The 62103-nt window shown below is 45.9% G+C and overlaps 1 protein-coding gene and 1 long non-coding RNA gene across 5 annotated transcripts; both read right to left on the bottom strand.

Annotated features, from left to right (window-relative positions):
* Positions 1–19028: 19028 nt before the first annotated feature.
* LOC119300872 lies at positions 19029–22970 on the bottom strand. 4 transcript variants are annotated; one of them, XR_005146809.1, is made up of 3 exons: positions 22686–22965; positions 22543–22607; positions 19029–21827 (listed from the first exon to the last, which is right to left on the bottom strand). It is a non-coding gene; the product is annotated as an uncharacterized LOC119300872 (long non-coding RNA). The 4 variants fall into 4 exon arrangements; XR_005146810.1 differs by having other exon boundaries at positions 19029–21823; positions 22543–22970; XR_005146811.1 differs by having other exon boundaries at positions 19029–22607; positions 22682–22970.
* Positions 22971–23548: 578 nt separating this feature from the next.
* LOC119300871 (cytochrome b5) lies at positions 23549–26032 on the bottom strand. Its single transcript, XM_037577769.1, has 3 exons — positions 25694–26032; positions 24102–24168; positions 23549–24011 (listed from the first exon to the last, which is right to left on the bottom strand). Exons 1-3 carry the CDS (start codon positions 25772–25774, stop codon positions 23755–23757), a joined length of 405 nt encoding a protein of 134 aa, XP_037433666.1. The 5' UTR covers positions 25775–26032; the 3' UTR covers positions 23549–23754.
* Between the last annotated feature and the right edge of the window lie 36071 nt (positions 26033–62103).

Raw genomic sequence — 62103 nt, 5'->3', positions numbered from 1 at the left:
TAAGCCTCCGAGTGGGAGGTTTGCTCTCCACTCGGTAGGATTTTTAAACACTTAGGCGAGCACTGGGCTACAGCTAAGCCTCCGAGTAGGAGTCTGGCTCACCACTCGGTAGGATTTTTAAACACTTAGGCGAGCACTGGGCTGCAGCTAAGCCTCCGAGTGGGAGTCTGGCTCACCACTCGGTAGGAATTTTAAACACTTAGGCGAGCACTGGGCTGCAGCTAAGCCTCCGAGTGGGAGCCTGGCTCGCCACTCGGTAGGATTTTTAAACACTTAGGTGAGCACTGGGCTGCAGCTAAGCCTCCGAGTGGGAGTCTGGCTCGCCACTCGGTAGGATTTTTAAACACTTAGGCGAGCACTGAGCTGCAGCTAAGCCCCCGAGTGGGAGGTCTGCTCTCCACTCGGTAGGATTTTTACAAACTTAGGCGAAACGGATTCGCAGCTAAGCCACCCACTGGGGGATTTCACACGCAAACAAAAGCAACAACAATTATAGGAAAATTTGTAACACTCTTGTCTTTGATAAATAGGCTACAGAAGTTTTTCTTATTACATTTCATCCGAGTGAGAATTCAAGTGTGAAAGGGGTGGAGCAGTTCTGCATTCCAAGCTCGTGGCTCATCGATCTGGCGATCGACATTGTAAAGGTGATACGCTCCATTGTGGAGGACTCTGGTGACGATGAAGGGACCTTCCCAAGTAGGAGTGAGCTTGTGTGGTTTCTGTTGATCCACTCGGAGGACCAAATCTCCTTCTTGGAAGGCTCGACTCTTCACATTTCTGGCATGGAATCGACGCAAGTCTTGCTGATAAATGGTCGATCGGATCATAGCCATTTCTCTTTCTTCTTCCAGGAGGTCGACTGCGTCTTGCCGGGCTTGTTCTGCTTCATCTTCGGTATAAAGCTCGACTCGGGGTGCATTGTGAAGTAGATCACTCGGCAGGACTGCTTCTACTCCGTAAACCAGAAAGAACGGAGTTCTTCCAGTCGACCGATTCGGGGTAGTCCTCAATCCCCACAGAACCGACGGAAGCTCGTCGACCCAAGCGCCTGCTGCATGCTTGAGATCACGCATCAGCCGAGGCTTTAGTCCTTTGAGAATCAGACCATTTGCCCTTTCTGCTTGTCCATTCGACTGGGGGTGGGCGACCGATGCGTAGTCGACTCGTGTGCCTTGAGAGGCGCAAAAAGCTCTGAACTTGTCTGGATCAAAGTTTGACCCATTGTCGGTGATGATGCTATGTGGGACTCCATATCTGAATGTTAACTCTCTGACGAAACTGATAGCAGTGCAAGCATCAAGATTCTTGATAGGCTTAGCTTCAATCCATTTGGTAAACTTGTCGACTGCCACAAGCACATGTGTGAAACCGCTCCTGCCTGTTCTCAATGGGCCAACCATGTCCAGTCCCCAAACAGCGAAGGGCCAGACGAGTGGAATGGTCTTTAGGGCTGATGCAGGCTTGTGCGACATGTTGGAGTAGAACTGGCACCCTTCACACTTGTCGACTATCTCTTTTGCCATTTCATTCGCTCTTGGCCAGTAAAATCCCGCTCGGTATGCTTTAGCCACAATGGTCCGAGAGGACGCATGATGACCACAGGTCCCCGAGTGGATATCATCAAGGATTATCTGACCTTCTTCTGGTGTTATACACTTCTGACTGACTCCAGTCGCGCTTTCTCTATACAACTGTCCCTTTATGACTGTAAAGGCCTTGGATCGACGGACGATCTGTCGAGCCTCTTCTTCGTCCTCCGGTAGTTCCTTTCTTAGGATATACGCGATGTATGGTATCGTCCAGTCAGGGGTGATTGCCAAAACTTCCATGATTAGGTCGACCACTGCCGGAATTTCAACTTCAGTCGGATCTGTGGCACTCTTTGGCTGCGGGGCTTCATCTGTAAAAGGATCTTCTTGGACTGATGGCGAGTGGATGTGTTCCAAAAACACATTGCTGGGGATGGCTTCTCTCTTGGAGCCTATCTTTGCCAAATCATCAGCCGCTTGATTTTTCAGTCGGAGGATGTGATGAAGCTCTAACCCCTCGAATTTCTTCTCTAACTTTCTCACTGCATTGCAATAACCAGTCATAGCTGGACTTCTGACGTCCCATTCTTTCATCACCTGATTAACCACCAAATCTGAGTCGCCATAGACCATGAGGCGACGGACGCCGAGTGAAATGGCCATGCGCAACCCATACAAAAGTGCTTCATATTCTGCTTCGTTATTGGAGGAATCGAAGTGAATCTGGAGAACATATCTGAGCTTATCTCCTCGGGGGGGAACCAATACTACCCCAGCACCGGAACCATTCAGCATCTTAGATCCATCGAAGAACATGGTCCAGTGCTCCGAGTGAACTTGAGTCGGAAGTTGCTGTTCGATCCACTCGGCGACGAAATCTGCAATTGCTTGGGACTTGATAGCTTTCTTTGCCTCAAACTTGATGTCTAGGGGAAGAAGTTCAATTGCCCATTTGGCCACTCGACCAGTTGCATCTCTGTTGTGCAAAATCTCTGATAGTGGAGCGTCGCTGACGATTTTAATGGAATGATCAAAGAAGTAATATGCAACCTTCTTCGTGGTCATATAAATCCCATATACAAGCTTCTGGTAATGAGGATATATTTGCTTTGAAGGAGTCAAAACTTCATAAACATAATATACTAGGCGCTGAACTTTGAAGGCCTTTCCTTCTTATTCCCGCTCGACCGTAAGTACTATACTGACAACTTGTCCTGTGGCTGCAATGTAAATCAGCAAAGGCTCCTTGCTGATTGGGGCAGCAAGCACCGACTGGGTGGAGAGCAGAGATTTGAGCTCTGTAAACGCTGCATCAGCTTCTGGAGTCCACTCGAGCTTGTCGGACTTCTTCATCAGTCGGTAAAGAGGCAATGACTTTCACCAAGGCGAGAGATGAATCGACTTAAAGCGGCCAAGCATCCTGTAAGCTTCTGGACGTCATGCACACGCACAGGACGTTTCATCCGGAGTATAGTACCAATTTTTTCAGGATTGGCGTCGATTCCCCGTTCGGAAACGAGAAAACCGAGTAACTTCCCACCTGGAACTCCGAACGTGCACTTTGACGGATTGAGCTTGATATCATACCTCCTGAGGTTGGCAAAGGTTTCAGCAAGGTCAGTCAGCAGGTCGGAACCCTTCCGTGACTTGACCATAATATCATCCTTGTATGCCTCCACATTCCGACTGATTTGAGTGAGCAAACACTTCTGAATCATCCTCATGAACGTGGCTCTGGCATTCTTGAGGCCGAACGGCATGGTGACATAACAGAAGCACCCGAATGGAGTGATGAAAGCTGTTTTGATCTCGTCGGGCCCGTACAGACGGATCTGATGGTACCCGGAATAGGCGTCTAGGAAAGACAAACGCTCACATCCCGCAGTCGAGTCGACTATCTGGTCGATGCGGGGGAGAGGAAAATGATCTTTCGGGCAGGCCCGATTGATATGCTTGAAATCAATGCACAAGCGAAGTGACTTGTCCTTCTTGGGGACCATGACAACATTGGCGAGCCACTCGGAGTGGTAAATTTCTTGGATGAACTCCGCTGCTAAGAGCCGAGCCACCTCCTCGCCAATGGCCTTCCTCTTCTGGACGGCGGACCGTCGAAGATGTTCTTTCACAGGTTTAAATTTTGGGTCGACTCGTAGACGGTGCTCAGCCAGCCCCCTGGGAACTCCAGGCATGTCAGCAGGCTTCCATGTGAAGATGTCCCAGTTCTCACGGAGGAACTGTATGAGCGCTTCTTCCTATTTGGAGTCGACCGTCGTTGAGATGTGAGTCGGAGCAGTGTTTGGATCGGTCGGGTGAATGTGAACTGCCTTCATTTCACCGGTCGACTGAAAAGCTGATTCTGAAGCAGGCTTCTTAGCTCGTAGCAACTCACTCGGATCTGCAGTCTTCTGATACTCTTGCAGATCGACCACCACCATCTGAGCGTCAGCAATCTTTGAGCCTTTCTGAAAACACTCTTCTGCTTTCTTCCGATTGCCTGTAACAGTGATCACACCTTTGGGACCAGGCATCTTCAATTTGAGATACACATAACATGGTCGAGCCATGAAGCGTGCATAAGCTGGCCTGCCCAAAATAGCGTGATAAGCACTTTGGAAATCCACAACTTCAAATGTCAACTTTTCCTTGCGGTAATTCTTGGAATCACCTAAAACCACATCAAGAGCAATTTGGCCGAGTGACTCGGCTTTCTTCCCAGGAATGACTCCATGGAAACTCATGTTTCTGGTGCTGAGCCTGGACATCAGAATGCCCATCCCTTTCAATGTTTCTGCATACAGTATGTTCAAACCGCTGCCTCCATCCATTAGGACTTTGGTCAGTCGAGTGCCTTCGACAACTGGGTCGACCACCAGAGCTTGCCTCCCAGGGGTGGCAATGTGCGTAGGGTGATCAGACTGGTCGAATGTGATGGCAGTCTGGGACCACTTCAGATAATTGGGTGTTGTCGGAGCAACCATATTTACCTCACGGTTAATAACCTTCATTCGACTTTTGCTCTCAACATCAGCAAAAATCATCAGGGTGGAATTGACCTCGGGGTACCCATCGTCACTATCTTCCTTGTCCTCAACTTTGTCTGACTCCTTTTCCTTATCTTTGGACTGCTTGCCCTGAAACTGCTGGATCAGAAGCCGACACTGTCGAGTGGTATGCTTTGGGTAAATGAGTTTACCCTCTTCATCTTTCTTGGTGTGGATGTGACACGGTAGATCCAAAACATCATTTCTATCTTGGTCTTTAACTTTCTTGGGGTTCCAAGGTCCTTTGGGTTTTCCCTTAAATTTTCCCTGGGTTTCGGCCAGGGCCTCCCCAGGAGCGGCTGGCTCGGCTTTCCGCTTCTGTTTCCGACTGGAATTTCCTCCAGTTTCCTGGGCGACTGCTTTATGCTTGCCACTCCGGAGTCGATCCTCATCTTCACCATTAGCGTATTTGGTGGCAATCTCCATCATCCGATTCAGAGACATCTCTCCGGTTCGACCGAACTTCAGATTCAATTCTCTGTACTTAACGCCTTCTTTAAAGGCACAAACTGCTTGATGATCTGGTACATTTTCAACTGTGTGATGCAATGTGATCCACCTCTGGATGTAATCCCTCAGAGTTTCATTTGGTTTCTGCACACAAGACCGCAATTCCGTAAGGCCTGCAGGTCGCTTGCATGTTCCTTCAAATGTGGTGACAAACACTCGGGAGAGATCCTCCCAAGTGTAAATGCTGCTGGGTGCTAACTGATTCAGCCACGCTCTGGCTGAGCCTTCTAACATGAGAGGCAGGTGCTTCATGGCTACCTCATCGTTCCCACCGCCAATCTGGACAGCCACTCGGTAATCTTCGAGCCAAGTATCGGGCTTGGACTCACCGGTGAACTTACTAACTCCGGTCGCCAACCTGAAGTTGGGAGGAATTACAGCAGCTCTGATGGCTCGACTAAAACACTCCGGCCCTGAAACATGTACTCTGCTACTGGTAGACGCATCTCTGTCGTGGCCTTCTCGGTGAGCTCTATTCCTGTCGACCAAACCTTGAACGAGAATGGATCTCGCATCAAAGCCTGGTTCCCTGGGGTCGACTGGAATTCTCTGCCCAACACAATGATGGCGTCTGTCCACCTGCTGTCGAGGCACATATGATCCACTCTTCGGGGGAGGGGTTGGCACTCGACGTCGATCATCACGATCGAATCGGTGATCATACTGCTCATTCCTTCTGTACTGATCACGCCGGTCTCCACGTCCCTCACGTCTCGGAGGCGATCTTGGGCTGTGAGCCGACTGGACTGTATCCGTTGCAACGGATCGACTATGGATCCTGTTCCGCGACTGAGAAACAGCGGAATTCTAGTCTCCCGCTGCCCGGAGCAACGCTCTGATTTGCAACAAGCCTCTGCCAGCCTCTGACTGGGAGGGCTGAATCGACTCTGCTATACGGGCCGCAGCCGCCAAATTCTGAATCGGAGTACGATATACCTATGGGGGCGGAAAGATTTGACGTCGACTGGATTCTGGAGCCCATTGACGCGCTCGCTCATTGAGTATTCGCTGGAGATTCTCCAGTCGAGTGCGCTCAGCCAAGTTAGCCAAGCGCGCATCCTCCAAGGTTCGGGCCTCGGGGGTTTCTCCAACGATAGGAGTGTGGAGTGCATCCATGTTCCGGCGGCGAAGTTCCTCCCGCTGCAACGACGTGAGAGGCTTGGGGAGATACTCCTTGTGAGGACGCAACGGGTCGCCCCCATCCGCGCCTCCGTCAGCGCGGGGGAAACCGGGAGGACTGTGTGGCCCATCGATCACCAGAACCTCTGCAGCTGGGTCACTGATGTCGCATTCGGATGCGGTCTCTGCGGAGCCAGTCGACAGGTTGAACAGGCCGTAGAGGGATTCGTCGGGCTCGATTGCAGCGACTTGTGGGGTGGCCGACTGGCGGGCCACCGCATGCCTCACCCACCTCTGAAGCCTTGACCGATCGAAGCGCTTGCGCCGGCGAGAAACAGGGCAGGGAGATGCCACGGGAGCCGACCGATACTGGGTCGACGGCTGCAGCAGGAGGACACCACGGACGCATGCGCGAAAGTGCGTCGCCCCGCGGACGGGGAGCGCGTCGACGTCGAGTGGAGCCTCCTGAAGCCAAGCGGAGTCGTCGGTGATGAACGTGAGCGCGCCGAGCCGGATCTCGCGGCCTTCCACCAAAGCTCCGCCCGAAACCATGATCAAGGAGATCGGAAAAAATCGCAACTTCTCAAACTAGGCGCTAAGACTCCTAGCCCCACGGTAGGCGCCAACTGTCGTGGTTCTAACTCTGACAGTGATGTAGGAGGGTAAGTATGGAGAGGCGAGGTCTTAGCTATGGAGAGGTTGTAAGGACGCAAGGTTTACGAGTTCAGGCCCTTCTCGGAAGAAGTAAAAGCCCTACGTCTCGGAGCCCGGAGGCGGTCGACTGGATTATGTGTGTATGAGTTACAGAGGTGCGAACTCTTGTCTCGGAGGAGGGGGTGGCTTATATAGAGTGTGCCAGGACCCCGGCCAGCCCACGTTACGAAGGGTTCAATGTACATTAAGGTAGGGCGTTATTGATAACGCTAGTAATAAAGTGCTATGATGACCATAAAAGCTACTTAATGACCGACCGTTAGCGTGCGGAGTGACTTTAGGTCTCCTGGCCGTCGAGTGGTTGGATCTTGGTCGAGTAATTGCTTCTTGGTCGAATGTCTTCGAGTCTGTCGAGTGGAACACCTCCAAGTCGATTGAAAGGTGACTTCTTCTAGCGATGTCCTTGGGTAGGGTACTTAGGACAGGCCCATGCCCCTACCCTAGGTACATAGCTTCATCAGGAGCCAACATGGGTATCCAGATCCCGCTGTTGGTTATTGACCGGAGAGTTATCTCGGTCATGTCTGCATGGTTCCCGAACCCGTAGGGTCTACACACTTAAGGTTCGATGACGCTAGGGTTATAGGGAATGGATATACGTGGTTACCAAATGTTGTTCGGAGTCCCGAATGAGATCCCGGACGTCATGAGGAGTTCCGGAATGGTCCGGAGGTAAAAATTTATATATGGGAAGTCATGCTTTGGTCGCCGGAAAAGTTTTGGGTTTTATCGGTAATGTACCGGGACCACCGGGAGGGTCCCGGTGGTCCACCAAGTGGGGCCACCAGCCCCGGAGGGCTGCATGGGCCAAGTGTGGAAGGAGACCAGCCCCAGGTGGGCTGGTGCGCCCCCCCCCACCAAGGCCCAAGGCGCAAGGGAGAGTGGAAGGGGGCAAACCCTAGGCTCAGATGGGCCTAAGGCCCACCTAGTGGTGCGCCCCCTTCTCTCCCCCCTTGGCCGCCCCCCTAGATGGGATCTAGGGCTGGCCGCCACCCCTAGGGGTGGAAACCTAGGTGGGGACGCAGCCCCTCCCCTCCCCCTATATATACTTGAGGTTTTGGGCTGCCATACACACGATTCAATCTCCTTCTTGGCGCAGCCCTACCCCTCTCCCTCCTCGTCTCTTGCGGTGCTTGGCGAAGCCCTGCTGGAGTACCACGCTCCTCCACCACCACCACGCTATTGTGCTGCTGCTGGATGGAGTCTTCCCCAACCTCTCCTTCTCCCCTTGCTGGATCAAGGCGTAGGAGACGTCACCGGACTGTACGTGTGTTGAACACAGAGGTGCCGTCCGTTCGGCACTAGGATCATCAGTGATTTGGATCACGACGAGTACGACTCCATCAACCCCGTTCACTTGAACGCTTCCGCTTAGCGATCTACAAGGGTATGTAGATGCACTCTCCTTCCCTCATTGCTAGATTAATCCATAGATTGATCTTGGTGATGTGTAGAATTTTTTTGAATTTCTGCTACGTTCCCCAACAGTGGCATCATGAGCTAGGTCTATGCGTAGCTACTATGCACCAGTAGAACACAAAGTAGTTGTGGGCGTCGATATTGTCAATTATCTTGCTGTTACTAGTCTTATCTTGATTCGGCGGCATCGTGGGATGAAGCAGCCCGGACCGACCTTACACGTACTCTTACGTGAGACTGGTTCCACCGACTGACATGCACTAGTTGCATAAGGTGGCTAGCGGGTGTCTGTCTCTCCCACTTTAGTCGGATCGGATTCGATGAAAAGGGTCCTTATGAAGGGTAAATAGAAATTGGCATATCACGTTGTGGGTTTTGCGTAGGTAAGAAACGTTCTTGCTAGAAACCTATAGCAGCCACGTAAAAAAAACTTGCAACAACAATTAGAGGATGTCTAACTTGTTTTTGCAGCAAGTGTTTTGTGATGTGATATGGCCAAAGGATGTGATGAATGATATATATGTGATGTATGAGATCATGTTCTTGTAATAGGAATAACGACTTGCATGTCGATGAGTATGACAACCGGCAGGAGCCATAGGAGTTGTCTTTATTTTTTTTGTATGACCTGCGTGTCATTGAGAAACGCCATGTAAATTACTTTACTTTATTGCTAAACGTGTTAGCCATAGTAGTAGAAGTAATAGTTGGCGAGCAACTTCATGGAGACACCATGATGGAGATCATGATGATGGAGATCATGGTGTCATGCCGGTGACAAGATGATCATGGAGCCCCAAGATGGAGATCAAAGGAGCTATATGATATTGGCCATATCATGTCACTATTATTTGATTGCATGTGATGTTTATCATGTTTTTGCATCTTGTTTACTTAGAACGACGGTAGTAAATAAGATGATCCCTCATAATAATTTCAAGAAAGTGTTCCCCCAAACTGTGCACCGTTGCGACAGTTCGTTGTTTCGAAGCACCACGTGATGATCGGGTGTGATAGATTCCAACGTTCACATACAACGGGTGTAAGACAGATTTACACATGCAAACACTTAGGTTGACTTGACGAGCCTAGCATGTACAGACATGGCCTCGGAACACAGAAGACCGAAAGGTCGAACATGAGTCGTATAGAAGATACGATCAACATGAAGATGTTCACCGATGTTGACTAGTCCGTCTCACGTGATGATCGGACATGGCCTAGTTGACTCGGATCATGTAATCACTTAGATGACTAGAGGGATGTCTATCTGAGTGGGAGTTCATAAGATGAACTTAATTATCCTAAACATAGTCAAAAGGTCTTCGCAAATTATGTCGTGGCTCGCGCTTAAGTTCTACTGTTTAGATATGTTCCTGGAGAAAAATTAGTTGAAAGTTGATAGTAGCATTTATGCGGACTAGGTCTGTAAACTAAGGATTGTCCTCATTGCTTCATAGAAGGCTTATGTCCTTAATGCACCGCTCAGTGTGTTGAACCTCGAACGTTGTCTGTGGATGTTGCGAACATCTGACATACACGTTTTGATAACTACGTGATAGTTCAGTTAAACGGTTTAGAGTTGAGGCACCGAAGACGTTTTGAAACGTCGCAAAACATATGAGATGTTTCGAGGGCTGAAATTGGGATTTCAGGCTCGTGCCCACGTCAAGAGGTATAAGACCTCCAACGATTTTCTTAGCCTGCAAACTAAGGGAGAAAAGCTCAATTGTTGAGCTTGTGCTCAGATTGTCTGAGTACAACAATCATTTGAATCGAGTGGGAGTTGATCTTTCAGATGGGATAGTGATGTTTCTCCGAACTCATTACCACCAAGCTGCTAGAGCTTCGCGATGAACTATAATATATCAGGGACATATATGATGATCCTTGAGATATTCGCGATGTTTGAAACCACAAAAGTAGAAATCAAGAAGGAGCATCAATTGTTGATGGTTGGTGAAACCACTAGTTTCAAGAAGGGCAAGGGCAAGAAGGGATACTTCATGAAACGGCAAATCAGCTACTGCTCTAGTGAAGAAACCCAAGGTTGAACCCAAACCCGAGACTAAGTGCTTCTGTAATAAGGGGAACAACCACTGGAGCAGAATTACCCTAGATACTTGGTAGATGAGAAGGCTGGCAAGGTCGATAGAAGTATATTGGATATACATTGTGTTAATGTGTACTTTACTAGTACTCCTAGTAGCACCATGGTATTAGATACCGGTTCGGTTGCTAAGTGTTAGTAAACTCGAAATAAAAGGCTGCGGAGTAAACGGAGACTAGCTAAAGGTGAGCTGGTGATAGGTGTTGGAAGTTTTTCCCAAGCTTGATGTGATCAAGCATCGCACGCTCCCTCTACCATCGAGATTGGTGTTTGCGTTGAGCATAGACATGATTGGATTATGTCTATCGCAATACGGTTATTCATTTAAGGAGAATAATGGTTACTCTGTTTATTTGAATAATACCTTCAATGGTCTTGCACCTAAAATGAATGGTTTATTGAATCTCGATCGTAGTGATACACATGTTCATGCCAAAAGATATGAGATAGTAATGATAGTACCACCTACTTGTGGCACTGCCACGTAAGTCATATCGGTATAAAACGCATGAAGAAGCTCCATGTTGATGGATTTTTGGGCTCACTCGTTTTTGAAAAGTTTGAGACATGCGAACCATGTCTATTGGTGTATATGCATGAAGAAACTCCATGCAAATGGACCGTTTGGACTCACTTGATTTTGAATCACTTGAGACATGCAAATCATACAACATGGTCAAGATGACTGAAAGCCTCGTTTTCAGTAAAATGGAACTAGAAAGCAACTTATTGGAAGTAATACATTTTGATGTGTGCAGTCCAATGAGTGCTGAGGCGTGTAGTGGATATCATTATGTTCTTACTTCACAGATGATTTGAGTAGATGTTGAGTATATTTACTTGATGAATCACGAGTCTGAATTATTGAAAGGTTCAAGTAATTTCAGGGTGAAGGTGAGAGATCGTCATGACAAGAGGATAAAATATCTATGATATGATCATAGAGATGAATATCTGAATTACGAGTTTGGCACAGAATTAAGACATTATGGAAATTGTTTCACAACTAATACAGCCTGAAACACCATAGTATGATGGTGTGTCCGAACATCATAACTGCACCCTATTGGATATGATGCATACCATGATGTCTCTTATCGATAGTTTATGGGTTAGGCATTAGAGACAACCACATTCACTTTAAATAGGGCACCACGTAATTCTGATGAGATGACACCGTATGAACTATGGTTTAGAGAAACCTAAGCTATCATTTCTTAAAAGTTTGGGGCTGCAACGCTTATGTGAAAAAGTTTCAGGCTGATAAGCTCGAACCCAAAGCAGATAAATGCATCTTCATAGGACACCCAAAACAGTTGGGTATACCTCCTGTCTCAGATCCGAAAGCAATAAGGGATTGTTTCTAGAATTGGGTCCTTTCTCGAGGAAAAGTTTCTCTCGAAAGAATTGAGTGGGAGGATGGTGGAGACTTGATGAGGTTATTGAACCGTCTCTTCAACTAGTGTGTGGCAGGGCACAGGGAGTTGTTCCTATGGCACCTACACCAATTGAAGTGGAAGCTTATGATAGTGATCATGAAACTTCAGATCAAGTCACTACCAAACCTCGTGGGATGACAAGGATGTGTACTACTTCAGAGTGGTACGTAATCCTGTCTTGGAAGTCATGTTGCTAGACAACAATGAACCTACGAGCTATGGAGAAGCGATGGTGGGCCTGGATTCCAAAATGGCTCGAGGCCATATAATCCGAGAGAGGATCCATATATGAAAACAAAGTGTAGACTTTGGAAGAACTACTTGATGGTCGTAAGGCTGTTAGGTACATATGGATTTTAAAAGGAAGACAGACAATGATGGTAAGTATCACCATTAAGAAAGCTCGACTTGTCGTTAAGATGTTTTCCGACAAGTTCAAGGAGTTGACTACGATGAGACTTTCTCACTCGTAGCGATACTAAGAGTCTGTTGGAATTATATTAGCATTATTTATGAAATCTTGCAGATAGGATGTCAAAACATTGTTTCCTCGATGATTTTCTTGAGGAAAGGTTATATGTGATACAACCGGAAGGTTTTGTCAATCCTGAAAGATGCTAACAAGTATGCAAAGCTCCAGCAATCCTTCTAAGGACTGGAGTAAGCATCTCGGAGTTGGAATGTATGCTTTGATGAGATGATCAAAGTTTTTGGGTGTATGCAAAGTTTATGAGAAACTTGTATTTCCAAAGAAGTGAGTGGGAGCACTATAGAATTTCTGATGAGTATATGTTGTTGACATATTGTTGATCAGAAATGACGTAGAATTTCTGGAAAGCATATAGGGTTATTTGGAAAGTGTTTTTCAATGGAAAGCCTGGATTAAAGCTACTTGAACATTGAGCATCAAGATCTATATGGATAGATCAAAACGCTTAATGGTACTTTCAAATGAGCACATACCTTGACATGATCTTAAAGGTGTTCAAGATGGATCAGTCAAAGAAGGAGTTCTTGCCTGAGTTGTAAGGTATGAAGTTAAGACTTAAAGCTCGACCACGGCAGAAGAAAGAGGAAGGACGAAGGTCGTCCCCTATGCTTTTGTCATAGGCTCCATACGGTATGCCATGCTGAGTACCACACCTGATGTGTGCCTTGCCACATATTTGGCAAGAGGGTACAAAGGTGATCTAGGAGTAGATCACCAGATAGCGGTCTAAATTGTCCTTAGAGGAATAAGGATATGTTTCTCGGTTATGGAGGTGATAAAGAGTTCGACGTAAAGAGTTACATCGATGCAAGCTTAACACCTATCCGGATAGCTCTGAGTAGAGATACCGGATACATATAATGGAGCAACAATTTAGAATAGCTCCAAGTAGAACAGTTATTTGAAATGGCTCCAAATGTAGCGTAGTAGTTGCATCTACAAGATGACATAGAAATTTGCAAAGTACATACGGATCTGAATGTTGCAGACCCGTTGACTGAAACCTCTCTCACAAGCATAACATGATCAAACCCAGAACTCTTGGGTGTTAGTCACATGGGGATGTGACCTTGAGTGTTAATCACATATCAATGTGAACTGGATTATTGACTCTAGTGCAAGTGGGAGACTGTTGGAAATATGCCCTAGAGGCAATAATAAATTGGTTATTATTATATTTCCTTGTTCATGATAATCGTTTATTATCCATGCTAGAATTGTATTGATAGGAAACTCAGATACATGTGTGGATACATAGACAACACCATGTCCCTAGTAAGCCTCTAGTTGACTAGCTCGTTGATCAATAGATGGTTACGTTTCCTGACCATGGACATTGGATGTCGTTGATAACGGGATCACATCATTAGGAGAATGATGTGATGGACAAGACCCAATCCTAAGCCTAGCACAAGATCGTGTAGTTCGTATGCTAAAGCTTTTCTAATGTCAAGTATCATTTCCTTAGATCATGAGATTGTGCAACTCCCGGATACCGTAGGAATGCTTTGGGTGTGCCAAACGTCACAATGTAACTGGGTGGCTATAAAGGTACACTACAGGTATCTCCGAAAGTGTCTGTTGGGTTGGCACGAATCGAGACTGGGATTTGTCACTCCGTGTGACAGAGAGGTATCTCTGGGCCCACTCGGTAGGACATCATCATAATGTGTACAATGTGATCAAGGAGTTGATCATGGGATGATGTGTTACGGAACGAGTAAAGAGACTTGCCGGTAACGAGATTGAACAAGGTATCGGGATACCGACGATCGAATCTCGGGCAAGTATCGTACCGCTAGACAAAGGGAATTGCATACGGGATTGATTGAATCCTCGACATCGTGGTTCATCCGATGAGATCATCGTGGAACATGTGGGAGCTAACATGGGTATCCAGATCCCGCTGTTGGTTATTGACCGGAGAGTTATCTCGGTCATGTCTGCATGGTTCCCGAACCCGTAGGGTCTACACACTTAAGGTTCGATGACGCTAGGGTTATAGGGAATAGATATACGTGGTTACCGAATGTTGTTCGGAGTCTCGGATGAGATCCCGGACGTCACGAGGAGTTCCGGAATGGTCCGAAGGTAAAGATTTATATATGGGAAGTCCTGTTTTGGTCGCCGGAAAAGTTTCGGGTTTTATCGGTAATGTACCGGGACCACCGGGAGGGTCCCGGTGGTCCACCAAGTGGGGCCACCAGCCCCGGAGGGCTGCATGGGCCAAGTGTGGGAGGGGACCAGCCCCATGTGGGCTGGTGCGCCCCCCCCCCCCCACCAAGGCCCAAGGCGCAAGGGAGAGTGGAAGGGGGCAAACCCTAGGCTCAGATGGGCCTAAGGCCCACCTAGTGGTGCGCCCCCTCTCTCCCCCCTTGGCCGCCCCCTAGATGGGATCTAGGGCTGGCCGCCACCCCTAGGGGTGGAAACCTAGGTGGGGGCACAGCCCCTCCCCTCCCCCTATATATACTTGAGGTTTTGGGCTGCCATACACACGATTCAATCTCCTTCTTGGCGCAGCCCTACCCCTTTCCCTCCTCGTCTCTTGCGGTGCTTGGCGAAGCCCTGCTGGAGTACCACGCTCCTCCACCACCACCACGCCGTCGTGCTGCTTCTGGATGGAGTCTTCCCCAACCTCTCCTTCTCCCCTTGCTGGATCAAGGCGTAGGAGACGTCACCGGGCTGTACGTGTGTTGAACACGGAGGTGCCGTCCGTTCGGCACTAGGATCATCGGTGATTTGGATCACAACGAGTACGACTCCATCAACCCCGTTCACTTGAACGCTTCCGCTTAGCGATCTACAAGGGTATGTAGATGCACTCTCCTTCTCTCGTTGCTAGATTACTCCATAGATTGATCTTGGTGATGGGTAGAAATTTTTTGAATTTCTGCTACGTTCCCCAATATTTAAATCTTTGCCTTAAATAATTCACGGTTCATTCAAAACTTCAACCACATGATCCTTAAAAGACTTCTGTTCTATACAAACATGAAATGGACGCCACCGGCAATGTTCTTTGTCGTTCTATACGAAAAACAAGTCAAGCATCTCTACACGCAAGGATTACATATTAGCATTGCTCTTAGTATAAAAAATGGGCCTAATAAATACCAACTTAGTTTGATATGATTTATAGTCACATTATGTAATAATTAATTTTACCTACTGACATTGCTCTTAGCGATAATAAAATGATCGTCCTCTTACTGCAATTTTACTACCAAGCCAAAATCCAAGGAAAAGATAGCATCTTCAGTGCCAGCCTTTTTTAAATTGTTTAAAAGGGTATTCCTCATGTTATTTTCCTTAGATTCGTTCTTATGGACTGTTGCCCCATGATTCTTTTTTCCTCCAACGGTTTATGTGAAATCTACTTTTAAGAGAACATTAACTTTGTATGCAACCGTGCATGTGACGAGTGTTTCCATGCCCACCGAATAAACTGAAATATACCCATATCCAAAAAAACAAAGAATAAACTTTGTACAAACAATACCTAAAATGTAAACCAGAGTAGTACCAACACAGTGCGCCCGCGTGAACAATAATCGGAGGAAAATAAAGAAAGAAAAACCTGAGTTTTTTTATAAGAACGATTAAGGATTGTTTTTTTTGTTTTTTTGTATTACCTACTCTTGAGTTACAATCTATTAAAGCTCTAAAACCATTATGGTCATCGCTAACCCCACCATCCTTCCCTCACCATGCAAGATAAGAAAATCTCACTCTATTGGCAGTACTCGCACCTACAAAAAACGCCTTTGATGCTACTGATTCAGTGATTCTAACATTGTTTGCCTACTAAAACTCCCAAACACTGCTATGAAGACATGGCAGGCCAGATACAAAAATAATACACTGAGATCATGGAAGAAGAAGTCCCTGCCACCGAGATAAGAAACAATACAGTTAAGAAACATATAGCACTGATTCTGCTTCTCTTATTGAATGTCGCCATGCCTCACATGCTGAAGAAGTTCCACAAGGACAAAAAAGGCAAAACACTAATGATTTACCCACAGGCAGACTAAAAAAAGATTTTCAATTTGTTGCATTGTATTTAGAATGATTTGTTATGTACCACACCTGTACTATTTAACTCTTTGTCATAAATAATTCACGGTACGTTCAAAACTTCAACCGCGTGATCCTTAAAACACTTATGTTCTATAAAAACATGAAATGAACGCCACCGGCAACGGTTTTTGTCGCTCTATATAAAAAACAAGTCAAGCATCTCTGCACGCAAGGACAAAAAGAGCAACTATGACGGATGTAAACATGTTATAAATAACTTTATTGCACAAATGGACCTTGCCAAAACAAATCTACACCCGCAAAAAAATGAAAAAAGATGTGCATGGAATAAAAATAAAAATTGAAGTATTTATTCGAAATATAAACGAGGCTTCCCACGTCGGCGCTAGTTAACCCATACGGTGTCATACACCTGGTCAATAATTATTGGCTCCATTACATAAGCAGATTAATAAATTTTGTTCAACTCAAAAATAGGATGATAATTGATAAGTGATGTCAATATTATGTCATCAATATTGATTTTTTACTTAACACATAACATAATTGTGAGCTCAAGTAGATTTTAGTACTACTGAATATGTCCTAGTAATAGCCATGAGTTGGTGAAAAGTAAATGTTTAACAATAAACAAAGTGAAATTGAATCAGTTTACCTGGCACCTGGTGTGAGTTTGCGTGTAAGTTCTGAACATGCAAGAACGATGTTCTATACTTTCCAAGATTTCATAATCAAGCTTTCCACCTAACTATTTAAAACGTCAATTTCAGCAAGGTACTTTCAGTGATAGGTAAAAAACAATGACATGCATATGCAAACAAATTTATAAGGCGATGAAAAACAAAATAAAATATAGCGTACCCCAACTTGTTTGGGACTAAAGGCTTTGTTGTTGTTGTTGACGATGTAAAATAAAATACCGTTTATATGTACAATTTTTGACTTGTAGCCTAGCAACGTTTTTTCTAATAAATTTGGAAGCTCTTACTCGATTTAGCATGAACGCAGACTAAATTATTACTCCCTCCGTCCCAAAATAAGCGTCTCAACTTTGTATTAATTTTAATACAAAATTGTACTAAGCTTGGGACATTTATTTTGGGACGGAGGGAGTAGTTTACACACCTGATGCTTATGCCCGTCAATATATGTGTTCAATCAGCAAAATCTGCCATGTCCAACCCATATAGTGCTAGAAGGACTAGAAATACAATTGGAATCAAGGCCACTGCGTGACTACTTTAGAGATAAGGCAATACTTGTGGAAGCTATTATCCATATCAAATCTGACTAAAAAAGATAAGATGTCATGTACTCCCCCCTCCGGAATTACTTGTTGCAGAAATGAATGTATCTGACGTATTTTAGTGCTAGATACATCTATTTTTATCCATTTCTGTGACAAGTAATTCGAGATGGAGGGAGTATGAGCTAATACTGTTCTTGAAATAAGAAAGGGGCGGTTCTAGTACAGAAGGGTCAATTTCGCAATGCCAGCAGACATGCCTTATATTACTTACTCTTTTGTGCTTATACAAGAACTAGGTTCCATCAAGTACTACTAATACAAATATATCTCTAGGCTAATAGATCCTACACATATACAAAGAAACAACGAAAGAGGATCGCAATGGTGGAACCAACAAATCAGAACAACAGAAGCCAATATCATTACCACCACTGGCATTCAGGTACCGTATGGGCTAGATAGAAAACAACAGCTACAAAAAGGAGCAAATATGCAAGCAACCGTGGATATCTACACCTCACATTTTTTCTACAAATACATGAAACATCCCCACAAAATTAATCTACACGGCTAAGCACATAATGGTTGATGCAGTGCAAGAACTTGATACAAGCTGGATACAAAAGCAAGATATTCGGCCACACTCAGCTGGACACTCACTGAACAACCTGAATATTGAGTACACTTTAATCATGTCTGCTCCAAAATGTTGTAATTTCAGTACTTAGACGTTTCAGTGTTAGCAATAATGGTGTTGACGTGTAGGATGCTTATCTAAGCAACATAGGCTGTCATTCCAATGCATTGCCAATTTGGCACAAAACTGAAAACTTGTTCGACTTAGCTGAAACCACCTGTGCAGGAAGTTGAACGAGTTTTGATTTGGTGCGCATCTATGATTTTATCGAGAATCTTTTGAAACGCGCAAACTCCCTAAACTCATGCACATTTGTACCGCCCTTACGAGTGACTAAACAACAGATGTCTGTTTTTAAATTAGCTTCAGGTTGCTTTTTTGTTCCAGTCATAGGTTGACAGCTGTCTGTACTAAGTACTCAGTCTAAACTTCAGTTTAAAAAAAGCGTCTGAATCCTTACTCGTTTCAGGTCGGAAAAATGTGCCTCAGCCTTTCTGGTCCTCGAATGTGTAGCGCCCCGTCCTGTACACCTAACGGGCCGCCTAACCACACGCATAGAAAAAAGCTTCCCCTGATAGTGGGCTGGGCTATAGCCCCGACCGCCACTAGTACCCTAGGTCAAAAAGCCCTCCCTTTCCCGTCACTTACCTCCCCTCTACCTGATCACCTTCTTCCTCTCCAAGTATAATAACTAAACAAAGAAAAGAAGTCTTTTTTGAGAGAGAGAGACTGTCAGGCACTTTATTGATTAAGTAACATCATTCTAAAGTACTTCCCAGATACACCAGGGGATTACATCAACAGAAATATTACAAACTGAATGTTCACTATTGCGAGCTAATAGATGTGCCGCTACATTCAAGTCGCGATGAACATGCTTGAAGATACAGCAGCCACCAGAGACTTTATATCAGCTATCACCGAGCCCAACAAAGATAGATCCTGAGCATCAGAATGAATGCATTGAAAGTCAGAGAGAGACAATCAGAATTAAGAAGCACAAACATGTGACCATGATCTCTGGAAAATGTGAACACGCCTAATGGCCAGGCCACTACTTCAGCAAGTTCAGGTGATGTTACGCCTTCAAAACGTTCATTGCATGCCAGCACACAACATCCATGGTGATCACAGATAAAAAACACCCACTCCCAAGCAGCGATTATTGCGAAAATAGTAGTATCAACATTGATACGTACCGTGCCCGCGGTGGTGTAACCCAACGAGGTCTCGAGGTAGAGGACTCACACCTGGAAGAGGACGCAGGCTTGTAACAAAGAAAAGAAATCTGTGGAGGCGTGACGTTAGCTGGCGGGTGGTGGGGAGAGAAGACATGGATGCAACTGCGTGTGATGCTGCTTGCGATGAGTAAAATAAAAAAGCAGCAGGGGAATCAGCTTCCTCGCCGAAATTATCATGGACTAACTAGAATAATGAGGGATAACTGAAAAATATAGATGACTGATGATTCAAAAACATGTAAAACAATGAAAAATACTAAAAAAATGCACACAGCACTGAAACTGAGAAAGAAAATATAGATAGACGGAAAACTGTATGAACAAATTTGCTAAACTAGCTAACAAACCTAACACTAAAGAAATGAGTAGCATGAAAAAGCTAAAGATGACTGAAACCTGAATAAGACTGAAATTGATACTGAACATAACCATGAACTAACCTGCAATGAAGATGACTGAAACTGAAAACTACAAACTGATATATGGCTAAGAATTTTATGACACTTCTGAGATGACAAAACTGAATACAACACAAAGCTGAAGAACATTAACTGACGATACTAAAAATGACACCTAACACTCAACCAAAAACTATAAACTGAATTTGACACCTACGGGTTCAGACACTAGAATGACAGATAAAATGATACCTAACATGATTGAACGAGAAAATGATAAACACATAGACAAACTCTTCCTAGAAAAACTAAAAAAAATGAATAATAATTAATGAAATAACTGCACTGAAAAATGAAGACTAATCAAAAAGATGACTGAAAAACTAAGAACAGAGACTCACCAGATAACTAATTTAAACTACAAGAATTATTAACACATATCAAGTCTAACAAATTTAAAATGAATGCTGAAAATACAGGAATAACAAAATAAACTAAAAATAATAAGCTGAATGGAAACTAAACTAGTTAGAATAATAAATGACTTAACTTAAAACTGATAGACAAGAACAAACACTGACCAAATAACTGAATAGAACTAAAATGAGACACTTAAGATAATGAACAAACACTGACAAAATAACTAATCACTTAACATATAGTTGAAGAGAACTAAAACTGATACTTTGGTTTTTATGTTTCTTTTTACATATACTACAAGATTTTGTTTGTTTTTTCGTTTTTTGGGGGGATTTATTTTTTCGTAAAACGCAAAGTAAAAATATTGAAAGGGTGCGGTCGCAACTGGTCTAGGCGAATAGACACGAGGCGATTTTTTTCTTTTTTGTAAAACACGCATAGTAAAAAACACTTTTTGTAAAACACGCATAGTAAAAAACACATAAAAAAGAGAAAACTAGGATTCGTACTCACACAACCTAACGCTGCTGAATTGCTCCCACTAGCCACTACACGCATCTAACGTTGATGTTATGATGCGAGGCCCGAACATTTAAACCACATAGAGCAGCGCCGAGATTTAAATCATTTTTTGAAGGGCAAACAAATATTGAAAACGTGCAGGCCCGAACAATCTTTGAAATATCCGTTTCTTAAGTGGGAACAATTTTAGAAATTTCTGAATAACTTTTTTAAAATATGAACATTTATTTAAAAACAACCAATTTTGAAAAAGGGAACACCGTTTGAAACATATATATTTTTAAACATGGGAACAAATTTTCCAACCTGATTTAAAAAAAACAATTGTAAGAAATTGTCGTATAATTTTCTGAAATCTTTATGTCATTAATAAAATGTAATACATGTATTTGGCAAAATGTTACGGTGTCACATTTAAAAACTGATACTTAGGAGTACTGATGACTAAAAAGTGAAAATAATCTAGCAAAAAGCAGTGCAAAAAACAGAAAACAGAAAACTTAAAACTTAGGACTTACATGAACATGAGGTTCAAAACAGAAATAATCATCTACTAAAAGACAAGACTCGTGAGAGATAGGACTGAAGAAAGATGCAAATGATAACTAAATATGATAAAATGAGGACTGATACTATTACAAAAACTAATATAAGACTGAGAAGGCAATCTTACAAACTGAGGAACAAAAATAATGAATACAATTGAAGAATAGTAAGAAGTCAGTTGTTCACCTTAGAATGAATACATAGACAAAATGATTGACAACAACATAAGAGACCAGAGCAAGAGACTTAGAGAGAAATGGACAAAATACACTAGAGTGAAGAAAATGAACAAAAGTCACTAGGCCGTGACCACACACGCCTCTAGCCAGCTAGCCGACACCTTAGAATAGTGCACAACGACGTCCACAATTCCATGCTCGTGCAACATTGGCAATCTTCCTACACAAGATTAGCATATGAGAATGGGCCAGAGCTCAACTGACTAGGAACCCCCCAAAAAGGGGAAACTTGACCACCTCAAGCAGTTGAGACTACTCATTGAAGAAAATTCGGCCGGACTACCGCTATTGCATAAGTATCAATACATTCACAGAAAAAATGCGTGTATGAATTGGTTAAGGGGGAATGTATATGTTTAGCAAAACACTAGTGAACAAAGAAAAAGATGGGGTGCATAAGACTACAATTTAAGCTATATAAAGCTGCAATGAAACCTTCTGACTTCTGAAAAAAAATGGTCGAGGAAGCAACAAAAAAAGGTCGAGGGAAGCAACAAGCTTGATGACCGAGAAACAGGGACTTGCGTGATAACAAAAAACATGGGAAATATATAGAGACAATAAAATAAGATGGAACACCTCAAATATGTGATTCAGGGTACTGCTTGTACCAAATTGCTGCAGATTTTCATATGTGCATAATGTAAAACAAGACTACAACATTCATGTACACCATGAATCAAAACAAACACCTAGTAACTAATATATGTAGTATATTATCTTTACAAGATAGCATGACTTTCACATTAAATAAAATTGAGCACATGGTAGCATTTCAGTTCCATCTAGACACAACGAGATCATCACAAAAGCATTGGTGTTGCCTTAGTTTTAATTGGCTGTTGTAGAGAATTGCAAAACTGAATTCCAATAACCTGAAGCAGCAGAAAGGGATTAGGACTTGATTGCTACAGATCTGCAAAACTGAACCCGGATGAACCTATACAATAACAGAGAGAGTTAGGATTTGAGATCTGCTTGTGTTCTAGGGTTCAAGAAGAGAGAGGGACAGACTCACAGACACCAGAATAGAGGGTAATGAGGCGCCATATGAAGAAGGGAGGGGGAGGGGTGTCATGGGAATGGAGGGATGGGCACCATGGGAGGGGAAGGAGAGAGAGAAGGCGCCATGGTAGGGAAGGGCATGCTGGAGGAGAGGGGCAACAAATGGAGAGAAGAAAGGGAGGCGATATCCACAGAGAAGATAATATCTGAAGTTTGACCTCTCCGTCGTCGCCTCGAGCCCACCGTCGTCGCCATGGATAAGGATTGAGGAGGACAGACTAGATCCTCCACGCGACACTGGAAAAAAGCGGGCGCGAAAATGACCCAAAAGGATCCACTAAGACCCACTAAGACAAAGCGGGCCCGAAAAGTTCAGCCACACCAGCGCAGATCTCAGAACTGAATCGAACGACTGAAAATTCGACTTGAAGCCAAAATGAAAACAGACGACTGTTTTTTAGTAAAACTGTAAATATATATCCAGAAGGCACCAGAGTTTTCAAACAATAAAATCCCACAGCCTTGCTATCTTCAGTGTACCATGTGTTTATACTCCGCTTTCAATGATGCTGATGTTGGAAAGATCAGACATACTTGCGAGCAAGATGTGATATCCAAAACACTGATATTTACAACTGAAGATATCAAATATTTACAATATCCTCACCAAAAAAATTGTCAAGGTCGGCGGAGGCTGAGGGTGGCGGCGCGCCAGGCTGTGTTTGCCTCTTCTCACCCATCTACATGCCTCGCCTTGTAGCACCAGACATGTTTTCTTCCAAAACATCGTGACTGTTCTTCTACTTTTGTTGAAAATAGAACCGGTGCTTAATTTTCACAGGCATCGAGGAGAATGCATACCAATGCACCAACACCAAAGAGCAATTTCAGTCCCATCAATTTAAGTTGCACAACAAAACTTGGTCCCATCAATTTCAGTTTCACGACAAAACCGTTGCAACATTCAAACAACTCACCACACGGTACATTGGAATGGATACATCACGCGACAAACTACTAACTTATTCCAACACCTTAAAGCTATTTTTTCCCCATAACCCAGAGAACAATGCCGCCACCGGTTAAGCCGATTCCGACTTGGTGTACATCCTAATGGCGACAGCCAGACCAAGTATGGCCAAGGGGACCAGGAACTGGAGGATCTTGATGATGAACTCAGGGGTCTTGTCTTGGTTGTAGTGTGGTTGCTTCGGCGGAGTGTACTTTGTCCGGGCAGGTATCGTAGCCGTATCCACGTCGCCGACATAGTACTCGTCCAGCATCGCACGGGCGGTGGTGCTGTGCCCGACATCCTCAAAGTCATCAGTTGCGTCCTTGGCTGTAAAAGGGCCCATGTGTTAATGCAAGTTATTAGGCTAAATCACAAGTTCACAACTTCTGCAAGCATGGCATGGCAAGAAGGCGTTACCAGTCGAGGACAACAGTACATCATCACCTCCAGGGTGATCCTCCAAAAACTTGGTCACATCATATACCTGAACATTAGAACACAGTGTCAGTGATTGTTTTTCTCAAGAAGGAACAAAATTTATAACCATTCTCCTCTAAACTAAATTTATAACAATTCTAAGCCTCACTACTGACATAAAAGTAACGGTGTTAATTAAAGAGCATTGCCACATTGCTCCTGCCATATAAAACAAGTACAAGAAGAAAGCAGCCCTTTCAACGTGAATAAAGGCTAATCAAATCTGTCTTTATGCAATATAAGCCTGCTTATAGAGAACTTTCAGGTTCCGAAGAAAGATAAACATAACTACTCTGCAAGGTTTGTACAAAATATGAAAAATTCACCTTAAACTACGCCACTTTGCAAGGCTTAAACAAAAATAAAATGAGTTTTTTTGGGCTAAAATAAATGTTAAAGACTTGCTTTTCATTGGTACACATGGGATAAAGGGTACTGATGAATATAATTTAAAATCTTTATCTTAAGCCAAGACCTAAGTGTTGTTACTGTAAGGCAGATTTTTTGGATGCATAAAACATGAAAAATAAACTATGACAAAAGATTCAGAGTTATGTCCAGAACTCAGATGGAGAATTGGAAAAGGTTAACAAATGTGATTCTTACGGGGGTAAAATATAGTCTAGAGGATGGAGAATGAATCTCAATTGGTCTGGGACCTGAGAGTTTAGTTCTCGTCTGAAAGACTGAAATTGTGGACAACTTTATAGTTGGTCATGTAGTTATGTTCTCGTGGCAACTATGGAACAAGCTTGAGCAACAAACATGGGTCAAAATATCATCTAATCACCGGTAAGTAACCTCTTGTTTTTTCCTAGAAAGGGCAACATAACACTCAAGAACCAAACATGCAACTATTTTTACATAGCAAAAGGTAATTAACTAGTGAATCTACGGTAACCAAAAGGGCAATCCTTTTTGCAAACCAGGTCGAGCAGGATCAACTAGAAGAAGGTTGCACGGCAATATAAACGCAATTCATCGGTTCCGACCTTGTCTGCTGGTCTGGACCGTGGTTGTATCGGTACTCTGGCTTTATGTATATAAAAGCGGGGTGAGAGCCTAGTTTCTTCTGACCACCATCAGAAAATTATACACACTCGCTAAAAGTGTTCGGACCTTGTATATAGCGGGGTACTCAGTAATTTATCGGTTCCGACAGGTGAAAATTCTGGAAGTAAACCAGAGTGTGTAATCTCTCAGGCCAATTCACAATTCAAAGAGGTACCAACTATTTACCCCAGGAATCGCTCGACATGTACTAAACCAAACTGATTCTTCTTCAACATAACCAATAACTCAAGTAATAGTCCGACGGTACTGTGCAGATCTGCCGGCGGATAACTCTAATCGTACCAGGCCAGCACGTAACACGTATCAATTGCTTTGGCAAATCGATTAGGGCATGTTGTGCTGCAAGCTACCAGTATCACGACCCTCCGAGAGAAAGAAAGAAAGACTGAATCTTGGCGTAACAATAATCGCAAGGAAACAATCAGGAGGGGCAGCGGGGAGAAGATGCGTGCGTATACCTTGCCGGCGATGATGAGCCAGCAGTCGTCCTTGGTGTTGTGCTTGGACACCTCCTCCAGTGTCAGCGCCGCCTTGGACATCTTCCCCCTGCTTCTCCTCCGCCTGGTCGAGTTGATACGAGACTGGGATTCGCAGCCGCAGATCCGCAAGAATTCAAGCTGCTGCTGCTACCTGAGAAGAATCCGGCAGGGAAAGGTGGGTGGCGATGCGATACGATGTGAATCTGGCTGGGGATACGATTGCGCTTCTCTCCTTTTTATAAAAAATCGCGAGGAGACGGGAGGAAGCGCTCGGCAACAACCACAAGTCCAACTCCACCCGAATTGCGTTTCTTCCTCGCGTTGTTCTTGGCGTCCCGTTCCGACTCCACCTACCCAAAGTGGCCATCTGGGCTGGGCCAGGCAGGCCGGCACGTTAGCCCGCGTGCCCGGCCCATGGTCGGCCTGGCACGGCACGTGGCCCACTAGGGCCGTGAGGCTGGGCATGTGTGTGCCGGTACAACACGGCCTGTTTACTTTTTTTATTCTTTTCAGACTTTTTTTTGTACATTAGCCTCAAATCAGCACAATAGGCCCAAACAACCCAAAATCAGACGCCCCGGTGGGCTAAATGTGCTGGTGGGCTGACCCGTTTCCTTGCTATGACGTGCTTGGGCCACGGAGTGCAACACGCATGCCGGTCCGGCATGGTCTGTGTAGTTAGCGTGCCTAACCCATATAACCCAGGTCGACACGTATCGTGTCAGCCCATCTGGCCAAGTTTGCACCTATCTAGCCGAACCAAACTATTTGTGTGGGACCTACCTGTCTAGTCGAAGTGAGGGAGGAGTAGACTTTTTTCGTAAAAAAACTAGATTTATTATATATTATAAAGGTTTATAAGAAATACAAAGCACCATAGACATAATAAAAAAATTACATTGAGGACCTTGTGCCACGAACGAGCATTACCGCCCTGAACGAGTCGCCGAGGCGTCGATGTTGCCATGTACCTATCAGAGTCGGCTTGCCCTTGTTGATAATAGCCGAGAAGTCTCCATGCAAGTGCCCCCAAGAAACAGTGCCCCAAAGTCGCAGGCGTCATCATTGAACCCTTGAATCAATCACGTGCCCCAAATAGTCATTAAGGCATGCATGGTATTTCACCATGTCTAATGCAAGAGGACAGACAACCTTCTTGGCTTCGTAAGTAGTCTTAGGCAATTCATTGTCCTTTGGCAAAACCTTTGCAAGGTTTTTTTTGAGAGTACGCCAATAGCGTAACATATTTTTATAGAAGAGAGAATAAGATTTACAAGAGATGCCTTACGAATGGATGCACACATCCATTCTCAGGCAACACCCGGAAACAAACCACACCCAAGATCCTAAGCCTACTCTCTCACGAAACGTGACAACCCAACACCTCCAACTCCGGCCTCAATCCACTCATGCAGCTCACAAAGAATCGCGTCTATCAATTCAATCAAGGAACTCTGTTAACTTCTTCTATTGAATACGCGATTATTCCTTTGTTTCCAGAGGGCCCAAGCCACCACAATCACAAAATGTGTCAAAAGCCCGTTTGTTAGCCTTGACACTCCCCTTCCTTGCTAATAGCCACCAATCCAGCAGATTATCATTCTCAGTCGGCCTCGTGACCTGCAAGTTGAGGGCTTGGAGACCCTCATGCCAAACTTCCCTAGCGTACACACACTGGATCAAAATATGCTCAGCGTTGTCCTCTTCCTGCAGGCACGTGTAACAAGCTAAGGGTCTATCCTGAAGCCCATGCTTAGCACGTCGATCCGAGGTCCAAATGCGATGTTGCACGGCCAGCCAAGCAAAAATCTTGCACTTAAGAAGTGCCCAACTCTACCAGATGCAAGAAGCGAAAGGCACCCTCCGGGTTTCGAGGCAAAGGCGATGATATGTGGATCTCGCAGTGTAACTACCCGAGGGGTCTGGCGGCCAAGAGAAGCAGTCCGGTCTGTTCGGATCACGCTTGATCGTGCTAATAGCCAAGTTGAGGTGCACAAGCTGCATATGCCCAACGAATGTGAGATCACCAGTTACATCCTGCAACCATCTGCCATTGTCCAGACCCTCACTGACTGTGCGTCTGTTCCTCGTGCGAGTAGCCACCATGGCATGGATAAGCGGAGCAATGTCCGCGGCCGCAAAACCGTGAATCCATCTGTCTCTCCAGAACAACACCTTGGTGCCATCTCCAACCTCAATCTTGACTAGGCTATCAAACACTGTGCGGGCTTGTCTGTCCTCAGTCATAGCTAAGCCTTGCCATGGTCTTTGCGGATCCGTCCGTTTCAGCCACTCCCATCTGACTCTTAGTGCGATCCCCTGCAGCTCCAGATTTCTGACTCCCAGACCCCCAAGGAACATGGGCCTACAGATCGTGTTCCAGGCCACCAAGCACTGCCCACCGTTCACCTTGTCCTTCCCAGCCCAGAAAAACACACGCATCCATTGGTCGATTTCCTCCAACACCCAGGCTGGCGCCTCAGCAATCATGAAATGATGTATGGGTTTAGCGGCCACCACAGACTTAACGAGCACAAGACGGCCTGATCTCTGGAGCAGCCCACGTTGCCAGGCCGGGGCGCAACGCTTAGCTTGATCTACCATCGGTTGCCAGTCCGCACGGCTAAGTTGGTGAATTGCGAGCTGCAAACCTAGATACTTGCAAGGAAAAGTTCCCATATTGCATTGCAGCAAAGCAGCCACCCTATCCCTGTCAGAAGCATCACCATGGATCATCACTGCAGATGACTTGAGATAGTTCACTCGAAGGCCCGACGCATCATCGAACATCTTGAGAGCTTCTTTAACAAATCTCAGATCCACCTCAGAAGGCTTGACAAACATAGCCACATCGTTCACATAAATCGAGATCGTCTAGGTAGCAAAGACCCCAGCAATCCTACTAGACACACCCAAATCAGCAGCTTTACTCGTGATCTTAGAGAGGACGTCCATAGCAATGAAAAAAAGGAGGGGGGAGACCGGGTCTCCTTGCCGTAGCCCTTTCAAGTGTTGGAAGCTTTTTCCCGGGATCCCGTTGACAATCACTTTAGTAGATGCCGTCCTTAACAAGATGGAGATCCAGGACAACCATTTGGTCCCAAAACCTTTCTGCTTCATCACCTCGAAGAGGAAAGGCCAAGCGATCGAGTCGAAAGCTTTTGAGATATCAAGTTTCAGAAAGACAGCAGCTTCCTTGCGAGCATGAAGTTTCCTTGCAACTTGCCGAACCAGAAGAAAGTTATCATGCAGGTGTCGGCCACTTATGAAGGCAGATTGATTTACAGCCACGGTCTCTGGCATCCTGCGCTTAACTCGATTCGCCAGCATCTTCGCAAATAATTTTGCAGCACCGTGGGTCAAGCTTATAGGGCGGAAGTCCCCCACGACCTCCGCATCTGGTTTTTTCGGGATCAGGACGATATGAGCACGATTCAACTTGCCAAAACCCCTACCATCCTCCACATATAGCTTCATGAACACTGCCATCAGGTCGTTCTTGATAATGGGCCAAGCCCTCTGATAAAAGGCAGCAATAAACCCATCAGGCCCGGGCGCACGATTAGGCAGCAACTCCTTTATCGTATCCCACACTTCCTCCTCCGTAAAAATTTCGTCCAGTTCGGAAAGGTCGTGTCTATCAAGCTCTAGCAAGTCCAGGTTTAGGTCAGCCTCTCTGGTGGAAGCGCAACCCAGAAGTTGTTGGAAAGCATCCGTAAACACCTCCTCCTTCCTTTGTTGATCCGTGATCAGCTCGTTGTTATGTCTAATGTGAGGGATAAAGTTTTTTGATCTTCGTCCATTAGCCACCGCTTGAAAAAGCTTGGTGTTGGCGTCTCCTTTTCGGATCCAGCGTAGTCTCGATCGCTGTCGGTCAATGGTGCGTTGCAAGGAGGACAGTCCTAACAACGCATGCTTTAGAGTTCCCCTTAGCCATCGTTCCTTGGGCGTGAGCACCCTATCTTCCATGCCCGATCCAGCCTCAAGATGATGTAATTGGCCACCGCCATCTGGGTCTTGATGTGCCCTGTCTTCCTTTGCACCCAAGCTTGTAGAGCTGCAGCGGTGTTGCGAAGGAGGGAGTCCAGCCTCTTATAGGGGTCAACAATACTATCCTCACACACCCAAGCCTCCCTAACTGCCTCCTCGAAGCCCTCTAGTCTCGTCCAGTACATCTCAAAGCGAAATCTTTTCTTAGAGCAGAACGGGGCCAACATGGTGAGATGTAGGGGGGGCATGATCAGAAATAATGGAGGAGAGGGCTTGTAAAAGGACATCCGGGAAACTCAGTTCCCAATCAACTGAAACGAGCACTCTGTCAATCTTGGTTAGAACCAGTTGTTCCCTCTCGTTAGTGTTGGAAATATGCCCTAGAGGCAATAATAAAAGCATTATTATTATATTTCCTTGTTCATGATAATTGTCTTTATTCATGCTATAATTGTGTTATCCGGAAATCGTAATGCATGTGTGAATAACAGACATCAACATGTCCCTAGTGAGCCTCTAGTTGACTAGCTCGTTGATCAACAGATAGTCATGATTTCCTGACTATGGACACTGGATGTCATTGATAACGAGATCACATCATTAGGAGAATGATGTGATGGACAAGACCCAATCCTAAACATAGCACAAGATCGTATAGTTCGTTTGCTAGAGTTTTCTAATGTCAAGTATCTTTTCCTTAGACCATGAGATCGTGTAACTCCCGGATACTGTAGGAGTGCTTTGGGTATGCCAAACGTCACAACGTAACTGGGTGACTATAAAGGTAGACTGCGGGTATCTCCGAAAGTGTCTGTTGGGTGACATGGATCAAGACTGGGATTTGTCACTCCGTATGACGGAGAGGTATCACTGGGCCCACTCGGTAATGCATCATCATAATGAGCTCAGAGTGACCAAGTGTCTGGTCACAGGATCATGCATTACGGTACGAGTAAAGTGACTTGCCGGTAACGAGATTGAACGAGGTATTGGGATACCGACGATCGAATCTCGGGCAAGTAACATATCGATAGACAAAGGGAATAGCGTACGGGGTTGATAGAATCCTCGACATCGTGGTTCATCCGATGAGATCATCGTGGAGCATGTGGGAGCCAACATGGGTATCCAGATCCCGCTGTTGGTTATTGACCGGAGAGTCGTCTCGGTCATGTCTGCTTGTCTCCCGAACCCGTAGGGTCTACACACTTAAGGTTCAGTTACGCTAGGGTTGTAGGGATATGTATATGCAGTAACCCGAATGTTGTTCGGAGTCCCGGATGAGATCCCGGATGTCACGAGGAGTTCCGGAATGGTCCGGAGGTAAAGATTTATATATGGGAAGTCCTGTTTCGGGCATCAGGACAAGTTTCGGGGTTATCGGTATTGTACCGGGACCACCGGAAGGGTCCCGGGGGGTCCACCGGGTGGGTCCACCTGTCCCGGGGGGGCCACATGGGCTGTAGGGGGTGCGCCTTGGCCTAATGGGCCAAGGGCACCAGCCCCACATAGGCCCATGCGCCTAGGGTTTATGGGGGAAAGAGTCCTAGGAGGGGAAGGCACCTCCTAGGTGCCTTGGGGGGGAGGGAAACCCCCCTTGGCCGCCGCACCCCCTAGGAGATTGGATCTCCTAGGGCCGGCCACCCCCCCTTGGCCCTCCTATATATAGTGGGGGAGAGGAGGGACTTCATACCTGAACGCCCTGGCCTTTGGTTGCCTCCTTCTCCCTCTCCAACACCTCCTCCACCTCCATAGTGCTTAGCGAAGCTCTGCCGGAGTACTGCAGCTCCATCAACACCACGCCGTCGTGCTGCTGCTGGTGCCATCTCCCTCAACCTCTCCTCCCTCCCTTGCTGGATCAAGAAGGAGGAGACGTGGCTGTTCCGTACGTGTGTTGAACGCGGAGGTGCCGTCCGTTCGGCGCTGGTCATCGGTGATTTGGATCACGTCGAGTACGACTACATCATCACCGTTCTATTGAACGCTTCCGCTCGCGATCTACAAAGGTATGTAGATGCATCTAATCACTCGTTGCTAGATGAACTCCTAGATGATCTTGGTGAAACGAGTAGGAAAATTTTTGTTTTCTGCAACGTTCCCCAACAGTGGCATCATGAGCTAGGTCTATGCGTAGTTCTTCTTGCGCGAGTAGAACACAATTTGTTGTGGGCGTAGATTTGTCAACTTTCTTGCCGTTACTAGTCCTTTCTTGCTTCAGCGGTATTGTGGGATGAAGCGGCCCGGACCAACCTTACACGTACGCTTACGTGAGACCGGTTCCACCGACTAACATGCACTAGTTGCATAAGGTGGCTGGCGGGTGTCTGTCTCTCCCACTTTAGTTGGAGCGGAATCGATGAACAGGGTCCTTATGAAGGGTAAATAGAAGTTGACAAATCACGTTGTGGCTTTAACGTAGGTAAGAAAACGTTGTTGCTAGAACCCTAATTCAGCCACGTAAAACTTGCAACAACAATTAGAGGACGTCTAACTTGTTTTTGCAGCAAGTGGTTTGTGATATGATATGGCCAAAGTTGTGATGAATGATGAATGATCTATATGTGATGTATGAGATGTTCATGCTATTGTAATAGGATTCACGACTTGCATGTCGATGAGTATGACAACCGGCAGGAGCCATAGGAGTTGTCTTTATTCTTTTATATGACCTGCGTGTCATCAAGAAACGCCATGTAAATTACTTTACTTTATTGCTAAACGCGTTAGCCATAGTAGTAGAAGTAATAGTTGGCGAGCAACTTCATGGAGACACGATGATGGAGATCATGATGATGGAGATCATGGTGTCAAGCCGGTGACAAGATGATCATGGAGCCCCAAGATGGAGATCAAAGGAGCTATGTGATATTGGCCATATCATGTCACGTTTATTATTTGATTGCATGTGATGTTTATCATGTTTTGCATCTTGTTTACTTAGAACGACGGTAGTAAATAAGATGATCCCTCACAATAATTTCAAGAAGTGTTCCCCCTAACTGTGCACCGTTGCGAAAGTTCGCTGTTTCAAAACACCACGTGATGATCGGGTGTTTTATTCAGACGTTCACATACAACGGGTGTAAGACAGATTTACACATGCAAACACTTAGGTTGACTTGACGAGCCTAGCATGTACAGACATGGCCTCGGAACACAGAAGACCGAAAGGTCGAGCATGAGTCGTATAGAAGATACGATCAACATGAAGATGTTCACCGATGTTGACTAGTCCGTCTCACGTGATGATCGGACACGGTCTAGTTTAACTCGGATCATGTAATACTTAGATGACCAGAGGGATGTCTAATCTAAGTGGGAGTTCACTAATAATTTGATTAGTTGAACTTAATTATCATGAACTTAGTCTAAAATCTTTGCAATATGTCTTGTAGATCAAATGGCCAACGTAGTCCTCAACTTCAACACGTTCCTAGAGAAAACTAAGCTGAAAGACGATGGCAGCAACTATACGGACTGGGTCCGGAACCTGAGGATCATCCTCATAGCTGCCAAGAAAGATTATGTCCTACAAGCACCGCTTGGTGACGCACCCGTTCTCCCTGCGGAACAAGACGTTATGAATGCTTGGCAGGCACGTTTCGATGACTACTCCCTCGTTCAGTGCGGCATGCTTTACAGCCTAGAGCCGGGGCTCCAAAAGCGTTTTGAGAGACATGGAGCATATGAGATGTTCGAAGAGCTGAAAATGGTTTTCCAAGCTCATGCCCGGGTCGAGAGATATGAAGTCTCCGACAAATTCTTTAGCTGTAAGATGGAGGAAAACAGTTCTGTTAGTGAGCACATACTCACTATGTCTGGGTTGCATAACCGCTTGACTCAGCTGGGAGTTAATCTCCCGGATGATGCGGTCATTGACAGAATCCTCCAGTCGCTTCCACCAAGCTACAAGAGCTTTGTGATGAACTTCAATATGCAGGGGATGGAAAAGACCATTCCTGAAGTATTTGCTATGCTGAAATCAGCAGAGGTAGAAGTCAGAAAGGAACATCAAGTGTTGATGATCAATAAAACCACTAAGTTCAAGAAGGGCAAGGGTAAAAAGAACTTCAAGAAGGACGGCAAGGTAGTTGCCGCGCCCAGCAAGCAAGCTGCCGGGAAGAAGCCAAAGAATGGACCCAAGCCCGAGACTGAGTGTTTTTATTGCAAGGAAAGTGGTCACTGGAAGCGGAACTGCCCCAAATACTTAGCAGACAAGAAGGCCGGCAAAACCAAAGGAGCTGCGGAATAAACGGAGACTGGCGAAGGACGAGGTGACGATGCGCGTCGGGAATGGTTCCAAGGTCGATGTGATCGCCGTCGGCACGCTACCTCTACATTTACCTACGGGATTAGTTTTGAACCTCAATAATTGTTATTTTGTGCCAAGTTTGAGCATGAACATTGTATCAGGATCTCGTTTAATTCGAGATGGCTACTCATTTAAATCCGAGAATAATGGTTGTTCTATTTATATGAGAGATATGTTTTATGGTCATGCTCCGATGGTGAATGGTTTATTCTTTATGAATCTCGAGCGTAATGCTACACATATTCATAGTGTAAGTACCAAAAGATGTAAGATTGATAGTGATAGTCCCACATACTTGTGGCACTGCCGCCTTGGTCACATAGGTGTCAAACGCATGAAGAAGCTCCATGCTGATGGACTTTTAGAGTCTCTTGATTATGAATCATTTGACACGTGCGAACCATGCCTCATGGGTAAAATGACCAAGACTCCATTCTCAGGAACAATGGAGCGAGCAACCAACTTATTGGAAATCATACATACTGATGTGTGCGGTCCAATGAGTGTTGAGGCTCGCGGTGGCTATCGTTATGTTCTCACCCTCACTGATGACTTGAGTAGATATGGGTATGTCTACTTAATGAAACACAAGTCTGAGACCTTTGAAAAGTTCAAGGAATTTTAGAGTGAGGTTGAGAATCAACGTGACAGGAAAATCAAGTTCCTGCGATCAGATCGTGGAGGAGAATACTTGAGTCACGAGTTTGGCACACACTTAAGAAAATGTGGAATAGTTTCACAACTCACGCCGCCTGGAACACCTCAGCGTAATGGTGTGTCCGAACGTCGTAATCGCACTCTATTAGATATGGTGCGATCTATGATGTCTCTTGCCGATTTACCGCTATCTTTTTGGGGGTATGCTTTAGAGACTGCCGCATTCACTTTAAATAGGGCTCCGTCGAAATCCGTTGAGACGACACCGTATGAATTATGGTTTGGGAAGAAACCTAAGCTGTCGTTTCTAAAAGTTTGGGGATGCGATGCTTATGTCAAGAAACTTCAACCTGAAAAGCTCGAACCCAAATCGGAAAAATGCGTCTTCATAGGGTACCCAAAAGAAACTATTGGGTACACCTTCTACCTTAGATCCGAAGGCAAGATCTTTGTTGCCAAGAATGGGTCCTTTCTGGAGAAAGAGTTTCTCTCGAAAGAAGTAAGTGGGAGGAAAGTAGAGCTTGATGAAGTATTGCCTCTTGAACCGGAAAATGGCGCAACTCAAGAAAATGTTCCTGAGGTGCCAGCACCGACTAGAGAGGAAGTTAATGATAATGATCAAGATACTTCTGATCAAGCTCCTACTGAAATTCGAAGGTCCACAAGGACACGTTCCGCACCAGAGTGGTACGGCAACCCTGTCTTGGAAATCATGTTGTTAGACAACGGTGAACCTTCGAACTATGAATAAGCGATGGCGGGACCAGATTCCGACAAATGGCTAGAAGCCATGAAATCCGAGATAGGATCCATGTATGAGAACGAAGTATGGACTTTGACTGACTTGCCCGTTGAACGGCGAGCCATAGAAAATAAATGGATCTTTAAGAAGAAGACAGACGCGGATGGTAATGTGACCATCTATAAAGCTCGGCTTGTCGCTAAGGGTTATCGACAAGTTCAAGGGGTTGACTACGATGAGACTTTCTCACCGGTAGCGAAGCTGAAGTCCGTCCGAATCATGTTAGCAATTGCCGCATTCTATGATTACGAAATATGGCAAATGGACATCAAAACGGCATTCCTTAATGGTTTCCTTAAGGAAGAATTGTATATGATGCAGCCGGAAGGTTTTGTCGATCCTAAGAATGCTGACAAAGTGTGCAAGCTCCAACACTCGATTTATGGGCTGGTGCAAGCATCTCGGAGTTGGAACATTCGCTTTGATGAGATGATCAAAGCGTTTGGGTTTACACAGACTTATGGAGAAGCCTGCGTTTACAAGAAAGTGAGTGGGAGCTCTGTAGCATTTCTCATATTATATGTAGATGACATACTCTTGATGGGAAATGATATAGAACTCTTGGACAACATCAAGGCCTACTTGAATAAAAGTTTTTCAATGAAGGACCTTGGAGAAGCTGCTTATATATTAGGCATCAAAATCTATAGAGATATATCAAGACGCCTCATAGGTCTTTCACAAAGCACATACCTTGATAAGATATTAAAGAAGTTCAATATGGATCAATCCAAGAAAGGGTTCTTGCCTGTGCTACAAGGTGTGAAATTGAGCTCAGCTCAATGTCCGACCACGGCAGAAGATATAGAAGAGATGAGCGTCATCCCCTATGCCTCAGCCATAGGTTCTATTATGTATGCCATGCTGTGTACCAGACCTGATGTTAACCTTGCCGTCAGTTTGGTAGGAAGGTACCAAAGTAATCCCGGCAAGGAACACTGGACAGCGGTCAAGAATATCCTGAAGTACCTGAAAAGGACTAAGGAAATGTTTCTCGTTTATGGAGGTGACGAAGAGCTCGTCGTAAAGGGTTACGTCGACGCTAGCTTCGACACAGATCTGGATGACTCTAAGTCACAAACCGGATACGTGTATATTTTGAATGGTGGGGCAGTAAGCTGGTGCAGTTGCAAGCATAGCGTCGTGGCGGGATCTACATGTGAAGCGGAGTACATGGCAGCCTCGGAGGCAGCACATGAAGCAATATGGGTGAAGGAGTTCATCACCGACCTAGGAGTCATACCCAATGCGTCGGGGCCGATCAAGCTCTTCTGTGACAACACTAGAGCTATTGCACTTGCCAAGGAGCCCAGGTTTCACAAGAAGACAAGGCACATCAAGCGTCGCTTCAACTCCATTCGTGAAAATGTTCAAGATGGAGACATAGAGATTTGTAAAGTACATACGGACCTGAATGTAGCAGATCCGTTGACTAAACCTCTCCCTAGAGCAAAACATGATCAACACCAGAATTCCATGGGTGTTCGATTCATCACAATGTAACTAGATTATTGACTCTAGTGCAAGTGGGAGACTGTTGGAAATATGCCCTAGAGGCAATAATAAAAGCATTATTATTATATTTCCTTGTTCATGATAATTGTCTTTATTCATGCTATAATTGTGTTATCTGGAAATCGTAATACATGTGTGAATAATGGACATCAACATGTCCCTAGTGAGCCTCTAGTAGACTAGCTCGTTGATCAACAGATAGTCATGATTTCCTGACTATGGACACTGGATGTCATTGATAACGAGATCACATCATTAGGAGAATGATGTGATGGACAAGACCCAATCCTAAACATAGCACAAGATCGTATAGTTCGTTTGCTAGAGTTTTCTAATGTCAAGTATCTTTTCCTTAGACCATGAGATCGTGTAACTCCCGGATACTGTAGGAGTGCTTTGGGTATGCCAAACGTCACAACGTAACTGGGTGACTATAAAGGTAGACTGCGGGTATCTCCGAAAGTGTCTGTTGGGTGACATGGATCAAGACTGGGATTTGTCACTCCGTATGACGGAGAGGTATCACTGGGCCCACTCGGTAATGCATCATCATAATGAGCTCATAGTGACCAAGTGTCTGGTCACGGGATCATGCATTATGGTACGAGTAAAGTGACTTGCCGGTAACGAGATTGAACGAGGTATTGGGATACCGACGATCGAATCTCGGGCAAGTAACATATCGATAGACAAAGGGAATAGCGTACGGGGTTGATTGAATCCTCGACATCGTGGTTCATCCGATGAGATCATCGTGGAGCATGTGGGAGCCAACATGGGTATCCAGATCCCGCTGTTGGTTATTGACCGAAGAGTCGTCTCGGTCATGTCTGCTTGTCTCCCGAACCCGTAGGGTCTACACACTTAAGGTTCGGTTACGCTAGGGTTGTAGGGATATGTATATGCAGTAACCCGAATGTTGTTCGGAGTCCCGGATGAGATCCCGGACGTCACGAGGAGTTCCGGAATGGTCCGAAGGTAAAGATTTATATATGGGAAGTCCTGTTTCGGGCATCGGGACAAGTTTCGGGGTTATCGGTATTGTACCGGGACCACCGGAAGGGTCCCGGGGGTCCACCGGGTGGGTCCACCTGCCCCGGGGGGCCACATGGGCTGTAAGGGGGTGCGCCTTGGCCTAATGGGCCAAGGGCACCAGCTCCACATAGGCCCATGCGCCTAGGGTTCAAGGGGGCAAGAGTCCTAGGAGGGTAAGGCACCTCCTAGGTGCCTTGGGAGGGAGGGAAACCTCCCCTTGGCCGCCGGCCATAGGAGATTGGATCTCCTAGGCTGCGCACCACCCCCCCTTGGCACCCCTATATATAGTGGGGGAGAGGAGGGACTTCATACCTGAATGCCCTGGCCTTTGGTTGCCTCCTTCTCCCTCCTCAACACCTCCTCCACCTCCATAGTGCTTAGCGAAGCTCTGTCGGAGTACTGCAGCTCCATCAACACCACGCCGTCGTGCTGCTGCTGGTGCCATCTCCCTCAACCTCTCCTCCCTCCCTTGCTGGATCAAGAAGAGGAGACGTGGCTGTTCCGTACGTGTGTTGAACGCGGAGGTGCCGTCCGTTCGGCGCTGGTCATCGGTGATTTGGATCACGTCGAGTACGACTACATCATCACCGTTCTTTTGAACGCTTCCGCTCGCGATCTACAAAGGTATGTAGATGCATCTAATCACTCGTTGCTAGATGAACTCCTAGATGATCTTGGTGAAACGAGTAGGAAAATTTTTGTTTTCTGCAACGTTCCCCAACAGTTAGTCCACGTGAAACGCCTCCCATGCATGTAGACATCTTTGAGCTCACAATTATCCACAAACTTCCTGAACTTCCTCATGATCCTTCGGTTGAGGTTGTTATTGCTCTTCTCATCAGCATGCAAGATCATGTTGAAATCACCAAGAAGCACCCATGGTCCCGGGCACGCCGCCCTCGTGTTGTGCAAATCTAGAATAAATTGCATCTTGGCTTCATCACCTTGCGGACCATAGACCACAGTAATCCACCACTCCGACCCATCCTTATTGTGAACCAGCCCGGTGAGCGAATTGGTATCCCTAATGATATTGTCTACCTCCAAGACTGTCGTATCCCACCCCAAAAGGATCCCACCACGCGTATCAATCGCTGGGACATAGTCAAAGCCATCAAAAGATGGCCCAATGCATTACATTACATTAAACGGATCAAACACATCAATCTTGGTCTCTTGCAAGCACACAAGGTTCACCTTCGCCGACACAACGAACTCCCTAACCGCGCTTCTTTTGGCAGGGTTGTTTAACCCCCTCACGTTCCAACACAGAATTTGTGGGTTCCTATCCATAACCAAAGGAACCGCCCACAACCGCATCCAAACAGGATGATCAAGCAACCACCACCGTCATCCCGGTGGTCATCTCGCACTCTGGTGGCACTTCCTTGCCAAACAGGGCAACTATGACCCTTATATGTTGCTCCCTTAATGGCGAATCAAAGATCTCAGCCAGCTCCGCGATGTTATCCTCATTACCCTCCAAATCCTCTAGAACAATCCCAAGTGCTCTCATTAGCACATTTTCTGCCTGGGTTGCCTTGGACGGTTTGCTCGCTGGAGCGCACTTGGAGCCCCTCATCGTACGCCGTGGAGTGAAAGGCTCCGCCTCCGGCCTCAACATGGATTGAACCTCCAAGAGGAGTGGGGCCGCTAGCTTACGCACAAGTGTGTTGCAAAACCACTTAAGCTTCCCAATCGCCATTGCCTCATGGGGTTTCATACCGCTTGTGCATGCCTGAAACTCCCTTTGCATGGCCAACTTAACGTGCGAAACATCCCAAACTCCAGAGCCCACCTCCACGCTCGCCACTTGTCCAAGATCGCAAGGATCACCACCTAGAGGCAGAATCTCAGCAATCATTGGTGGCTCCAGACCCGGCACGGACTGCGGAACAGACCCATCCGGGGCCCCGCTACAAAATCCTCCAATCTCGCTGAAATGCCTCCACCGCAGGATCCGATGCGGGAGGGACCAGAGTGGAAACCCTGTGGCTAGGCCCCCCCCCCACAGCAGCAGAGGTGGCTCCCCAGCCGAGACAGCGCAAACGATCCCAACTCCATCTCTGCCCGTGGCCCCGCGAGTCGCATCTGAAACAGGCGTGTCCCCACTGTCATCGCTGCCTTCCACAAGTTGTCTGCCCTGCGGCTCAATCCGACCCTCCTCCATGATATGACCATCCACTCCGCGTGACGCGGTGCCGCAATCCCCATGCTCCTTGGGCCCAACCTTGTCCCTCACCTCTGGTGCCATAATCCGACAGGCCAGTCGCGAGGCGGCCTCCTGGGGTGGAGCCCGCGCCGCCTGGGAGGAGATCAGTGTGGCCCCTAGCTGAGACGCGCCCCGAGGAGGATCCACCCTGTCCTCATCCTGGCATGCGGACTGAGGCCGAGCATTGGTGGAGCCAGACCGTTGCGAGTACAAAATTTGAACCGGCCCCCGCTCCGTCCCGCGCACCCAACCCGCATCGTCATCCATCCGGTCAAAAGCCGAGTGCCTCAATGTTAGTCTGTCCTGGACCCCCACGCCTGGGCCCCGATTGGTGACATGCTGCATGGGGGCCATAGGTGGGATCTGCCAGCCTGCCGTAGTGGAGCCTCCATCCATCCTGACGGCGTGGCATCTGCCGGCCACCGTGCCGACATTGGCGTCCGCAGAATCGCCACGACGATCTCGCACCCCAAACTGCCAGGCAGGACACTGTGTGTTCGGTCCCCCACACCTATCCAACTCCGGGTCAGGAAGACCACTCTGTCCACTGCCGGACGAGTCCCCCAAGAACCACGGCTCATCACCGTCTTCGAAAGTCTTCACTGAATCCAAACGAACCAGAACTCTGTACTGCATCATCTTCGGCTCAAACAAGCCACGCTGCTCCTCCGGCTCCGGCACCGCCAGCCACTGACGAGATGGAATCTGGTCTGGCTCCGTCGTCCATGCCGTCAACTTGAACGACGACAAATCAGCCCTCGACGAGGTCTCCGGAGCAACGGCCTCAATGATGCACGATCCCCTAAGCAAACTCTCCACCACATCCAGCTCCCGGGCGTGGGGAGGGATTCCTTCAATTTCCAGCCCCACCTTGAACTTCATGGCCGCGAACACAGCCTGAGGTTGCTGGATCCATTGCCTAAAAGAAAGCCGCTGGCCTCTGAACTCCAACACCGGCCGCAGCCCCATCCTGGTGTGATCTTCCTTTCTAGAAAACACAACCAGGAAGTCCTCTGGCCTGAACCCGTGCACCAATACAAACTCCGGTGAGATGCCCATCCTCTTCTGAAGTGCAGTCAGCACAAACTCCGGTGAGACCGCCGACGTATCTCCACCTGCATAAACTAACATGGCATGCTGCAATCTGCCCTCGAGATGCTCCATAGCATGCGTTCTCCTGACAACGCACAGCTTCCCAGGACCAATCTCAAGATCTGACTCCACCATCAGAAGCGGTGGGGCGAGGCGCGGCCACACCGGCGCCGCCGGCTGCAACAATGCGGGAGGGGGTGGGGGGAGCCTGCACCCGGAAGCAGCGCCCAGCAAACCAGAGACCACCGGCGCCGCACCCGATGAAGACCGCCGCTCAACCTTTGCCGCAGCCTCCCTCCTGCGATCCTCAACCGGCGACGGACTGCACGGCCTCTTGCACTGCATCGCGACATGGCCAGGGAGGCCACACTGGAGGCAAACAACGTCGTTGGTGCAGTCCTTCAGAAAGTGACCTTTGCTCAGACAGCGGAAACACTTATCCCGCATCTCCGGCGAGCCCCCCTTGCGCGAAGGCGACAGACGGCGGGGCGCCGGTCGCTCCTCCAGCCGACGCCGCCACATGATCTTCTTAGAGGCAGGGGCCTCCTGCCATGGCGAGATGCACCTGCTAGGCCCCACCACACCCTCCACCACCGCAGGGGCAGGCACCGGCGCTGCCGCAGCAGAGCCCTCCGAGGCCGACGAGAGGACAAGCCCAGAGACCACCGTCCTCTCCCCATGTAAGGTCGAGGTCATGGAGCACGGGCTCGCCGCCATGGCGCAAGGGGGAGGGGGAACGAAGTAGGTAGGGGACGAAGCGGTGGCCGCCGCTGCCGGAGTGGCCGGTGGCGAGAAGGTGGACGCCGGCGTCAGAGTGACGCACGGCGGACGCGCGGGCTCGGGGTAGCTAGCTTTGGAGTGAAGCTTAGCAAGTAGAAGATGCTCCTTTGCAAGGTATTTCAACATGGAAATGCTTTTGTTGTCTCAATTATGGGGTGCCCTCATCTTTAGAATTTTTAGTGTGACCATAAGGAGTGTGTGCTTTTCTTTGCTTCCGTGATACAGAGGGGTTTGTGAGTCCACCAATAATTGCTCAAACTTTTCTGCCTCCTTTGCATTATCGTCTTGCACCACTTGATCATGCAAGTCACCCAACATCTCACTCATATTCTCACTATCTTCCCTTTCCTCATCGGTATCTTTTGAATTTCATTCATCTTCCTCTTCACCCATTACATGTGTGTCATCATAATCTCTCTCATCCTCAACATAATATGTGCCACTGTTATCTTTCATATCATCACCGTCTTCTGTATCCTCATCGTGCGATATCCAGTGTGTATAAACATAAATAAAACCCCTCTGCACCAAATGATATTTCAAGTCATCTTTCGTTCCAATCATTCTTGTGTTGCCAAAACTATAACATGGACAACATGATGCAGAGCATCCTACAGACATCACCATGTCAAGAGTCCATTTGCCAAGTGACACGTGTGACGTCTAGTTCATACATACAAAGGTGAATCTTTTCCTTTACACGTGTTTACTTGTGCCCTTCAATGATGGTATATTGACCCTCCTACCTCATGCATGTTGGAAATATGCCCTAGAGGCAATAATAAAATGGTTATTATCATATTTCTTGTTCATGATAAATGTTTATTATGCATGCTAGAATTGTATAGACCGGCAACTTAAATACATGTGTGAATACATAGACAACACCGTGTCCCTAGTAAGCCTCTACTAGACTAGCTTGTTGATCAAAGATGGTTAAGGTTTCCTAACCATAGACATGAGTTGTCATTGATGGTTAAGGTTTCCTAACCATAGACATGAGTTGTCATTTGGTAAGGGGATCACATCATTAGGAGAATGATGTGATGGACAGACCCAATCGTAAGCTTAGCATAAGACTGTATCACTTAGTTATTTGCTACAGCTTTTGCAATGTCAAGTATTTGTTCATTAGACGATGAGATCATGCCACTCCCGGATACTAGAGGAATACTTTGTGTGCTATTAAAGGTCACTTCGTAACAGGGTGATCATAAATGTGCTCTACAGGTATTTCCAAAGGTGTTTGTTGGGTTGCATGGATCAAGACTGGGTTTTGTCATTCCGTATGATAGAGAGATATCTTTGGGCCGCCTCGGTAATATAACATCACAAGAAGCTTGCAAGCATGTGACTAATGAGTTTAGTCACAGGATCTTCTATTATGGAAATGAGTAAAGAGACTTGCTGGTAACGAGATTGAACTATTGGGGAATGCAGTAATTTCAAAAAAATTCCTACGCACACGCAAGATCATGGTGATGCATAGCAACGAGAGGGAAGAGTGTTGTCTACATACCCTCATAGACCATAAGCGGAAGCGTTATGACAACGTGGTTGATGTAGTCGTACGTCTTCACGATCGACTGATCCTAGTACCAAAAGTACGGCACCTCCGCGATCTGCACATGTTCGGCTCGATGACGTCCCACGAACTCACGATCTAGCAGAGTGTCGAGGGAGAGCTTCATCAGCACAATGACGTGATGACGGTTATGATGATGCTATCAGAACAGGTCTTCGCCTAAGAACCGCTACGATATGATCGAGGTGGATTATGGTGGATGGGGCACCACACACGGCTGGAAACAATCAACTTGTGTGTTCTAGGGTGCCCCCTGCCCCGTATATAAAGGAGCAAGGGGGAGGCCGGCCGGCCCTAGTGGCGCACCAAGGGAGGAGGAATCCTCCTCCTAGTAGGAGTAGGATTCCTCCTTTCCTAGTCCTACTAGGAGGAGAAGTGGAAGGAAGGAAGGGAGAGGAAGAGGAGAAAGAAAGGGGGGGCCCCCCTCCCTAGTCCAATTCGGACTCCCTATAGGGAGGGGGCGCGGCTACCCCTTGTGGTCTGTCTCCCCTCTTCCCTATGGCCCATGAAGGACCAACTTTCCCTGGGGGGTTCCGGTAACCCTCCGGCACTCCGGTTTTCTCCGAAATCACCCGGAACACTTCCGATGTCCGAATATAGCCGTCCAATATATCAATCTTTATGTCTCGACCATTTCGAGACTCCTTGTCATGTCCGTGATCATATCCAGGACTCCAAACTACCTTTGGTACATCAAAACACATAAACTCATAATACTGATCGTCACCGAACGCTAAGCGTGCGGACCCTACGGGTTCGAGAACTATGTAGACATGACCGAGACACGTCTCCGGTCAATAACCAATAGCGTAACCTGGATGTTCATATTGGCTCCCACATATTCTACGAAGATCTTTATTGGTCAAACGCATAACGATATACGTTGTTCCCTTTGTCATCTGTATGTTACTTGCTCGAGATTCGATCGTCGGTATCTCAATACCTAGTTCAATATCGTTACTGGCAAGTCTCTTTACTCGTTCCATAATGCTACATCCCATAACTAACTCATTAGTTATATTGCTTGCAAGGCTTATAGTGATGTGCATTACCAAGAGGGCCTAGAGATACCTCTCCGATACTCAGAGTGACAAATCCTAATCTCGATCTATGCCAACTCAACAAACACCATCGGAGACACCTGTAGAGCACCTTTATAATCACCCAGTTGCGTTGTGACATTTGGTAGCAAACGAAGTGTTCCTCCGGTATTCGGGAGTTGCATGATCTCAAAGTCATAGGAACACGTATAAGTTATGGAGAAAGCAATAGCAACAAACTAAACGATCATCATGCTAAGCTAACGGATGGGTCAAGTCAATCACATCATTCTCTAATGATGTGATCCTGTTAATCAAATGACAACTCATGTCTATGGTTAGGAAACATAACCATCATTGATTCAACGAGCTAGTCAAGTAGAGGCATACTAGTGACATTCTGTTTGTCTATGTATTCACACATGTACTAAGTTTCCGGTTAATACAGTTCTAGCATGAATAATAAATATTTATCATGATATAAGGAAATATAAATAACAACTTTATTATTGCCTCTAGGGCATATTTCCTTTAGTCTCCCACTTGCACTAGAGTCAATAATCTAGATTACATTGTAATGATTCTAACACCCATGGAGTCTTGGTGCTGATCATGTTTTGCTCGTGAGAGAGGCTTAGTCAATGGGTCTACAACATTCAGATCCGTATGTATCTTGCAAATCTCTATGTCTCCCTCCTTGACTTTTTCGCAGACGGAATTGAAGTGTCTCTTGATGTGCTTAGTTCTCTTGTGAAATCTGGATTCCTTTGCAAAGGCAATTGCACCAGTACTGTCACAAAAGATTTTCATTGGGCCCGATGCACTAGGTATGACACCTAGATCGGATATGAACTCCATCATCCAGACTCCTTCATTTGCTGCTTCCAAAGCAGCTATGTATTCCACTTCACACGTAGATCCTGCCATGATGCTCTGCTTGGAACTGCACCAACTAATAGGTCCACCATTTAATAAAAACACGTATTCGGTTTGTGACTTAGAGTCATCTGGATCAGTGTCAAAGCTTGCATCGACGTAACCGTTTACGACGAGCTCTTTGTCACCTCCATATACGAGAAACATATCCTTAGTCCTTTTCAGGTATTTCAGGATGTTCTTGACCGTTGTCCAGTGATCCACTCCTGGGTTACTTTGGTACCTCCCTGCTAAACTGATAGCAAGGTACACATCAGGTCTGGTACACAGCATTACATACATGATAGAGCCTATGGCTGAAGCATAGGGAACCACTTTTATTTTCTCTCTATCTTCTGCAGTGGTCGGGCATTGGGTCTGACTCAACTTCACACCTTGTAACACAGGCAAGAACCCTTTCTTTACTTGATCCATTTTGAACTTCTTCAAAATTTTATCAAGGTATGTGCTTTGTGAAAGTCAATTAAGCGTCTTGATCTATCTCTATAGATCTTGATGCCCAATATATAAGCAACTTCACTGAGGTCTTTCATTGAAAAATTCTTATTCAAGTATCCTTTTATGCTATTCAGAAATTCAGTATCATTTCCGATCAACAATATGTCATCTACATATAATATCAGAAATGCTACAGAGCTCCCACTCACTTTCTTGTAAATACAGGCTTCTCCAAAAGTCTGTATAAAACCACATGCTTTGATCACACAATCAAAGCGTATATTCCAACTCTGAGAGGCTTGCACCAGTCCATAAATGGATCGCTAGAGCTTGCACACTTTGTTAGCACATTTTTGGATCGACAAAACCTTCTGGTTGCATCATATACAACTCTTCTTTAAGATATTGTAGGATCGAAAGTATGTCTAGAGGGGGGGGGTGATTAGACTACTTGACCAAATAAAAATCTAGCCTTTTCCCAATTTTAATTCTTGGTAGATTTTAGCAACTTAGCACAATTCAAGTAATCAACCTACACATGCAATTCTAAGAGTATAGCAGCGGAGTGTAAAACAATTGCATATGAAGGTAAAGGGAGGAGTTTGGAGGGAGCAAACGCAATGTAGACACGGAGATTTTTGGCGTGGTTCCGATAGGTGGTGCTATCGTGCATCCACGTTGATGGAGACTTTAACCCACGAAGGGTAACGGTTGCGTGAGTCCACGGAGGCCTCCACCCATGAAGGGTTCACAAAGAAGCAACCTTGTCTATCCCACCATGGCCATTGCCCACGAAGGACTTGCCTCACTAGGGTAGATCTTCACGAAGTAGGAGATCTCCTTGTCCGTACAAACTCCTTGGTTCAACTCCACAATCTTGACAGAGGCTCCCAAGTGACACCTAACCAATCTAGGAGACACCACTCTCCAAAAGGTAATAGATGGTGTGTTGATGATGAACTCCTTTCTCTTGTGCTTCAAATGATAGTCTCCCCAACACTCAACTCTCTCTCATAGGATTGGATTTGGTAGAAAGATGATTTGAGTGGAAAGCAACTTGGGGAAGGCTAGAGATCAAGATTTATGTGGTTGGAATGGAATATCTTGACCTCAACACAAGTGTAGGTGGTTCTCTCTCTCAGAAAATGTATGTTGGAAGTGTAGGCATATTATGATGGCTCTCTCCACGAATGAAGAGTGGGTGGAGGGGTATATATAGCCTCCACACAAAATCTAACCGTTACACACAAATCTCCAAACTCGGTGGGACCGAATAATAAAACTCAGTCAGACCGATTTAGTTCAAAATTTGAACGTTAGGATTTTCGGTGGGACCGACATGTCAACTCAGTGGGACCGATTCCATTAGGGTTAGGGCATAACGTAATCTCTGTGAGACCGATTACACAAACTCGGTGAGACTGATTTTGGTAACAGACAAACAAAGAGTTGGTCAGGCAAACTCGGTGGGACCGATTCACTCATCTCGGTTAGACCGAAATGTTACGAAGGGGAAACAGTGAGTTTGCATTGCAATCTCGGTGGGACCGATCGCTCATCTCGGCTGGACCGAAACGTTACGAAGGGAAACGGAGAGGTTGCAATCTCATCTCGGTGAGACCGAGATCCCTATCGGTGAGACCGAAGTGACTAGGGTTTGTGGTAGTGGCTATGTCAAGTGAACTCGGTGGCGCCGGATAGAAGATTTTGGTGGGGCCGAGTTTGACTTTTGGTTTGGGACATATGTGGATATGTGAAAGTAGTTGAGGGTTTTTTGGAGCATATCACTAAGCATTTTGAGCAAGTAACTCATTAAGCAACACCTCACCCCCTTTTAATAGTATTGGCTTTTCCTATGGACTCAATGTGATCTTGGATCACTACAAGTAAAATGTGGAGTCTTGCGCTTTGATCTTGAGCCACTTTCTAATCCATGCCATGCAAATCATTGAGCTTTCCTGAAATATTTATCTTAAAATAGCATTAGCTCAATGAGCTATATGTTGTTAGGAATTACCAAAACCACCCAGGGATAGTTGCACTTTCAATCTCCCAACGAGCTTATTGATGACCCACAAGTATAGGGGATCTATCGTAGTCCTTTCAATAAGTAAGAGTGTCGAACCCAACAAGGAGCGGAAGGAAATGATGAGCGGTTTTCAGCAAGGTATTCTCTGCAAGCACTGAAATTATAGGTAACAAATAGTTTTGTGATAAGATAATTTGTAACGAGAAACAAGTAACAAAAGTAAATAAGGTGCAGCAAGGTGGCCCAATCCTTTTTGTAGCAAAGGACAAGCCTGGACAAACTCTTATATGATGTAAAGCGCTCCCGAGGACACATGGGAATATCGTCAAGCTATTGTTCATCACGTTCATATGATTCACGTTCGGTACTTTGATAATTTGGTATGTGGGTGGACCGGTGCTTGGGTACTGTCCTTACTTGGACAAGCATCCCACTTATGATTAACCTCTATTTCAAGCATCCACAACTACAACAAAAGTATTAAGGTAAACCTAACCATAGCATGAAACATATGGATCCAAATCAGCCCCTTACGAAGCAACATATAAACTAGGGTTTAAGCTTCTGTCACTCTAGCAACCCACCATCTACTTATTACTTCCCAATGCCTTCCTCTAGGCCCAAATAATGGTGAAGTGGCATGTAGTCGACATTCACATAGCACCACTAGAGGAAAGACAACATACATCTCATCAAAATATCGAACGAATACCAAATTCACATGACTACTAATAGCAAGACTTCTCCCATGTCCTCAGGAATAAACATAACTACTCACAAAGCATATTCATGTTCATAATCAGAGGGGTATTAATATGCATAAAGGATTTGAACATATGATCTTCCACCAAATAAACCAACTAGCATCAACTACAAGGAGTAATCAACACTACTAGCAACCTACAAGTACCAATCCCGGACTTGGAGACAAGAATTGGATACAAGAGATGAACTAGGGCTTTGAGAGGAGATGGTGCTGGTGAAGATATTGATGGAGATTGCCCTCTCCCGATGAGAGGATCGTTGGTGATGACGATGGCGATGATTTCCCCCTCCCGGAGGGAAGTGTTCCCGGCAGAACAGCTCCGCCGGAGCCCTAGATTGGTTCCGCCAAGGTTCCGCCTCGTGGCGCCGGAGTCTCGTCCGGAAAGATGGCTTATGATTTTTTCCTCATCGAAAGACTCCATATAGCAGAAGATGGACATCGGAGGGCCACCAGGGGGCCCACGAGGTAGGGGGGTGATAGAGGCAAAGGTGTCCCGATGTTTCGATGAGATGGTGGCTATCGTTTTCTGTGGGAGTCGACCTTGACGATCCGACTACGAACGTGCGAGACGTCGCGGCTTAGCAATCGCTAGACCAACCTCCGAAAGGTTATTGACCACGCCGGAGCACGATCAACCTGACCACGAGGGCCTGTTTCCTGCGAGCAAACGAAGAACAAGCAAGAAACTGAGATTGCAATCTGGATATTGCGAATATAAGATGAAAGCTTTATTGATCAAGGTGGGGTTCTGTGACGTCTTGGTCTGGTCGTTGGACACAAACGAAGTACGAGAAGTTGCAGCTATGGCGAACTTTTAATCTAAACAAAACCCAAAGTCTAAACGACGCCCTAAGGGCTGTATATATGGAGGGAGAGAGGGGAATTTCGTGGCCCTTGAGGGTGGGGTCCGAAACCAACCCTAACTCTTGTTTCCCCACACATACGGACTCTAAAAATAGCCTATACTTAAGTATTTCGAAATTACATGGGCCTGGCCCATTAATAAGGTGACGCAGCACCTAGAATAGCCTATGGACGAATATTATGAAGTGGCATCTTGTATATTTTGTCCATGGCTTCATGCACTCCTTATGGCGGCTTCAAAGTCCTGAAATCATCACTTGTAACTCCGTTCTTGATCCCCTTGCGCATGCCATCAACTCCATGCGTGTTCTTGCTCCAATGTTCATCCTTCTCCAAGCTAGGCCCTTCATTTGAAAGCAAAACAAATGTATCCAATTTAGGCAGCATCATAATCTCATGAACATTAGAATCATTACCAAGAAACGAAAGTACCTGGTAATTTAATTGGCGTGCGCGAGCTCTAGTAATTGGTCCAGTATATGTAACAGTAGGGGCTGTGGGTGTAACAATGGTATTGATGTCCTCATCAGGGGGCGCACCCAGGGGGGTAGGGCGCGCCCCCACCCTCGTGGGCAGGGTGTGGCCCCCTTGGTGAACTTCTTGCGCCCAGTATTTTATATATATTCTGAAAATGACTTCCGTGAAGTCTCAGGACTTTTGGAGCTGTGCAGAATAGGTCTCTAATATTTGCTCCTTTTCCAGCCCAGAACCCCAGTTGCCGGCATTCTCCCTCTTTATGTAAACCTTGTAAAATAAGAGAGAATAGGCATAAGTATTGTGACATAATGTGTAATAATAGCCCATAATGCAATAAATATAGATATAAAAGCATGACGCAAAATGGACGTATCAACTCCCCCAAGCTTAGACCTCGCTTGTCCTCAAGCAAAAGCCGAAATCGAAAAATATGTCCACATGTTTAAAGATAGAGGTGTCGATAAAAATAAAATACGGACATGAGGGCATCATGATCATTCTTAGAACAACAACTTATATAATTCTTGTCATATGATCTCTTATGCTAGAGTAACAATTAAATCACAATTTCAAGTATGAATCATAAACTTCATTGAAAACTAACAAACTATAATCTCAGTCATTGGAGCAATTGCAATTTATCGTAACATAGGAAAGAGTCAATATATAAGAGCTTTTCAGCATGTCCGCATACTCAACTATCATATAGTCTTTCACAATTGCTAACACTCATGCAATACTTATGGGTATGGAGTTTTAATCGGACACAGAGAAAGATAGGGACTTATAATTTTGCCTCCCAACGTTTTACCTCAAGGGTGATGTCAACAATAATAGTTCATGAAAACTCACATCCAATTAGCCATATATACCAGGATCTTTCCAACATGTTGTGCTTGCCAAAAGATAAAATGTAAAAAGGAAGGGTGAAGATCACCATGACTCTTATGTAAGGTAGGAGGTAAAGGTAAAAGATAGGCCCTTCGCAGAGGGAAGCAGAGGTTGTCATACGCTTTTATGGTTGGATGCACAAAATCTTAATGCGAAAGAATGTCACTTTATATTGCCACTTGTGATATGGACCTTTATTATGCAGTCCGTCGCTTTTATTTCTTCCATATCACACGATCGTATAAAGCTTATTTTCTCCCACACTAATAAGTCATACATATTTAGGGGGCAATTTTTATTGCTTGCACTGATGACAACTTACTTGGAGGATCTTATTCAATCCATAGGCAGGTATGGTGGACTCTCATGGCAAAACTGGTTTAAGGGTGTTTGGAAGAACAAGTAGTATCTCTACTTAGTGCAAAGAATTTGGCTAGCATGAGGGGGAAAGGCAAGCTCAAACATGTTGGATGATACATGACAATATAATTTATCTTAGATGTAATAAAACATAACCCATTACGTTGTCTTCCTTGTCCAACGTCAACTCTTTAGCATGTCATATTTTAATGAGTGCTCACAATCATAAAAGATGTCCAAGATAGTGTATTTATATGTGAAGACCTCTCTTTCTTTATTAATTCCTATTAATTGCAACGATGACCAGAACTATGTTTGTTAACTCTCAACAACTTTTGTTCATCATAATCTTTCTATGTGAGCTCATTACTTGTAACGCCCCGTATGTAACTTGCCATATTTGTATTCCAACTCTTGCCATTTTCGGCACTAAGTTATGATATTCCCTCGTGGTTGGGTTTTGTTTCGTTTTGCATTTTTTTCCATGTCATGCATCTCATATCATGTCATCTTATGCATCACATTTGCATACGTGTTCGTCTCATGCATCCGAGCATTTTCCCCGTTGTCCGTTTTGCATTCCGGCACTCCTATGTCCTCCGGCGTCTCCTTTTGCCTCTTTTCATGTGCGGGTGTTAAACGTTCTCGGATTGTACCGAGATTTGCCAAGCGGCCTTGGTGTACTACCGGTAGACCGCCTATCAAGTTTCGTGTCATTTGAAGTTCGTTTGATACCCCAACGGTTAGCCGGGGAACCATAAAGGCCTCGTGTGTGTTGCAGCCCAACACCCCTCCAAAGTGGCCCAAAACCCATCTAAACCCCCTCCATCCTCTTGTCCGTTTGATCACGATCACGTGGCCGAAAACCGCACCTCATTTGGACTCTCCTAGCTCTCAGAACCTATAAATATATGCCCCCCCTCCAAAAATTCCGGTTCCAAACCCTAGAATTCTTTCCCCGCCGCCGCCGGACACGTCCGAGACGGACGGACGTGTCCGCACCACCGCCCGACCAACCCTGCAACACCATGTCGCTCCGCCCGCGCCCACTTCGCGCCCTCCCGCACCGGCACGCCAGGCCCGAGGCGGGCCCCCAAGGCCCGTCGCCTCCACGGCCGCCCGCTCGGCCCCCACGCGCCTGCAAGGTCCATCGCCTCCTCCCGCGGTCGCCGCTCCTCTGCCCAACTCGCCGGTCACCGCCGCCGCCTCCCGCAAGCTCCACTCCGCCGGCCCGGCGCCGGTCGCCGCCGGCCAAACCTCGCCGCGCTGTGGCCGGATCCACCCTCCGCCGACCCGGCCCCGCCGTCCTCGACCCCTCCGGCCGCCGTCCCCATCGTCTCCAGTGAGAACCCGGTCAACCTCAGGAACCGTGCATGCTGGATCTGGATCTGAGAAGAAACCTAGGGGTTGACCTTGTTTTTTGCCTAAGTCTGCATTATTTTCTAGTACATTTCACCATACGATATCTCATCATCCGTAGCTCCATTTTGCGCGTGTGATATATCAAAATGTTCATTAGGATGTGCTCTTCATTTTGTTCCATTGCACCATGCTTGTTTGAGTCCATCTTGATGCCTAAAATGCTGTTGCAAGAGTGCTATAAAATGTTAGTTTCTGTTTCTTATCAGATTATGAGCATTTGTCATTTTTGCCATGATTATTGTGTGCCTCCTATGAACTTGAGCCCTACATGTGTTTTGGGCTATGCTATGCCATTTTTACAGGGGTGTATGCCATGTATTTTTGTGATTAATGTGGTGAATAGCACAAGCATGCAAAGTAGCTCTCGTGATGTTGCTGATTTCAGGGACTTAGAATTCTTCTAAGTCATTTCCCTGATGTTATTTTTATGCCATGTATTCATGTTGCTACAGAGTGTTCCATGCCTCTTTTGAGCATGTTAGTAAGGATGATTTTGAGATATTGTTAGGTTCTATCCATCCATGTCTTTGTTTGAAATTATGGAGTACCCTAGCATGACACAATCTTGCTCTACTTTTGCTATAAAATATTCCCGGCAGATTGTTTACGTGTTAATCAATTTTGCCAAGGTTGTTGTAGTTGATCCATGCATGCTATGAGTTGGTTCTTGCCATGGTTAGCTTCTTGAACATGTCTTCTTGCTGGGTGTATGCTTAGTTTGTCATGCAATGCCTTGTGGTGAGTGCATCGAGCTCGCAAACATGCCTACGTAACTCTGTTTATGCCATGTCTAGTTTTCTGCTAAGTCTGAACCTGTTAACGAATCTTGCTATGTTTACATGGGTGCCATCATATCTTCTGATCCTTTTTCGCTTATGGTCAGTGAGGGACTTTTGTTATATGCTTTTAGTAGTTTCATGACATGCCTTGCTTTGCCATGATATGTTCATGTAGCATGTTGTTATCTTGCTCTAAACATTGCTTCGTGATGTTAAATCCTGACATGTTGTTTTCACTAAGTCTGTGAACCTCATATCTTTTGCACTTTTGTCATGCTTGTGTGTTCATCTTTTGTCAAGCATCTTGAGTGGATCACTGCCATGTGCTTTGTTGCTATGTTAGAGTGCAGTAGCTTAGTTTCTTGTTGCATTTTAGATGGCATCGTGCTGTTAATCGCAGAATCATGCCATTATTGTTTTGCTTGCCATTTGCAAATCGTGCATCCGATTCCGGTGATCTTTATATCGATTTCGACCGAAATCAACTCATATTTCCATCGGCGCACTTGGTTTTCCAAGTTGAGGCTAGGTTCAATCTTTTCCTTCCGGAGCACGCATATGCATTGCATTTTACATCCCGCATATCATGCCATGTTTTGTATCATGTTGCTTGTGCATTGCACCATGGTTGATTGTGTTACCCTTGCTTGTGTTCTTGCTTTGGGTAGAGCTGGGAGACGAGTATGTGATTGAGGAACCCGTTGAGTACGCTTACGAGGATCAAGCTTACGTCAACTCGGAGAACTTTGCAGGCAAGAAGACCATACCCTCGAAATCACTTCTATCTTTGCTTGCTAGTTGCTCGGTCTATTTCTATGCCTATGCCGCGATACCTACCACTTGCTATATCATGCCTCCCATATTGCCATGTCAAACCTCTAACCCACCTTGTCCTAGCAAACCGTTGTTTGTCTATGTTACCGCTTTGCTCATCCCCTCTTATAGCGTTGCTAGTTGCAGGTGAAGATTGGAGTTTGTTCCTTGTTGAAACATGGTTATTGTTGGGATAGCATTATTATATCTTGTTTACTTTAATGCACCTATATACTTGGTAAAGGGTGGAAGGCTCAGCCTTATGCCTGGTGTTTTGTTCCACTCTTGCCGCCCTAGTTTACGTCATATCGGTGTTATGTTCCTTGATTTTGCGTTCCTTACGCGGTTGGGTTTTAATGGGAACCCCTTGACAGTTCGCCTTGAATAAAACTCCTCCAGCAAGGGCCAACCTTGGTTTTACCATTTGCCACCTAAGCCTTTTTCCCTTGGGTTCCGCGGACTCAAGGGTCATCTTTATTTTAAACCCCCGGGCCAGTGCTCCTCTGAGTGTTGGTCCAAACTAGAGTCCTTTGCAGCGCCCCCTCAGGGAAACTCGAGGTTTGGTTTTAGTTCTACGGAGCGCTCATCCGGTGTGCCCTGAGAACGAGATATGTGCAGCTCCTATTGGTATTTGTCGGCACATTCGGGTAGCTTTGCTGGTCTTGTTTTGCCATTGTTGAGATGTCTTGTAACCGGGATTCCGAGTCTGATCGGGCCATCCTGGGAGAAGGAATATCCTTCGTTGACCATGAGAGCTGGTGATGGGCTAAGTTGGGACACCCCTGCAGGGATTTGAACTTTCGAAAGTCGTGCCCGCGGTTATGGGCAGATGGGAATTTGTTAATATCCGGTTGTAGAGAACTTGACACTTAACTTATTTAAAATGAATCAACAGTGTGTGTAGCCGTGATGGTCTCTTTTCGGCGGAGTCTGGGAAGAGAACACGGTCTCGTGTTATGCTTGAACGTAAGTAGTTCTAGGATCACTTCTTGATCATAAATTCTCGAACGTGCTTTGCCTTCTCTTCTCACTCTCATTTGCGTAAGTTAGCCACCATATATGCTAGTGCTTGCTGCAGCTCCACCTCACTACCTTTGCCTACCCATAATCTTAAATAGTCTTGATCGCGAGGGTGTGAGATTGCTGAGTCCCCGTGACTCACAGATCACTTCCAAAACCAGATGCAGGTGCCGATGATGTCATTCCAGGGGATGCGACTGAACTCAAGTGGGAGTTCGATGAGGACTGAGGACGTTACTACGTTTCTTTTCCAGACGATGAGTAGTGGAGCCCAGTTGGGGCGATCGGGGATCTTATGCATTTGGGGTTGTCTTTATTTTGGTTCCGTAGTCGGACCTTGATTGTATCTGGATGATGTAATGCTATATTCATGTATTGTGTGAAGTGGCGAGTGTAAGCCAACTCTATACCTCTTTTTTATTCAGTACATGGGATGTGTAAAGATTACCCCTCTTGCGACATGCCTACAATGCGGTTATGCCTCTAAGTCATGCTCTGACACATGGGAGATATAGCCGCATCGTGGGTGTTACAAGTTGGTAATGAGAGCCTTCCCCGACTTAGGAGCCCCCTGCTTGATCGAATCGCTCGCGTTGTTGAGTCTAGAAAAATGTTTTGAGTCTTTTAGGATTATATATATCGGAGAGTAGGATTCTTTTTACTGCTCAGTCCCTTCGTCGCTCTGGTGAGGCATCCTGACGTAGAGTTTTGACTCTTCTCTTCTCAAATTTCACTAAAAAAAATTTACGATCACGCGGGTATCTTGGAATCGTTCTGATGGTTTTGTGACGAGAACATTGTTCTTGGTGTCTCCTGACATTTAGGGGTTGTGGCTGTGTCTCGGGGAGTTGAGCCCCGAGGTGTTGTCGTCACAATTTTATCGTTGCAGTTCTGGAATACCTGAGTTTCACCGACATTGAAAATCTCTTTTATGCAGTTGTTGGTGAGATAACCTCAACGCCACCCAGTATTGGGGCGGGAGTTCGGGAGTATTGCCATAACTCATATAACGGATGCTTTTCGAAGGTTGAGGTAAATGATTTCCGAAGGTTTCTTGGTTATGTGTTGAAGGATGGATACGGTTGGATGTAGGATTTGCTAGTTTTGGGTGAGATATTATGCTTCCCCTGTATCCCCAATACCTGATTGCATGACCAGAAAGTTTCGGGAGTTTCATAGGTGGGAATTCATGTAGCTCTAGTATTTCTTTCCGCAGATAGTTGGTTTGTGATTGGGTAATCCTTACCAATTATTTGTTCATATCTGTACCTTGTTGTTTTATTCATCTATCTCTATCTAAGTGGCTTCTCAATTTATGGTAGTGTGATCATTTAATTTGGAATTCATTCGTTCATTCTTGTTCGAATATTAAGGCTATATGTTGCAATTTCGATCCATTTGATTTAGCTTGAGTATATGTCTGTCAAGATGCTAACGGATGTCACCCTCTTCAGGATGGCTCCTCCAACACATCAAAATCTGGAACCACCGCTACCACCTCCACCTCCGGAGGCATGGCAAGCTGTGATGGCCGCTACCAATGCCAACACACAGTTGATTATGCAATTCTTGCAAGAGCGCAACCAAGGAAATTAAGGCAATGGCAACAATCAAACTCAGTTTGCTACCCTCAACCAGTTCCTCGCAAACCAGCCGAAGTCTTTCAGTAACTGTGTCGAGGACACAGACACTGACGATTGGCTCGTGGATATCTGCAAACATTTTGAGTGTACCAACGTCAGGTGTGAGGACTTTGTCAAGTTTGCTTCGTTCCAACTCAAAGACCAAGCTGATGAGTGGTATCAACAATACAAAGATTCCAGAGGAGGTCGTGTGATTACCTAGGATGATTTCCGCCAAGACTTCAAAGCTCACCACATTCCTCAGAGTGTTGTTGAGAGTAAGCGTGAGGAGTTCCGCAATCTGAAGCAAGGCAGCTTGTCTGTTTACCAATACAACATCCTGTTCCAGAGGCTTGATCGCTTCGCCAAGCAAGACATCCCTGATGAGAAGAGCATGATTTATCAGTTTGGAGGTGGCCTCAGAGAATATCTACAACTAGCTCTTGTGCTTTTTGAGCCGAAAAAGTATGATAAGTTCTACAACATGGCATTAAAGCAAGAGGCCGGTCAGCTCAAGTGCGATGCTTCTAAGAAGAGAGTCAGGGATGCAAATCCTTCTTCTTCAACTCAAGTGGCAGCTAAGCAGCAAAAGTATTGGTTGCCTCCTCCTCCTCCGTTCCGTCCTTATCATCAGAAGAGCAAAGGTGGCAATGGATCTTCCCACCCACCCAACCCAGGCTTTCAGAACAAAGCTTCATCTCATGCTCCAAGGTCAAGTGCTCTGTATCACTGGCCGCTCTCAGAGGTTACGTGCAACAAGTGTCAGCAGAAGGGTCACTATGCAAACAAATGCTTCAACCAGAGGCGTCTTCCGCCTCCTCCTCCTGTGAGATCTGCCAGCAATGCAGTGGTCAAGCATAATCCCAAGCATGTCAAGGTTAACATGATGAACGTAGCGCAGGCAGAGGACTCATTAGAAGTGATCATGGGTAACCTTCCAGTTAACTCTATTCCAGCAAAAGTTCTTTTTGATACTGGTGCCTCGCATTGTTTCATTTCTAAACCTTTTGCATCAAAGTATGAGTGTGATTATCAACATTTGCCAAGAACTTTATCAATTATGTCCCTGGGCAAGCAAATGTCAGCTAATATCTGCGTCCCAGATGTTTCTATCGAGATGGGCGACTACAAATTTCTAGCTTCTCCCATTGTTCTTGGTGACTCGGATATTGATCTAATTCTCGGCATGGACTGGCTTTCTAAGCACAAGGCTCAGCTTGATTGTGCTGCCAGGCAGATTCAATTGACACACTCGTCTGAGGATGTGATCGTCTTTGCCGCTCGTGATGATACCATTCGACTATTTTCTCTCAATGAGAAGGGCGAGTTGGATGCCATCTCTCAGATTCCAGTCGTTTGTGAATATCAAGACGTCTTTCCAGAAGAGCTTCCAGGAATGCCTCCTCACTGTCCAGTTGAATTCGTCATTGATGTTGAGCCTGGCACGGAACCTGTTTGCAAACATCCTTACAAGCTTGGACCGAAAGAGTTGAAGGAGCTGAAGAAACAACTCGATGAACAAGAGCGTATGGGTCTCATCCGACCGATTTCTTCTCCTTGGGGTTGTGGTGTTCTTTTCGTCAAGAAGAAGGATGGCATGGACCGACTTTGTGTCGACTACCGTCCATTGAACAAGAAGACCATAAAGAACAAGTACCCACTTCCCAACATCAATGAGCTATTCGAACAACTCAAGGGTGCTCAAGTATTCTCCAAGCTTGACCTCCGTATGGGCTATCATCAGATCCGCATTCGTGAACAAGATATCCTCAAGACAACATTCAGAACAAGCTATGGTTCCTATGAATACACTGTCATGTCTTTCGGCCTTGTCAACGCTCCTCCAACATTCTCTCACATGATGAACTTCATCTTCAACACCTACACAAATGAATTCGTCTTGGTCTATCTCGATGACATTTTGGTCTTTTCCAAGAACAAGGAGGATCATGCCAAGCATTTGAGATTGGTGCCTGAGAAACTCGGAGAACATCAGTTCTATGCGAAGTTCTCAAAGTGCAAGTTTTGGCTCGATGAGGTTCTCTACCTTGGGCATATCATCTCCGCCAAGGGCATAGCTATTAATCCCGAGAAGTTGTCTGCAATTGTGAATTGGGAACCGCCTCAGAATGTGAAGCAGCTCCGCAGCTTCCTTGGGCTCGCAAGCTATTGTCGAAGATTCGTTGAGAATTTCTCTAAGATCACGAAGCCTCTTTCCAACCTCCTCCAGAAGCATGTGAAGTATGTCTGGACGCCTGAATGTGACGTGGCTTTCAACACCCTCAAAGAGAAGTTAGTCACAGCTCCAGTTGTGACTCCTCCTGATGAATCCAAACCATTTGAGGTTTTTTGTGATGCTTCCCTGCAAGGTCTCGGTGTTGTGTTAATGCAAGAGAAGAAAGTTGTGGCCTATACCTCTCGCCAGTTGAAGCCCAACGAAAAGAACTACCCCACTCATGACCTCGAGTTAGCGGCAGTTGTCCATGCTCTTTGAACATGGAGACATCTCTTGTTGGGAAGAAAAGTGGACATCTTCACTGATCATAAGAGTCTCAAGTACATCTTCACTCAGCCCAACCTCAACCTCAGGCAGACTCGTTGGGTCGAAATGATTCAAGAGTATAATCCGAGTATTGAATATACTCCAGGCAAGGCCAATGTCATTGCTGACACCTTGAGCATGAAGGCTTACTGTAACAGTTTGATTCTTAAGCCCTTCCAACCGGATCTTTGTGAAGCTTTCCGCAAACTTAATCTCCAAGTTGTTCCTCAAGGATTCCTTGCCAACCTCCAAGTCTCTCCTACTTTGGAAGATCAGATTCGTGAGGCTCAACTTCTTGATGCTATGGTGAAGAAGGTGAAGATTGGAATTGCCAAGAGCCAACCCAAGTACAAGTGCTATCGTCTTGATGACAAAGATACTCCATTCTTCGAGGATCGCATTGTTGTTCCTAAGGGTGACCTTCATAAAGTCATTATGAACGAGGCTCACAATTCTCTCCTTTCTATTCATCCTGGAAGTACAAAGATGTACCATGACCTCAAACAGTCATATTGGTGGACTCGAATGAAGCGCGAGATTGCTCAGTTCGTGAATGAATGTGATGTCTGCAGAAGAGTGAAAGCAGAACACCAACGGCCAGCTAGTCTCCTCCAACCTCTTGCCATTCAAGAATGGAAGTTTTATCATATTGAGATGGACTTCGTGACTGGATTTCCCAAGTCCAAGCGTGGCAATGATGCTATCTTCGTTGTCACCGACAAGCTCACTAAAGTGGCTCATTTTATTCCTATCAAAGAATCTATCACAGCAGCTCAGTTGGCAGAGCTATATACCTCCAGGGTTGTATCTTTGCACGGCATTCCGGAGTTGATATCTTCAGATCGTGGAAGCATCTTTACCTCTAAGTTCTGGGATTCTTTTCAGAAGGCCATGGGCACCAGCATTTTCTTTAGCATAGCCTTTCATCCTCAAACCAGTGGACAAGTCGAGCGAGTAAATCAAATTCTTGAAGATATGCTCAGGGCATGTGTCATTTCTTTCAGTATGAAGTGGGAAGATTGTATTCCATATGCCGAGTTCTCCTACAACAACAACTTCCAAGCGAGTTCGGGCAAGGCCCCATTCGAGATTCTCTATGGCAGAAAGTGCCGTACTCCTCTTAATTGGTCAGAGACTGGTGAATCCCAACTTCTTGGCAATGACTTGATCACAGAGGCTGAAGAAATGTGCAAAGTCATTCGTGAAAATCTCAAAGCCGTGCAATCGCGCCAAAAGGGTTACTATGATAGCAAGCATCGTGACTTGGCTTTCGAGATCGGAGACCATGTCTATCTCCGCGTCTCTCCAATGAAAGGTACTCGTCGCTTCGGTATCAAAGGGAAGCTTGCCCCTAGATACGTGGGTCCTTTCAAGATCATTGGCAAAAGAGGCGATCTCGCCTATCAACTTGAGCTTCCATCCAACTTTGCAAACGTGCATGACGTGTTTCACGTGTCTCAGCTTTGCAAGTGTTTCAAGACTCCTGACCGCACCATCAACTTCGAAGAGATTGATCTCCAAGAAGACCTGTCTTATCATGAGCATCCCGTTCCTATTCTTGAGGAAACCGAGCGCAAGACTCGCAACAAGTCTATCAAATTCCTGAAAGTGAAGTGGTCACATCATTCTGATCGTGAAACCACCTGGGAACGCGAGGACCACCTCCGTTCCGAATATCCGGAGTTTTTCCAGTCCTAGATCTCGGGACGAGATCCTTTCGTAGTGGTGGAGTGTTGTAACGCCCCATATGCAACTTGCCATATTTGTATTCCAACTCTTGCCATTTTCGGCACTAAGTTATGATATTCCCTCGTGGTTGGGTTTTGTCTTCATTTTGCATTTTGTCCATGTCATGCATCTCATATCATGTCATCATATGCATCGCATTTGCATACGTGTTCGTCTCATGCATCCGAGCATTTTCCCCTTTGTCCGTTTTGCATTCCGGCACTCCTATGTCCTCTGGCGTCTCCTTTTGCCTCTTTTCGTGTGCGGGTGTTAAACGTTCTCAGATTGGACCGAGATTTGCCAAGCGGCCTTGGTGTACTACCGGTAGACCGCCTGTCAAGTTTAGTGTCATTTGGAGTTCGTTTGATACCCCAACGGTTAACCGGGGAACCATAAAGGCCTCGTGTGTGTTGCAGCCCAACACCCCTCCAAAGTGGCCCAAAACCCATCTAAACCCCCTCCATCCTCTCGGCCGTTCGATCACGATCGCGTGGCCGAAAACCGCACCTCATTTGGACTCTTCTAGCTCTCAGAACCTATAAATATATGCCCCCCTCCAAAAATTCCGGGTCCAAACCCTAGAATTCTCCCCCCCCTCGCCGCCGGACACGTCCGAGACAGCCGGACGTGTCCGCACTGCCGCCCGCCCCGCTCCGCCACGTCGCTCCGCCCGCGCCCCCTT

This window comes from Triticum dicoccoides, chromosome 5A (assembly GCF_002162155.2).
Source record: "Triticum dicoccoides isolate Atlit2015 ecotype Zavitan chromosome 5A, WEW_v2.0, whole genome shotgun sequence".
Classification (NCBI taxonomy): Eukaryota; Viridiplantae; Streptophyta; class Magnoliopsida; order Poales; family Poaceae; genus Triticum; species Triticum dicoccoides.
Note: the sequence above shows the minus strand (reverse complement) of the source record. Positions and strands in the feature narration are given on the sequence as shown.

Excerpts from the sequence above, each read along its gene's own strand:
- LOC119300871 (XM_037577769.1), bottom strand. The coding sequence starts at position 25,774 with ATGTCCAAGGCGGCGCTGACACTGGAGGAGGTGTCCAAGCACAACACC. Across the intron at positions 24,169-25,693 it reads GGCTCATCATCGCCGGCAAG|GTATATGATGTGACCAAGTT; the intron begins GTATACGCACGC and ends TCTAATGTTCAG. Across the intron at positions 24,012-24,101 it reads TGTACTGTTGTCCTCGACTG|CCAAGGACGCAACTGATGAC; the intron begins GTAACGCCTTCT and ends GCCCTTTTACAG.